The sequence below is a fragment of the Fusarium subglutinans genome, assembly GCF_013396075.1.
Source record: "Fusarium subglutinans strain NRRL 66333 chromosome Unknown NRRL66333_c0000014, whole genome shotgun sequence".
In the NCBI taxonomy this organism is placed as follows: Eukaryota; Fungi; Ascomycota; class Sordariomycetes; order Hypocreales; family Nectriaceae; genus Fusarium; species Fusarium subglutinans.
Genome location: NW_023502077.1, coordinates 1 through 67735, shown reverse-complemented (window position 1 = coordinate 67735; position 67735 = coordinate 1). Strand labels below are relative to the sequence as shown.

Here is a 67735-nt window from a genome sequence, read left to right as displayed (position 1 = left end):
TGGGTCATGGAGGGGTACTTGGATGATATTGTGGCTGGTGTCAAAATCGATGATGTGGGGAATGACGTGTGTTGAGCATAAACGCGTACCAAGACGCGTCTATCTTTTATGTAGTAGTTTTTTGTATTAGAGTACAGTGTCTTATATGCATGTTACACTGCTGGAGAATATCCTCCTTACAGCATGTTGAGAAACATGAATGTGTGCAATCTTGCGCCACACATGTCATTGAATAGGAGTAAAACTGCTTATTTAGTGTTGAAGAAACTAATGTGCTAATGTAATTCCCGTAGCTTCCGGCATCCACTTATTGTAAATCAGCGCCGGGCTGGGCTGGTATCTCATCTCAAAATCATGCCCAAATGGTCCCATGATGCTGAACTTACCCTACAGACAATCCTTGGACTTTCCAGGAGTCATCACAAGCGAAAATTGCTGATGAACTGTCTATTTGACTACCTATGTAGATATAGGGGTTTTAACTTTCTAGGTATGTTCTCTCATGTAGTTGCTTTCGATGATAAAGTTGGTTGCTTCTCGGTTGCCGTGACGAGGCAACGATGAATTGTCTTCAAAATACAAAACCACAACTAGTGATGTCACCAAATAATCAACTGAATCCAATTGTCAGGAGAGGAATGAAATGGCCAACTCATCGAGAAACATAAATGTTCATCATACGATAAAGCCATAATCAATAGTCAACATTATATGCTCCTTTTACAAGCTATGACCTGACGCACCTTATATATATATCCATTTACTGATAATATATAGGATCCAAGTTAATCAGTATCAACATTATACTCGATTATCTCGGATCTAGGTGCTCGATGGGTTCGGTATATGAATAGAAATACCAAATGTTAAAGTTTACCTTACCTTATCCCTCCCCTGTGACAGGGGCAACAATGAGTGGCACTGCAAAGCGACCAATCAGAAGGCGTCCTTAATTATTACCTGCAGTCTAAAACCCTTCGGCCCGTCATCTACTGTAGCGACACTGGGGGCTTCAGTGCGCGACGCGCTCGGTCACTGGACTTGATTTTGACTTCTGATCGCAACCTTCCAAATCCAACCTCAAACTTATCTCTTTCCTCATCCAGCCCAGGCCAGCCCAAAACTTTACCTGGTATCTACCAACTTGACACCAAATCACGAATTTTAACCTCGCGATTGCCACAGACTCATCAGCCTTATTGCGCCTCAAAGTCATCGACGCTTGCCCTTGCGCGTCAGTCTGAACTGCCGAGCAACCACCATCTTTACAATCTTTATCGAGCATTATCGATAACATCCCGCGCGCGCTTCTCCCTATCGATTACTTACCCTCCTACCTTACCTTGCTTCAGCCCTGTATCGTTTTGCAGGCAATTGTCACCATGGAGGAGGACGGTTCGCATCTCCTGCAGCAGACAGAACTTGATCCTATTTCTCGACCAGACTCAACTTCGACGTCTGCATCAGCTTCATTACCACACGTATTACCAGGCATTTCGGCTCTTGCTGCTGCCAACGCTGCTACAGAAGCGACATCTCAACTAAGGTAGGATAACCCATTAGCTGTTCGTCATTCGTGACCATGAATGCACGATACTGCCGACTTGCGCTCGAGCCTCCATCAAACAAAAACCCTTCGACACCTCCATTACCAGAAAATTGATTGTTAACTAACCCCTGTCTGCAGAGCATCGGCCGCTCCGTCGCCCGCAATGTATGCCACTGCATCTCCTGCCGCTACGAGTGGGGGATCTGGAAGTACAATGGTAAGTCGCGACCATATTTCATTATCACAATCTTATCAGCACTTCCCCCGTTGCACTTTTATATGCTGGGTCTGCAGCCAATATATGTCACTTCCTGCAATCTTATCTCTCGAGAGCGGATGCATCCTGTCACGTTTTTTGCGGCGCCAGCTCAGTTGGCCCGGTCTTATCGCCACTGATTGATACAATCACGTGTCTTATCTCCAAACCTTGCAACACTAAACCTTTGCGGGATGGTCGATGGGTCTCGGGCTTATCTGGCTTATCAAGCGCAGCCAGTTACGTTGCAACCAAAGAATTTTACTCCATCCTCTTATCGTGGTCGAGATAATACTCATCGTTCTCCCTCCCGCTTTCGCATTGCATTGCACTGTACTCCGTACTCACTTTACACTCAACAACCGCCACCATGATGGCAACTAACGGATCAACGCAGCCTACCTGCCAAAATTGCAGTACCTCTACAACACCATTATGGCGTCGCGACGAATTTGGCTCGGTTCTGTGCAATGCCTGTGGCTTGTTCCTCAAGCTGCATGGTAGACCCCGGCCAATTTCGCTCAAGACAGACGTTATCAAGAGTCGCAATCGAGTCAAGACAATGCGCCCTGATTTGGCGAATAAGAAAAAGGTTAGTTCAATGCGCTCCGAGACACTGCGCATTGATAACGAGGACTAGCAACAACAGCAGCAGCAGCAAGCAGCTGCGCAAGGCTTCCCTACGACCGATGCAAATGGATTCGATACGACCGGACAGGCTGCCGCAGCCGCTGCACACGCTGCTCAAGCCGCGCGACGAGCGTCCCAGAGATCGAACGGCCACGACGGAGCCGACTCACCAATCTCCCGCACTGGTACCCCCTCTATGTACGCGCATGGCTTGTCCCAGTTCATGGTCGACGACCCTTACCAGACCAGTTTCGTCGCCACAGGGGAAGGTCGCGCGTCATCTCCTACGAACGGGGATCGCAAAATGGACGCGCCACAGACGCATGAGCAGCTCATTGCGCACAACTCAAGCCTGAAGACGCGGGTCAGCGAACTCGAAGTGATCATTGAGCTTTTCCGAGGCCGCCTTAGCCAACTCGAGCAACAAGAAGCTGTCGTTAGAAGCGGACAGCAGTTAACCCAGTTGCGCTCTCAACTGGACCAGACACAGGAGAGCGAGGCTCAGCTACGCAGGCAGCTGGAGGATAGCCATCGACGAGAGAGTAGCCTCAAGCGACGTCTGGATGACCTCGAACTCGAGCTCCAAGCTTTCCAAGGAGCCAATTTGGCCTCTGGAGAGAGACCCGCCAAGAGACCACGCACCACTGAAGAGCCTACAAAGACACAAGCAGAAGCAGATATTGAGGCGGCGGCTGAGGCATTGCTGGCTTCGGAAGCCTCTAGGCCGAGCGAGGCTGTCGAATCTGCCCCTGTTGTGGATGCTCCTGAGCCAACTGAGTTGCCACAGCATTCTGAGGGCTCAAAAGAGCATTCTGTTCCCAAAACCGAGGATGAGATCGAGGCTGCTGACGTTCCGATCGATCCTAACATGCCCGTAATTGACGATGTTTCCCAACCTGCAGCCGCAGAAGAAACAACGAAAACGGAGGATGTTGAGATCCCTGACGCACCTGATGCATCTGAGGCACCTAGCGCGCCTGAAGCAGCTGAAGCAACTGAAGCAGCTGATGCCACTGCCGCTGCCGCTGCCACCGCTGAAGCCTCTCCTGAGGCTACTGAAGGGACAGAAACTCCTGCACCTGCTACTGCAGCTACATGAGAAGAGTGATGTTGTAAAAGTCTCCGACTAGTAACGAAATGAACTTGATATCCGCGCCAGTGGTTTAAACTGACGTTTCATCTGTCATTGATCTAACGCTACTGTCAGATTCATTGCTCGGTGTTTTGGCACCAATTACGACTCATCTTGATTTATACCCCCACCGTGCGAGACGTTTGTCGCCCTCGCCTTTTTTTTCATGATATACCTCCTAGCGGCAAGGGCAGCGAGGATTCTAGGCGTTTTGGCCTGTTTGTTTCCAAGTATAAGATATGATTGAGGAGCATACAAATGTTTTAATGGGACGATGAATGCGCATGCGAAACCCGGTATACGGATACACGGTACGAGGATTCGGTCTTGGGAATGTGTGACTTCTCAGGTTCAAGTGCGGGAGGAGATGGAGAATATGGTAGTTATTAAAAAGTTTAGCTGCTCTTGCAATGGAAAACAGACCCTAACTTTGATCCATCACTTATCTGATATGATATCGATAGCATGCCTCGTGAGTAAAGCATGGCGTAGAATGTGACAAGTCTCAACCGTTGGAACCGTTGTAGAGGTTACTCGGGCCGCCAATTTATTTACCTATATCTATGCTTTGTCCCTCTCTAGTCCAGAGATTACGACCCTTGAATTTCCTGTGTTGCCTGTCTTTCGTTCTCCTGACAGTGATTGCCAGTGATTAACTGTCACAGTCACGTGCTCCCGCAAAGATGATACAGAGCAACAGAATAACACGAGTTCCCCTCCAACCAACACAGAGAGATCACGCAAAGTAGTCATTCCTCCAAAAATCACCGAGAAGACAAGATACACCATATCAGATCTCCCGCTTCAGATCAGAATTTATCAGGATCAATTCACGTTATTCAACTCAGTGGTGTTTGTCACCGTCTCACCTCACCCTTCGCGATGCCTACAGTGCCGACTCGAGGCGGTCCTTCGGGGTCACGGCCCACCTACTCAGGTGGAAAAGTCGTGCCATTTCAAAAGAAAGGACAAGTTATCCGTGGCGCTTCAGGTAAGACGGTCCTTGGAGGTCGTCGCCATCGGTAAAGTCATTCCCCAAAGCTCGCTCAACTGAGACACCCAACTGCCATACTAACAATCTCATAGCAAGATTCTTCGCGACTCAATTACAGGAGTCAGTAAGTTATACGCTCACTCATCTCTGCTAAAGATCACTGCTAACAAGATGATTCAGCCAAGCCTGCTATCCGGTTAGTGGACCATATTCACCTCTATCTACCTGAGACATATGGGCATCAATACTGATACAGTGAAACATAGACGATTAGCACGCCGAGGAGGTGTCAAGCGTATTTCAGCTGGAATTTACGACGAGGTCCGAGCTGCCCTCAAAGCACGCCTTGAACAGGTATGTAACATGTGTACACTGCTTCACTTGATCTACCCTGTACCAACATCGTCAGTAGATCCTCCAGATGTGCGTTATCTACGTCGAATACCGAAACGCGAAGACCGTTACCGTACACGATGTGAGTTTCTTGCACTGTTGGCACTGTTAAAGGGCACTCACTAACTGACATGTGAACAGGTGATTCACAGCCTCTCCCGTTTCGGGAGACCAATCTATGGTTTTGACCCGGACACATACGATGGACAAAACAAACCCAAGAAGATGTAATGCGAAATCATTTCAGCGAAATCGGCTTTCCCGTGTTTTTTATTTGACATGAGCGGTGTTGGGCGTCATTTTCACGCGTTGTTTGTTAGCATGTTGGTCCGATTTGCGTGTTACACCATGAGCATTTGTGGAATGAAAGGGAAACAGATAAACTGTCATACGGAAAAAGGTATATTCTGTTCAGGAGAATCGAAAGATTGATTGATATTGCTCATGAGCTGTGCTATAATCTGATAAATTATGAACTTCTGTAAACGAAAGGAATATGGTATGATCTGGGGTATCTCAAGTGACAGTACGAGTAGTAGGTACGGTATCAAAAAAAGAAAGAAAAAAGAAAGAAAAAAAGAAAGAAAGCAAGTCGCTCCTCCGACCATTACATGCTTCCTCCGGTAGCATCTCGTCTCCCCGACCCAGAGTCTATACTCTAGCGTGTCCCTCTTCTAGTGGTATCTTTGTAGCTGTTTAGTGGTTGTAACTTCTTTCCGTCGATTGCATCGTCTTCTGGGGTATTCGTTCAAAGCATTCTTTAAAGCTTCTCCTTGTCGTCTTCCATTCCTCCTCCTCATCTCATCATCTTCTCGTTTAATCGCGTCCTTTTGATGACGAACTCGTCGACAGATGTTCGTCATCCTTGAGAACATGTGAAGCAATGGCTGACCAACTCAACTCATTTACCTCCTCTTCTTAACCAAGTCCCAGTTGGACAAGATACCATCCAAAGCCCTGGTGGCTCGGACCTCGTCACGTCGGAAGGGAGCGTTAAAGATGCCGGGAAGGAGCATGGCGCTATTGGCGTGCTCTTGAGCGAATCCAACTTCAGCATCCTTTCCACAACGTTCCTTGGTAACACGGACAGCCTCTTGAAGGAGATCCTTTCCAACGCCCTTTCCACGATAGTTGAGATTGGTGGTCCACGCGCGAATGACACCCTTGCCTCCTCGTAGAGAAAGCGATCGTCTGCGTCTGTGGTTAGAAGTCGGGTTGGGCTCAAGGCGAAGGACTAGGGTTCCGATGATGTCTTGGTTCAGTCGAGCAGCCAGCAGGGTATCCTCCTCTCCGTCATCAGCACGTAGCCAGTTCCATTGCAAGCGCTCAGCCAAGGAAATATAACCGTTGGCCAAGTAACGAATACCCATAAGGTAGCTCATGATCACTCCACAGGAAACCGTCATACCAAGTCCTGAGTCACGAGTGACGCCGCCGAAATGATAAATGGCAGCCAAGGTTGCCGATAGGCCAGCAAGACAAAGCGGGTGGAAAACGAGGTTCAAAGAGGCCCTTTGGCGCATCTGGGCAATCGAGTCGGCAACGAGGCGCATACCCTCAACCTTGTCATGAGGCTTGTCGAGAACCTCAAGGGACAACGGCTCGATGTCATCATCGTTGTCGAGACCAAAGTATGGCGTAGAAGCTGCAAGCGGAGAGGGAGATGGCGGGACAAAAGAGGAAAAGGGAACAGATGGACCGAATTGCGGGGTACTGGTGGCTGAAGTCATTGCTGAGTGGAGGACAAGGTTGGCGCGGAGGAATGTGAAGAAGGCTATAGTTACGATGTTAGTCATGGTGTTTTGGTTTACACATTTTGGTCCAGTCAAGCTTTGTTCCTAAGCTGGCCACATTGAATATGATTCATGACGGAAACATATCAACACAATCCATCGTGCCTAGAGCTCGCTGAAGCTACAGAATAAACGGTTCCAGCGCTTGAACGTCGAATTCGTGACCATCAAGTCAAGCCTAGGTATACGAACTGTCGTGTGCTCAGGGTTGTGACCAGGGTTGGCTTCGGTGGTGGCCATAGTAACCGAGCGACAGGGGGCTCTTACACCAGGACAAGGCCCTGAAAGAACAAAGGAAGAGGAAATTGTATGAGATCAGAGAAACTCACCAGCGCTGGTCTTCAAAACCGGAACAGCACCAACTCTATCGACAACTGTGCTTGGGTGGCAGGTCCTCAGATCAAGCTCTCGAATAGCAATATGCTGAGGACCTTCCATGGTGGTGTAGGTGGCCATGGTGAGATACGGCGTATTAGACTACCTTAGATAGGTACTGGAGGTAGAAAGGAAGAATAAGATAAGAGCAGTCAAGCATGTAAGAAGGAAGCCAGCCTTCAGAAAACAAGTGGACTGGGGAAGACAATAAGGGTATAATATAATAGTGTGATTATAAAGTCGAGATGTGATTATGTTTAACAAACAATAGGTCGAGAGGGAGGAAGAGGGAGACTGGAGAGAAATAGATCGAGACGAGTCTGGGGGAAGAGGAAGAGATTTCAAAGTTTCGAGAAGGGTAGGGTCGTCAGCTCCTGCAAGTCGAAAAATAGGCTTGGGAACGACCCGACGCTCTGGTGGCCGTAGCGTCTTTTTCTTTTTCGAATGCGACACACTCTGCATTAAGATCCTTGCATAGTGCGGCGCTGTCACGGCGTCGAGGCCGGATCCCTGGGCCCTTGGCTCATCCCTGAACTCGTTGGTTGGCGCCTTTGTGCCTCTATTTCTCTCATGTGTGTCTGTATCTCGCGAGTTCAGACAGATAAATGGTCTGCTTTGTTCTCTCTAGCGTGGATGCGGGATGGTGGAATCGCTAGTAGCTGACTCTAGGCGGCTTTGCACATGTGGTACAGTGGTAGTGGTGGTGTTGATGTCGGTCATGGTTGCGTGACAAGATACGCTATCTCGTCGAGCGATATCAATCATCGTTGGCCTATAGTCTCTTGAGAAGGATTCGGTGTAGTGGTGCACTTGCTGCAACGCACATATGTACTGTGGTTCCGTCACAGTATCTTCACTTTGATAATGATACCTATGCACCCCTCTTTTGCCTTATCTTCAAGATCTCAACCAATCATAAAAATCATATCTTGCCTCTTTACCGTCGTGTTCCAAGTCCAGAGCTTCACACTTCCCCTCCCAATGCAACTCTTCGTCAGTAACCAACCTCATCAGATTTCAGAGGCGTTGTCTCTCGTCTCGTCTTTTTGTTGAACGACACAGCAGGGGGCATTTCAGCCTTCAGCCCCTCATCTCCACTTGGTTCCCAGCAACAAACGACTAGAAGCGGGGAGCCGAGACGACCAGCGGCCCAGACCTTGGGGAGTAAGAAAACTCAGGATCTGGAAGGAGGATGTCAAAATAAACCTAGCAAAGGACCCCCTAAACTTAGGCTATATTTCCCTGAATATTTTTGTTGCTTAAGGTTGAGGTCCTAGCCAGAGTATGTTAATTTATCGTTGGTGCCCTGTAGTCTCATAACGTTCAGGTTGGCCCATGCGAAATCGAAATTCCATGAGCACGCGACGGCCAGTCAATTAAATTTGATTTGATCCTGCCTTGACCATGCTTGGGCCCCAGCTGTTCGATTTGAAATAAAGGGCTCACCTGGCTCCTGGACAAGTTATAACGCAGCCGAGTAAGGCATGATTTCAAGGTGTGAGTGGACACACTGATAGCCCGCCTGTGTTGGCTCTAAAACCAACATCTGCAACCTCCATGTGCTTGAAGCTTTTGACAATCGGGCGACATCGATATGATTGATGTACAGGTCAAACTTTCATACAGAGGACAGATAGTAAATCGCCACTTGGCACCCGGTTTGAACGCGACATGTTCCGTAGCGGCCTCTACAGCTGGATCGTCAGGGGCCAGTGAAATCTGTTCCCAACAGCTGAATAGTCTAGACCAGCGACAACGGTGTCTCCTCATCGCACTAACCGTGCCGGCGCCGTTGTCTTGACGCCATCTCTCTCTCATGCGGCAATAGTCATTTGAGGAGTAACCGGCCAATCCAATAGTTCAGGTTGACACGATATATATCGCTTGGTTCGGCTATCAACATCTCGGTGGTTGCAGCACGAGTTGATCGTCCTTGACGTGACAGTCTGAAGCAAGAAACAACGTCGGAGGATGTTCAAACGTGTTCAAAGTGGTAATCTCCATGTTGGATCAACTCCACTGCTGACGTATCCAGCATATCCCTGGAGGAAACCATTCGTGACAAGCATCTACCACCTAAGCGACGGATGTGTGGGGGAACAACCGAGGATGATTTCATCAACGCCGCCTGAGAACGCGAATCCTTCGTTGTTACCAACGGTAACCGATTTATTCGGAATCCTTTGGCCGAAGTTTGCGCTTTTTAGCCGCTTGAAAATATGTGATAGTAACTTAGTAGGTTTGGATAGTTATCGTTCTCGCCCACTTGCCGTACTGGCTCTAGCACAGTACGCGGCTCAACGACTTCGTTGACGATGGTCGTCGATGTTCTCGTCATTGAGAATATGACGCCCGTTTTCGCGATTGAAACTTTTTGGTTGACTGTGCTCACCCTGGTCCCTCTCTACAGGGTGCAAAATACGACTTTTTCGGTTGTTTCCCTGTCAATATACTATAGGTCGATGCCCCAAACCGCCATAAAACGCACGACAGTGAAACTGTTATGGAGCACGGAGCACAACTCGAAACACTCATGTCCGTCAACGTGTTTGACGAGTGTCGATCCAACCCCTCCTCGTTGTGACGAACCACGACGTTGTTGCTGTAGAATTCGCGGGGATGTCGCAAGAAAAAAGACCCTGAAACTGTAAAGGATCCTTGCGAGCAAACGTGATCTTCCGCCAGTTGAAGATGCTTATTGCAAAGATCGATCGAAACTTTGTGGGATGATGTTAACACCAAAAATCGCGAGAGACGAGGCATTTAGGCAAAATTAACTAATCTGTTTCAATGCCGGACAGTACGAACCACAGTATCGGACGAGTACCTTCCGTTCCTTCAGTTTTATTCCAATGGAAAGAGGCTTCACTGCTAGCTGGCTGCTCCTGCTGGAGAGTCTCGTCAAGCATATCAGGCAAGTACTACAGTAACGAGAAATATGAATTCATCCAAATTTTCATTTCATCAGCTTAGTACTCTCTACCTATCAAAAATAAATGCTTCTTCGTGTGAATACCCATACAGGAAAATAACTAAACCGCCCTTTTATCTTCTCAATCGATGTCCCAGAACCATGCCAGCAAAGGCAATCAGTCGATAAGCAGTTCCGATTGCTACCAGAACACCAATGTTGAGCCACTTTCGGTCAAGGTGATATCCAGTCGCCTCAGCTGCAATATCGACCTGAAAGAGGTATGCAAAAGGTGCCACAAGCTGCCCAAAGTACAGTTCCGCCAACCATGTAGCAGGAGATGCTCGCCAAAGCCACTCCATATGCCAATCCTTAACAGATGCCAATGGAGGCGCGGAACCAGAGAGAATACCAGTGATGAGGGCAATCATGGTCGCAAACAGTGGTGCATCTTCACGTCGAACGACCATGCTTACAATACTTGCAAGGCCATAAATGCAGTAGAAGTACAGCAAATTTGTGAGGAATGCAAGTCCCCAGTCGATGATGGGTACAGACAACAAGAACAAGGGCACGGTGAAGTGCATGCAACCAAGTGCCATGCGGGGAAAGACAGAAATAACCTTTGCAAGAAAGTAAGCCAGACGGGAATGGCCTGCTTCGGCCTCTCGCCTGTACAAGAGTGTCTCTTCGGAGAAAAGCTTGACTCCAGGGGCACCTGCAACAAGACCAATAGCAATGGCAATAAGAAGTGCGAACTGAGGTGCAGAGAAGAAGTCGATAGCTGTCGACAAGACCTCATAGGGCTCGTGGAATAGACCGACAAACATAATACCGTTCTTAGGGTTGTTGGCGAGACCGAGTAGAGCACCTGCTAGAACAGCAAGACCCATCTCGGCAAACAGAGCAGCCCTCGCACGATATTGCTGAAGCATTTCACGACAGAGGCAGAGCCATCCTTGCTTGACGTAGGGAGCACCACGCTTCTTGAGGGCCTGGCGCATCCCTGTATCGCCCAGCATCGTGGACCTGACACTTCTGTGGTCGTGAGCTTCTTCGGATTTGCTCTGGCGCATCTTAGCCCAGTGTGAGATGAGTGCTTCCTTGGAAACATCACCAGCACTGTTGTATTCCCGACCGTTACCAGTGATGATGTCGGTAATAACATCAGCATGGTTACTGTGCTCTGGGAACTGGAAGCCCATGCTCTCGAAATATGTCTGTGACTCCATTTGAGGGCCTTCATAAATGGTCTGTCCATTACCGAGCAGGATGAGATTATCAAACAGGTCGAAAATTTCAGTTCGCGGCTGGTGAATGATAACAATAATAGAGATGCCGAGTCTTGCGATGGCCTTGAGCGTGCGCATAATGGATGATGCTGCGGTAGCATCCAAACCACTGGTTGGCTCATCAAGGAAGATAGCCATTGGCGCAGCTGCCAATTCCATGCCGATACTCACTCGCTTTCTCTGACCACCACTGATGACAGGCTTGCCCACGCTACCGACCCGAGAATCTCGCACGTGTGAAAGCTCCAGACAGTCAATGACAGACTCAACATGAGCTTCGACATCTTTCTTGCTCCAGTTACGAGGAAGTCGAATACGTGCCGAGTGCACAATGTTCTCGTAGACCGTCAGCTCAGGCAACACGATATCATCCTGAGGCACGTAGCCTGTCAACTTCTTGTACTGCTTCATCTTGCCTGGAGTATTGTTGACCGCAACGATACCACCAGTGTTCCTTGTTTTACCCATCAAAACATTGACAAAGGTCGATTTACCAGCTCCTGAGCCACCCATAACAGCAACCAGCTGTCCCTGCTCAATAGAGCCTGTGACGTTCTGAAGAATGGGCTTTGGGCTCTTTTTGGGATGGAAGACAAGATCGGAGTATCTGAATGAGAGGCCGAAGTTGGTTGCCTCAGCTGCTCGTCGCATGGATTCAACAAAAGCTTTAAGCTGTGGGTTGGCCTCCAGTTCTTTCTGCTCTTGCTCCGAGCTGTAGACGCTGTTCCGCGAGAGAGTAGCCTCAAAACCAGTTCGGGTGCGCCCCTCTCGGAAGGTTTGTCCGTATGGTGAATAAGGACCGTAGCCGGGTTGCATTGGGACCATCTCATTATCTTGATCTTCGGGTAACTCCTTGTATCCCCGTCCAGTGATAGTCGCTTTGACGGCCCTCATGGTCTTGTGTCTCTTCAGAGCACCAACATGGGCCTTGGATGTTCTCTGCCATCGTGAACGGAACATCAAGACGAACATACCAACAAGGAGGAGGAAATCGATGATGACTAGAACGCCCACAGGAATCAGATACCTCTCGAAGGAGGCACCTTCCGGACACCTACTACCAGATAGGCATGGTGTTGGAGTCGAAGCACCGGGTTGGCAATAGGAGCCAGCAGGGCATCTAATCTTCTTCATGCCCTTTGCCTCCAAAGGGCAATAGTAGCCAGCCTGGCAGATGATGGGCTCGAAAACTCCCATCCCCACGTTTGTGCCGTTCAATGAGCAAGTCATGCCTGAGAGACGTGCAACTGTGCACTTCTCAAGAGGAGGACACGATTGAGGGAGTGAATTGATGGTGTTGTTCTGGCCTGCAAAACGTCAATTTTGATTTCAAGCAACCAAATCAGTGAACTTACAAAGAAACCCTTCTTTACACCCATACTCCTGCCAGGAAGACACGTTTTGGAGCTGCAGGGGAAGGGCACCGGGCCTCCAACAGGGTGCGGCATCAATAGGAAGCTTATCATTAAGAAGCTGATATGTGGTTCTGTAGAAACTGGTCGAGAAGCTCGATCTGTTGGTGCCAGTACAGTCTCGGTCGTAAACAGTGAGTGTGTTCTTGTCCTTCAATGGCTTAAGAGAACGGCTCTTGGAGTCCCATACGAGATCGCCTCCGACAGGAGGGTTGGAATTGTCCTCCATGGGTAGATCCAGTGAGCCCTTGGGATTCTTGGCCTTGTACCATTTTCCGCTTGTGATGTTGTATACACCTTGTGTTTGGTTTCCGATGCATTGCCATGCTGCCTGGCCATTATCGAAATTCGCTCCGGCTTCGGCGAGCTTATCGAGTCCAGGTAGCGCACGAAGAGCGCAAAGACATGCGGTTGTGTCGAGGAAGCTTGGTGTATCGGGCCTGGCACCAGGAAGGAAAGGTTGTTGTGGGAGCTTAGCGTCGTCGACGCCATAGCTTGAAAGCGACATTGTGGCGTATTGCTTGTTGCTCAAAGAGGTAGAGAGGCTGTTGACACCCTTGACTCTCTATTTTCTCTTGTATCGTCGTGAGAAAGCTCGAGGAACGACAACGACAACACTCATCATGTCAGGCCAATAGAGCGGCATATACTCCATCTTATAAGCCGGCTGGGACTTTGTGATCCTACAACCTCAATGAGGAAGAAAAACATGAAATTCATTGCCTGAGATCCATACGGGATTCCGAGCCCAGGGTTCGGACTTGGGATCTACCATTCAAGGAGCCTGAATGAGACTCATGCGATGGACCTTGGGCAGTGCTTGTCAGATTTTAGTCTCCGCGATGGATGCACAGGGTTGGATCATCCATTCCCAAAAGGCAGCGCTCGAGAATCCTCCTAGGGTTTCAAGATACTGCATTGTTTACAGTTATTCCTGGGCGGAGACCCGGAGCGATTATCTCGCCATTGGGCAGGCCAGCAATACGAGAAAGAGGCCATATTCCTGTGATGAAGCAACGTCGTGCTGAATGATATGTCTTGATCTGGAATCCAGGTTCTTTAGCGATGGACCGCCAAGAAACGCTGTCAGCCTCTTTTCTTTTTCTCCATATTGCCGATACCAGCAGCCAATGCCTCAACAACAAGGACAAGGCCAGGGACTGTTACATCAGAGGCGGCAGCTCCTGCGGGTCGTCAGCGCCTGGTCAAACCAGATAAAGCCTAGGTCGAGGCGCATTTGCACCTTGCTCAGCTTTGAGTTGTGGGGAGCTAAGGCTTAGCGAAAATGAATTTCGAGATGAAGGGAAGACGTAGGGCTGATCTGACTTGGTCAACTGAAGTCCTCTCTGGGATGACCGTGCTGCCATGTCACTGACCAGCCGGCGGTGTTTCAAGGAAATGGCTTGATAAGGTCTCATCTCGCGCTACGACGCCACTCTCCTGGCTAGAAATATAAGTGTCAGCATTGGCGTCGAGCCGCGAGATGATGCTTGGCTGGATTTATTAGCTGCGTGATCTTATTCACCCAATATCCACATCTTATTTTAACGTCCCTGGGAGCTATTAATCGATGAAACCCTACACAGATTCCATTCTGACTGACACGGACCAAAAAAAGATTGCTATCATGCAGTCTTGGTGGCAGTGTCAGCGATAACGATGGATCCTTCCTCGAGGCTTGCGGCGTGTGGTTCGCTTTTTGGGTCCGACCAGACGTGATGATACCATCATGTCAGCACTCATGCTACCTTGGATGCCGATCTTTAAGAGAGGCAAGAACAAGCAGCTCAGCTCGCCAATCCGACACTGGATGCAGTGGTTGGGTTACGTATTCTCCTTGCGCCTCTTCCTCTGTGTTAGAAAGCTGTCTGCATGCCACAAAGGCCAATGGGTCTTGCTGCATCAACATGCTGAAAATATCTCCTCCGTGTTATTAGTGTTGAACCAGAGGCGATTTCATGATACAACTGCATGACCTCATCAGTACTGAGCTTACCCTAAGGTCCAGGGTCACATAACTTACTTTGACAATGCTGGAACTGGAGGCCCAGCTATATTCAAGATCATACACAAGAACACGGGTCTCCATTATCTGTCAACTGGACTTCGACAAATAAAAGACAAATCGCGCGTCTGGCAGGTGTTGTCAACTTCCTCCGCTGCATTACTGACTTGATGATGAGACGCAAGTTCACAAGAGAACTGCAACAACCTGTGATAGCAAGTGTATCACGGCACCAACAATGCATGGCCAACACCGAAGTTTGTGGAGGAAACTATTCCGTCAAGTATCGCCGCATGTTTGACCAATACGTTCGACATAGATATTTGCCTTGGCTCATGATCCTGCGGAACATGAGAGGGCGGCTGTCGAAAGTTTATCCTGTCATGGGAATAGAGAATACGGAGAATACACCGTACTGATAGTGACTGCGAGAGAAGCCTCTTGATTGTCGTAAAGATCAATGCTGTTCGAGTCGGACAGTGATCGACTTGATCTATGGCTGCGTTCAAGCACAGTGTCCGAAGTGCCGGCCAGCCTCCCTTGACCAGATCAGAGTGAACTTGTTTCCTGATCTCCAATACGACTCTCTGAAATTTGGGAATTTGGAGAAAATTAAGGACTTTCAATATCAACGAGGAGTATACCTGATTGTCTGGCTGGGCAATGTATCTGACTGGTACTTAAGCTGGCAAGATTATTGAGGCGAAATTATCACTGAGAAGACAAAGAGTCGAGAACTTTTTGCTCACCGTGTAAGCAGCTCCGAAGAAACCGAGCGCCGGAGGGTTACAACAGGATTCAGATCAAATGTCAGAAACAGAGTGCTGTGGGTACAGGGTAGCGAAGCCGCATGAAGCCATACAAGTTCAGGATGAAGGGAGCACGATTCTATGGCTTCAGAAAATGGTGAGCTGTTGTAGATATAAGGAAGTTTCCCTCGTTTAGTCTGTCAGATGAAGCTATAGCATTGATAAAGATGTAAGAGAAAAACTCGTTATCTCACGTGCAGAAGTTGAGGTCCCCGAGATCTGACTGTCATAGCAAAGTTTCTCTGTCTGTCGATCAAGTCACAATGGCACATCCAAAGTCTCGAAGAATCCGTAATCATGGAGGAACGAAATCATCAATCTTGCTGAAATGCCATGAGAGTACTATATATATATGTCGAAATTAGAAGAATCTAGCGTAGCTACACCGAATCCGGATCCTCATGTAGTACAAGGTAGATCAGAATAGAGATCTCTCCTTTCATAACTCTGTCATATGCTAGGCCAAGATTCAACCCTCCTCCTAACGTTTATAGAAGAAATTGATAAACATAGATTTGAGTGACTATAAATTTGTCCTTATACCTCTTCTCTTACTCTCCTTATCGCACATACCGGAAAGTGGAGGGCCATGTCAACGACGCCCTTGAACTCTACCGCCAGCCACTCCGATTCTGAAGGGCTCAGACACGTCAATTACACTTATCAGCTGCCGAATCCGACCGGCAAGTCCCTCGGCCAAATAAAAAAGGACGAGATAATGATATAATGAATCATTTGTATGGCTGTTGTCTTTCATGTCTTGTGAGGTCTGTTGCGGAGCATAGCGGGGGAGGTTCCGACAGTGGAGGTCTTCCGGACTCGGAACCGAGGCAACGAAAACAATGAAAGACAGTGTTGTCAATGTAAAGAAGGGAATAAGAACTCTCAATAAGTTTTCTTGGATTAGTTTAGCTGAAATCGATGTCGAATCTACGGAGTACACCAAGATTGTATTACAATCAATAGTTTGTGATTGGACGTATGTAGATGCGGTGTGAGATCTTCGGTAGCGGAATGTTATCTCAATTGCCTGCGTTACCTCCTCAAAACTAACATGAATTAGGTACCTTTGGCTAGTGCTCGAGCCTACTGTGGCTTGCCTACCTAGTCAGCGAGGGGGTCGTACCTGATTTGCAATCCAGTTCTTCCTTTCACAACATAAACATTGTTGCTTTGTTCTGTTGACCGACTGTCAAACAACACGTCAAGAAATAATGAAGATCACTCAGGTGAGCCCGATCAAGTTCTCTCACGCCAATCTCTGTGGGAGGTCCTGGAATTTTGCTGACAGCCCATGATAGCTTTGGTATTATCCTATCAAAGGACTTCGGGGCATCCAAGTCGAGTCGGCCAAATTAGGCCCACAAGGGCTTCAATATGACCGTCGTTTCATGCTTTGCAAGATCGAGAAGTCGGGCGACTTCAGCAAGATCCAATTGTCCGGTCACCCAGAATGCAGCCTCTTCGCACAAGAAGTCGTGGGCGACAAGATCCGGGTCAAGTACCTGATTCCAGAAGAACCACTTGTGCCGTGGAAACCAGAGCAGGACACTATCCTTGAAGTCCCAATTGACCCGGATATCAATGAATTGAGCAAGGCCGACGTCAGCCTACATCAAAGTCGTGTTATTGCATACCGCATGGGACCCAAATATGATGCATGGTTCACCGCTTGCTTTGGTTTCGACACAGCTCTCGTCTTCATTGGCGATGGTCGACGCCCTGTGCTAGGAACATTCTCTCCCAAGGCTCAGGCTACTCCTCCGCCATGGCCAATACTGCTTCTCAACCATCTGTTGGGGAAAAAAGCCACCGAGGAAGATTGGATTACCTTTACTGATTGTGCGCCCTATCTGTTCACCACAGAAGAATCCCTCAACAACGTCAAAGCCCGGCTATCGACATGCGACGTTGAAATGAAGGCTATGCGACCCAACATTGTTCTGGATGGCGAGACCGCATGGGATGAGGACTTTTGGGCACAACTGACCATTAATGGAGCCCATCAAGTAGCTCTTACCAAGATGTGTGGACGATGCACTTCGCTCAACGTTGACTACTCCACTGGCCGTGCTGCCAACGGGGAGCGTGGCACGGTACTCAAGAAGCTCATGTCTGACCGAAGAGTCGATACTGGATCAAAGTATTCTCCAGTCTTCGGCAGATACGGCTTTCTGACCAGTAACTCTGGTGGCGATACGACCATATCCATTGGTGACAGTGTGGAGGTGACCAAGAGAAGCGCTGAGCGTACTGTATGGGATTGGGCACTGGCGGATCCCAAAATCGCAAAATACTACCAGTCTTCCTCAGACACGAAGTCGAGCATACCCATAGTTCTCTCATTCTGGCTGACGGCTGCGGCTCTGATGGGCCTGCTACCGTGCTGGCTTTTACTTGCCTGAATAAACATACCCGTCTTTCGATCAAGGTACCAGAAAGAGTGACAAGTGCAGCAACGTTGCCTCAGCGAACCGCCCTCAAACTAGCGGCCGATATCTTTGAATATGCACAATCTTGCAAAGAAGGCAGCTCGTAAAAGCAGATGTGACCCAAACCAGCTTTGTGTCCGGCCGCAAACGCCCAGTGTCCGTCCGCCATATTCTCGGTGCGGGAGGCCGGAGGGGTGGGGACTGGGGTCAGCCCTTTACCTCCGACGCCGAGACGGAGCGGTCTCTCTTCGGCATGGCAGTGTCCGTAAAGGGCCGGAGGCGAGTAGTCACACGCAACTGACAACTTTTTGTCCGAGCATCTGGAAACGTTCCATCAAACCCGTGCATTCTAATGATTTGCCGAGGTATGACGAGGCCGTCACACGAACTGGTCACACAAAAGCCCTAGCACAATCTGAAGAGCATGGCATGCCCTGCCACCCCGATCGTTGAGTGACATGAATGTGCATGGTCGAAGAGCTCGTCAACTGATGCTTGTGAGTTTTGAAACAAAGCGAGACAGGGCAAAAGAGTTCAGCCAGTCTCTAAGCGAACAACCAACGGACCAATGAGTGAGGCGAAAGCCTGAATCAACAATGATACTATCATGTATGCTCGGACAGCTCGCAAAGCACCTCAAAAGCTCCGGGTACGTTCCCCGATGGGACCGTGTCGGCCGGGCGGGCGGGATATCGGATCCGTTGACCATGGGGGGGTGTGTCCTGCCTCGTGATATTTGTTAAGGTTGTCGGCATGACTCAAGATAGTTCCGTAGAAACGAGTAATGATTGAATGACAAAGTTTATATGGTAGTTGTGTATCATACACGTTATCGAAACATTTGCGAGGCTGCAAGCGTCTACGTCAGGCATTGGCGTGTTTCGGTAATTTGGAAAACCCCTGGTTCGTGTGTCGATGTTGCTCCCCACCATTGGAAGCGTCAAGCTGGGGGACCTGGACTCGCAAGTGCACCGTGTACAGAGTGGAAATACGAGACAGCTTCTAAGTTGTTCTGGAAGGCTTCTGGTAAAGATTGGTCTTTTTGGTGGGCCGCTAAGAGCGTCGATCAGACTGGGGGCGGCATGAAGCCTAGAATAGCATCATCCGCGTTAAGAAAGGTAGGTATCCGTAGCTAGCTCTGTCAACGGTCTCGATGCTGGTATTCCATCAGAGTCGAAGTAGGTACTGTAGCTTCTTTTCCTTCGCTGCGCCATGGCACAGACACAAACTGCGACGCTCCACAAGACTACCACAGCCATCCGGATGTTTCCCATGAGAAGATGATGCACATTATTCCACGTCAGCTTGCGTCTGGTAATGGAAGTTGGTTGTCCATGAGCAAGGCCATCGCATTGACCCGCGCAACCTAGTCCAATCCAGTCAAAATCACTCAGGGAAGGGAAGGACAGGGGATTGAAGTAAGCATCCAAGGGAGGTGCTAAGAGAGGAGAGAAAAGTTTAAAGTGATGTAGTAATGAGAATGTTGAAGTGGGAGGATCGTGATAAGATGAGACAAGAGATCTACACGACGGATGGTGCACGCACTGAGAGAAGGCAGGGACTCAATACGAGCGAGACCCAAGGCGGAAGATAGAAGAGGAAAGGGCAACCAATGCCGTAGGTAAATTTACCTACTAAGGTAGCTTAGTAGACAAGTAGGCAAGGTAAGGTAGGTAGGTAGGTAGGTGGGAGGGGAGATTACAGGACTTTGGCCTCTTTCCTCACTGTCCAATGTCCACCTCACCTCAAGTTTTGGGCCTTCCATTAGGATTGGGGTTGGGGATGAGAAGGCAGGTAGCACTAGTCAGCAGCTACTGTGCCTAACGTCGTGAACTTACTCGTAAACTCCGGACCAATCAAAGCTCATCAGATCGATTGCTAGGACTCTCTCAAGTTGTTACTCCCGATGAGTTAATGATACTACTAATCAAGGCCTTGTTCATGATTCAGTTTCACATCCACCTCGTCGATGATGATGATGATAACAATCACTTGATTAGCTAGCTAGCATTTAGTAGCAGAGAAGGAGGGAGTTAAATAAAGCTAGAAGCAGAATGTTTTCATTTGTGACGATAGCAATACACTAAATTAACTAAAGTTGATGCGTGTGTTCCTCTCATCCTCTTGATATCCTCTGGTTCGCCCCGTATCTGTCTGGCTTGAGCCATAGTCTATTTCGAGCGCCGACCCTAAAAAAACACCAGTCCCATCCATAGAAATCGTTGTTTTTCTGTCCTTGCGCCATGAGCCAAACCGAAAGTTTTGTTGGCTCCAATAAGATGAGGTCATAACGACGTTGCCCCATTGACTTGTCTTGCACCCAAAAGTACCGTCAGCATCCAAGTTGCTTCTGGCAGTGGAGGTTGAGGAGATAAGACCAAAGCGTGGGGTAAACCCTCCGAAAGTGAGAAAAAGAAACAATAAGACAGAAGAGAAAAAAAAAGACCAGTAAACACCGTTTTGATGCAGGCGATGAACAACAAGCCAGGTATTACAAGGAAGAGACGACGGCAAGGAAAAAGGGGGAAGGGAGATGAAATGAAGCAAAGAGACAACAGCAAAAGAGACCAGTCAGGATCACCTGTAACAGATCAGATCTCCTAAACGGGAAAGTTCGTAACTGGGACTGTAGATTGGAGGAGAGCTCCAGCAACATGACACGTCTAACAGTCCAGTCTTCCCATCGTTGCGTTGCGTTGTGTGTTAGGCTGGTCTGGTCTGGCCTGGCCTTGGCCTGTAAGCTTGGGTTGTCGACTTGGGTAGGGCCACAAGCGAACGCGACGGCGAGACAGAAGCGTTGGAGCTTGGTGAGCTAGTGAGTGAGAGCTCCTCTCTCCAAGTCGCAAGGGCCAAAGGGGAGGGGGTGACTAGTGCTGCACAATTCCGAAAACGGGCCACAGGTCCCTGTGAATGGAATCTCCCACGTGGAACGTGCAGGGCGCTATTCCGTCATGGAACTCAGAGGCAGAAGCGTAAAAAAGTCAAAGTCACCCAAAATACCACCGTTTGGCCGAATACCCAGTAGGAGTGGCACTGACACAGTCCGACTGAGTCACTGTATCAGCTCCTAATGTACTCCTAGTTGTTTGTTTGTTTGTTGGTTAATGTCTCGTCCAATACATGCATGCGTATGTGTTGTTCTTCGAGGCCCAGCTCAGCTCAGCTGAACTGGACATGATAGGAATTTTCTCAAGCCAGGAGTGTAAGTCGAAATGACGTTGTGTGTGTGAACTGAAAAGCGAAAAGAAATGCTGTGATGCGTGCACGCGAGGGGGTGTGTGACGGTTCGGTAGCCGTGCATCCAGAGCCAGCTCCGGGCTGCCGTTCCGCAGTACGTAGCGTACTGTAGTGTAGCGTAGCAGCAAGCAACTTGTGCCATGTGCATCTGCACCGAGACAAAGAAGGAGAAGCTTTCCACTTTCTGCTTGGGTTGAGCCTCTCACGCTTTGTAAGTCAGGCCATCTCAGTTGGTGCCGAATGAGATTGCAGAAGCAGAAGAAAAAAGTGAGCGAAAGCACCAGCAGCTGCACGCCCATTTTCGCATGTGGCTGCCAAAGACTGTCTCGGCATTAAGTGACTTGCGCACGTACACACAAGCCGTTAAGCAGACTGCGTGCAAGGTCGGCATAGATGAAGCTTGCAGTAGGTGCACTCCCAGATCATCCAGTGAGGACCGGACCGACAGTGCTGGCAGATCCACTGGACAAGAGTGTTGTCCGACTTGATCATTCGGAACTGGTGGGCGCAAGCGTTGGCCATTTTGTCGGTAATTGTGGCGGTGTTTTGGGTGGTACAGTAAAGGTGTAGATGGTGTCGAGAGTCTCTTGAACCCTCTCACAAGAATTGATGGCCTGATTGGATGCGGCTATGTTCCTGGGGGAATACAATATTAGCCTTGCATGCATGCATGAGACAGACAGACAACCCAACATGGGCTGTATGTAAGTTGTAAGCAGATATGTAAGATGCGGTATGTAGAACGCAACCTCATGTCCGCTCTTCCTTGGACTTACACGATAGCTGTTGTATGAAGCGCCAGGGCTTTCAAGGCGGAGTGCGGTGAGATATTGATAATGCAGTGTAACAACAGGATGAGAGCTGTCCCTTTATGGGTGTAAAAGGTGAGAGTAGAAGTAGTAGAGTAGGCAATGTGTCAGAGTTGTTGTGGAAGACGTCGTGATTCATCAACAGCTGAGTTGAGGGAGGAGGGCCACAGGTCTTTATACTTGAGAACGGGAGCGAGGAGCAGGCGAAGTGACAGAGGTTTGGTGTTGGTGTCAGTTGGACGCTCAGTCGGTCGTTGCAGTGCAAGCAAGGCAATGCAATGCAATGCAATGCGGTTCAAATGTAAGGTACAGAGCAAAGATCAGAGTTCTGATATGATGTCGTTTGCAAGGAAGACTGTCAAACGGAAAGCCGGGATGAGGAGGGCCGGGATGAGGCTTGCAGCAACGGGCCTGGGAGATAGACGACGGAAGAGGAGGCACGAGCAACGAGGCGGAAATGCCGACAAGGTGGTGCCAACACCAAATTGAGTAGATTAAACGGACGATTGACGGGAGACAAAGCGAGCGAGAGAGCAGGCGAGCAAAAACGAGAGGGAGCAAGGTTATGCGAAGTGAGTGAGGTAAGGTAGATGAACTATGGGTATGGTATGGATATGGGGGCTCGTTCTTCTGGTACAGTAGCTTCAATGTTACAACAACGAGGGACTCCCGGGGGACATTGGCGATAATGTACCCGCCAACGGGTCCCAAAATCATGGATGTGTGGGTGGAGGGACGGACGGACGTTGTTGAAGGCCGTGCCCTTGCTTGACACTATCCTGTCCTTTTGGTTTTGAGCCGTCATGCCCATGCCAGGGCATTAAAGACAGTTAATGTGGAATCTTGGGTGTAAGGTCCTTAAAGGTACTGTCCGCAGGTAGAGTCGTACGTAGTACAGGCAGTGCAGTGCAGTCCTGTACTAACTCAGAAGTATAGGTAATACTCTCTCCTCCTGTCGGCCCAAATCCCAGATGTGCTCCCAATCCCCGTTAGAGGTACGGTACGGTACAGACGGACGGGGTTTTGTAAAGGATGCCCTGTCCTTGACGCTTCTGGAAGATTGAGAAGAATAAAGAGGGGGAGGGGGAGAGAAGAGAAGCCCAGGGAATGGAAAACGTCCACTAACAGATGGAAGGGAAGGGGGGTGTATATCTTAGGTTGGAGGACGGGGCCCTCTAAGGAAAACAGCCTAGGGATCGGTTCCAGCAACTGAAATGGGGTTTGCAGGCAGCGAACGAAAAAAAAAAAAAAAAAAAAAAGTGAGTGAGTGAAGGAATGAGTGAGTTAGCGGTGGGAAGGGTCAGTCAGGTACCGAGACTGAGTGACAAGGTAAGGATACGATCCTAACCTAACCTCCACTATCACATTGAAATTCAATTAGACAGGATCGAATGGGGTTGGGAATGGGGATAACATGGACTGGAAGAGTTTAGGGTATCCACTGATGCAGGTACGTCGCCTTGTTTGATCGCGCTAGGTACGGCCAATTACTGCGTGTCGGTTATGGACGACCGAACGAACAGTATTCAAACAGGCAGATAGAGAGGAATTGACTGGGAAGAAAAAGAAACAACTCGATTTCAGAGGAGGGGAATGCCAGATTAATGAGGAGAATGATTGCCCAAGGTCAGATAACGCAAGTCAACTTGTTTAGCAACTAATAACGCACTCCGTATCTAAGGTGCTAAGGAATGGTGTGGTAAGGCTACAGTAGAATATTGTACCTACCTATACGAGTAAGGTAAGGTAAAGTTAAAGGTTAAACGACACCTCAAACTTAAGAATAAGGCAGAAGCAGAAGGACTCAAAAAAGCCACCAGCAAAAAGCCAACTGATTTGGAATGGCAGGGCTTCACTGAGGCCCATAGGGCACCTGAGTCCTGAGTCCTGGTTCTCGGGGCCAGCCCAGCCCAGCCCAACAGCGCCAGGATCATATTTCACGGTGGACACCTCCATTACCACACGCTCCAGGGCCACTTCTAGGGGTGTGCAGCACTGAAAAAAGACTTGTGAACTGTCTTGGATTGGATTGGGCGTAAGCCGCAAAAGGGGAGCCAAAAAAGCTCGTGAAGTGGTGCTAGGCAGCTTCTGAAGGCAGAGGCATGCATTCTAAAGCTGCCCTTACGGAATCGATACCGAAAGCGCGGCAGATAAACCCAAAACCTTGGTCTAGACTCTAAGAGTTAGCACACCGGCCGTGCCGAGGCGAAATGTCCACTCTGAAATACCTAGCGAGACTGCCTGGTGAGGTCACAGGCAGGCAGGTTCTTGCTTCTGAACATCACGATCTGAAATGTGTTTAAAAAGGTGTGATCCGGTAAAAAAAACAACGACAACATGGGCTTCTTGTTGTCTCCCACGTCTTGGGAGTTTGTATTCATCCATTCATCCCTGAGTGTGATGTAAGAAGAAGCGGACCCCACCCCGCGACGCGGGTAAGAAATCATACTCATCCAATGTCAAGATAGGATATTTACCGAAGGGGTAATGATCCTAGTGCAAGATATTCAACGTGTCGTAATTGGAGGAGGCTTCTATACGCAGCGTAGCAGGGAGTTTGGCAAGAGGCACCATATGCAGTAGAGATGTTCATCAAGAGACAACTACTCCGTACCTCTTAGACAGACGGAACTAATGAAAACAAGCAATTGAAGAGTGTTGATCTAAAAGTGCGGCTTCGGAGAATAAACCAAGCCACCACAAACAAATCTGGAAGGCACTCAGTTTCAAATAAGTTGAAGCGTCAATCACTGGACCTCTTGTCGTCTCTTTCCCCCGTACATATGACTTACACATACTTATTACCAACCGCCCGGGCCTCCCTCTACCCAAGGTTTTCGAATGGAACCTCCTCCACTGCAGCAAAAACACGCCTGGAAACTCAGCCCTAAACCTCAAACATTGTCACTAGGCGAACTTCACCATGTCAAAAGTCCATGATCCTGCAAACCCTAATGTTCCTTGCCCAAACGAAATCATGCCACTGGAAACTCGCCGGAGCCTCCGACCACAAGTCTGGCCCTGATCTGTGCTTCTGAGTCTGAGGCTGGGGGATCATCGTACTCAACTCTCAACTCCAGACATCCATGGAATACATATGACATTCGCCAACAGGGAACGATACGTAGGAAACAACAGCCGGATGCAGTAATGTTCAACTGACCTGACCGCTGTCCCTGCCATCAAACCTAGTACCCAGCCGATCATCTGTTGGCGGTGCTCTGGAAATCTCCCGTTCAAACAGCCATTATCAAATTTCATGTCCTGATTCTGATTGTCCAAGCACAGCCAATACAATACAGCCGCTCATCACTTCTTATTTCCTTGAACGTACCGTACCAAATCGGCTTCTTCCCGGGGGCTCGTGAATTCATAACCCTGTCGCTATGCCTGCTGTGCTCAGTGACTTTTCTGCTCTGTCGTTTCTTACAGAGTGTTTTGTCTGTTTTTAACGTCTTTGCGTTCAGACCCTCAAACGCCACAATCAACTCCCGTCCGAAACATCCTGTTGGTGCATGTTGGTCTCTCTTTTAGCTGCAGGACCGTAAAAGAACTCTGGAGTATGGCGGCCAATCATAGCTGAGGCATTGAGCTAGTTATTTATGACAGCCGTTTTGCCAATTGACTGCCTCTGTACCTTTTTCGAACAAGTTTGCCTGGGCATATGCAGTTTATTCACACCGGTAATGTTGCCGCGGTAAGATGAGCAGTCGGAGTTGTTGCCGTTGTTTGGCAGTCACTTATCCCAACGTCTTGTCTTGTCTTGTCTAGGTATTATCATCTGCCTGCTGCATTGGTCAGCTTTACGCTATCCCCTCTGCTGCACCTTTTCGGATATACAGGCGAGCATTCGCTATTCACCCACGTTTGGCGGGGAGGCGTGGCTGAATATCCTTGCAACTCGTGGACCCCCATCCCAATGATGGATTCATGACGATGTTGAGCCTCACTCACTGACCGCCCGCCTCAGTCCACTCTACCTAGCTTAGGCCGGTCGACCCGTCCCGTTTATTAGAGATATTATTTAATGACATTTACACTTCCCATATGGATCTAATTACGCTGTCCCGCATGTTTGTAGCGGCTTGTGGGGGGTTTTCGTCAGTGGTGATATTACTCCCCAACATGTTTGTTTACTCAGATGAATGCTGACCAGTGACTTGGTTTGGTATGGATGTCAAGTCACATTTTGTCATTATAACATAATCCGGGTATTAACGAATTCTTACTTTTGTGTGTGTGTATGGTCTGATTTTGATTATCCCCTTTCAGCGAGATGCACCGAGGCAAAGTGAAGTTGTTCTGGGCCTACTTCCCTTTTCGATCTGTGACTGATGGATGACCCCATACTCTCTCCTTCTCCATCCCCTCCCCCTCCACTTTCCACTTTCCACTTTCCGCTTACACGGATTGGAACATGAACCCAGGAAACCATCAACTCATGCATACCTGCCTTAGCTACCTACCGACTGTTGTTACCTTCCCTTCCCACTCTAAATACCTCCAGTTCGCTTTCCCAAGACCCTGCAATCGAAATTTCGTCTGTCACCCCTTTTATTTTATTTTCATCGTATCTCGGAACTCTTTCTCTTAGTTTCTCCATCTTCATCACAAACATCGACATATGTACTACATACATACATACACACTCACGCATCATCGTCAACCGTCGTCACCTCCCGGTTATCAAATCAAGCAAGGATTGTAGGGAAATGCCTGCCTGTATGTGCTATAGTTCCCTGCTTGCTTGATCTAAAGAAGACAACGTGGCAGGCCTTGTCGCTTGTCTCTTCGCCTCGCTACCAGATTTTCCAGATGTATGGAGACTCCATAGTAGATCGCAAGTCTCAGCCGCCCAGATATGGTAATCCGCCTGATTACCATCTCTAATTATCCGGTATTGGACTTTCTGAGATCCTCTTTGATAGCTACCCTACATAGAGCTCTCTTGGCAGATATCCTCATCCTGCTCAACTGACTACCTAAGGTACCTATGGTCTTAGAGTACTTGCTACAACCGTTGAATCTGCTGACTTCAACACCATGCGACCCTCACACGGACCACCAGCTTACCCGGCACAGTTTATTCTCCCCGGAAACGACACCAAATCCGCAGTATCCACAAGCAGCCTGTCGCCGGCTCAATCTGGCTGTCCCGGCATTTCAACCGCCCCCCATCTCTACTAAGGCTTGTCGACAAACACCCTGGTCACCATTAAACCGCTGCGAGCTGCAAGTGTCCTGCAGTCTGCCACACTTTTGGAAAGCCACCCGTCCGGGACCCTGGCTCCCACAAGCCTAGATCGGTGGCTGTTGAATGTTAAGAATGCCCTACATGGGCTTCAACGGGCGTTCAACCCTCATTTTAACGCATCGCTTCTTAAACTGAAACCAGGAGGACCGCATATACAACATCATTGCGTTTGCTGAGAGAGAGTTTGCTCCTCAACCACCTCAATATTCGGCCAAATGGAATAGAGGACCGCCTCGCCTGGGTTTCATCCCCTTGTCGGTGGCCATAAAGAGTAACGAGATGCAATTGATCAGTTGTTGCCCTTCCTGCTTTCGAACCCAACGGATACGCATTCCCACACCCGTTCAGAGTGCAATTGGATCTTCTTGCATGTCAAAATCTGACATACATGGTTTTTCATCTCGACTTGAGCGTATCGAACGGCCCAGTCCACATCTGCCGGGGTACCGGCATCACATTTCCCCCATCTGCAAGTGCCTCAATTGTCTCTGATCTCCAAGCGGAGTCTCTGCCGTATACGGTCACCATCCCGCTGTCTTGAACCCTCTCGATCTTGAGTGACGTCGCTAACTCCATAGCGGTAGTATCCCTGAGCTTCAGTTTGCATGTGTTGAAGCTTGGACCCAAGATTATATGTGCCTCACTCAACATTAGCTTTGAGAGGCTGTCTCACAGTGCTCATGCGTTGAGCTGGATGTTTCATCTCTTGATTCCGGAACTCAAACTGAGTTGTAAGGCTGTTGTTTCCTATTTTTGAACCTTTTCCTCAGCTCTGCAAGCCTCAATGGGTTTGTGCTTGGCAATCGTCGTCAAGCCTAGACTTCGTATCAGGTGATGGCATTTTTCAACAGACCACCAAGAGAGCCTACCATCATAATCCACAAATTCCAGAACGCAAGTCGAACCTGTGTCCTGGGTAATCAAACAACCGTGGTCCCTGTCGGTCTGGTGTGAACACCTCCACCATCTGGTCATTGGCACATCGGTGTAGAAGTTCCCCGTGCAAAGCTCGGAGTTGATAACACCACATCTAGACTACTTTGCACGTTACCTCGTCCTAGAACTTCACCCCTGAAGTCAGTTGATACTGAATCTACGACTTCGGAGCGAGTTTCATGACAAGGAAAGTTTGCCGGCGATCGCTTTCTATACTCTGAGTCTCTGACCCAGATGCCCGGTTTCTGGGGCTCCGAAGTATGAGCCTTTTTTATCTATGCTCAAGACTACCGATCCCACGCTGTTGGTTTTTCTTTTCTTTCGTAATTAGGGGGATCTTAACCATGCTGTGCCGAGCCTCGGAGAAAAAACCCAACAAAACCTTGCACGATCAAAAGGAATCGTGCCAAGAAATCTCAGAATGACACCACAATTCTGATCCCGCTGCTACGTCTCTCATGTGAAGAGCTTATTAACCCGATAAGGCCAACTGCAATGCGACTACCTCACAACTAGTTACGTGAAAGTGTGCAGATTGAGGTTACAGGAAGATACTTTCACATGCCAATTCGTGTCTTCATTTAAGAGCAACAACAGTCCAGTCCGCGACCAGCTTGCCTCTATTTAAATGTGGGTATTCTATTTCGATAATGCAAGATAACTCGAGATGTCACACCAAATCGCGACAATATTCATCATACTCTCAACAGCTCGAAATCATGAAAGGTACAGGGGAACTTGCAGAGGTTACGCCACTATTGGGTGATCAGGGAAGCCCCATTGCAAAGTCCCGAACTCTGGATGCCTTATCACATAAGACACATGATATGCTCTTATCTTGGTCTTCTCGGGCTTACTTCCCCGGTCTATGAGATCATAACTTCGCCAGCACCAGTTGCAAGTGTCTCTGAACCCTCATCTTCTGGAGATTTGGGCTGTTCGGTTATGCCTCTGGACGGCGCAGTCTTCATCTCTAACACATCGCTATCACTGCCTTGTCGTTCGAGATCCTCAAATGTAAAGGCATCAGACAAGTTGACTGCCAGGAACGTCTTTGGTAGTTTGACCCTGCACGGGCGTCAGTTGATATTCACACGGCAATGGTGGACATTGGATGAAAGGACTTACTGGTTGAATTTGGCTCGGAGTGTCTTGATGACCTGCAACCAGTCCGCATGGGGTGTCAAACTTCGCCTGGGAGCACATCCGATGCAATGTCGACTGTCGAGTTGAACATGCAAGGGATCGAAGACATGGCAGCCAGGACTGATGGTGATACGAATGCTGTACGTAAACGTAGGCGCGTCGTGGGGTGATGTTCCATCGCCTGATTTCATCTCTGCTTCGTAGAGCTCAAAGCAGATCTGAGAAAGGTAATCGAGCTCAGGGATAGTGCTGCGCTTGATCTTGGTCTCTACGCCTCCCTCGATGATACAGTTTAGCAATGTATAGATATGTGACTCCTTGGTGAAGTAGAAGAACGATTTGGCATCATCCGACGCCTGCATCTCCTCGAGGTCCTGCACAATCTCTTTAAGGAGAGGCAACGATGTGAGCAGACCAATCTCGAGTTTCTCACTATCCGAGATGCCATATTCCTGAGGGCAGATAAAGTCAAACAGAACCTTGGCAAGGCGGTACAGTTCCTGAAGAGGTTCGTTATGGGCATCTGCTGTGGATGCAGTCTGCTTCGTGCCCTTGTACAGGCGGAAGTATTGCTCAGGTGGTGCCTCTTCGTTGAAGTGCCGCAGATTGTTAAGGAACGATCGTCTTCTAAACAGTTTCTTGACTGAGGCGGATCTGCTTCCCGCATCCACCTTGTCTGACCCCTCAGGTGAGGGTTGATGACTCTTGTCACTCTTGTCATCGGAAGTTTTGCCATCCTCAGACTCTTTTGACTTTCCATCCTTGGTACCGTTAGAGCCACCTGGGACACTGCTGGCACCAGCAGCTATGTATTCATCCAGCATGTGGTTAGGCGGCGTGTATACCCATTCGAGGAATTGACGGTTGTGCAGTGCATCGAATTTCATGGTGTCATAGAGCTCCGAAATCTTGCTTGGATCAACCTTTTCGCCATCGCAGAACTCCTGGAACAGTTTTTCCCAACGCTCTCGGAAGAGCTCAGCGTCTTCGCCACAGCACCATCTTGACTGAATCTGGTTGAGAGTGTTTGCCTGAGAAAGTGACGAGGCAATTGATGAGCTTGAGTTATCCCCGGACAGTTTCTCCGTACTAGGATTTGAGATGGCATTGAGTGACGTAACAGCACCACTCTGTAGCTTTTTGTAGTTATGATCCATCACACTTCGGTGAAAGTTCATCAGCTGTACGACTCTTGTTTGTACTTCAGAGGGTTCGGGCATATTTTCCGGCCAGGTGAACTGCGCAGGACGCTCGTTGCCTTTGCGCAGTAGTCCCTTGAGCTTCTTCTTGACCTTGTCCATCTCGTCTTTGGCAGCATTTGAATCATCCAAAAGATCCTTGCGAATGGTGATGAAGTCCTCAGGGATATCCTTTTTGCCCAAGAACGATGCCGCCCAAATCTGAGCACTGGTGGTCACACGTCTCTCAGAACTGCTGAAAACGTGAACTTCGTCCAAAATATCCCTGTTCAAAAGCATGAGATCGTTGCGCATATTCTCGCCGAGTTCCTGAGACTGATATCGGGCCGAATGTGTTGGCTCGCCTCCCCATTTGACAATGAGTTGCAGTTTGTCGAGAACCAGACGCTCCTCAGCGGCGGTGAATTTGGACATTGTCACTCCAGAAAGCGAATCTTGTCGTTTTGGACCCTGATTGGACGTATCTTCCTTCGATGAGTCGCCTGCTTCTTCAGTGATATCTTTCTTCTCCTCGGTCATGGCGACCAGCTCCTCACTGATAGCAGGCTCTTCTGTCTTCTTCTTTCGAAACATAGGCTTGATCTGAATCTTGGTACCAGGCCAGCTGCCCTTCTTGACGAGAACATTTCGAAGAGATCGGAGCTTAGCGCGGTCCTCGATTCCTTGTTCGTAAGCCAAATCCACAGCTTGCACGACACTCCCAAGTGCAGCTTCTCCAATCAGCAAGACTTCTTCCTGGTGGCCCTTCAAAAGTGCGATGAAAGGTTCCGAATGAAACGTAAACTTGTACTTTTGCTTGGGAGTGCGATCTGCGTGTCGAATCACCGAAACCATGCCCTTCAGCTTCCAGGAGTGAGTTGGCAGGGGAGGCTCAGGGACAATGGATGCTTGTTCTGATGGAGGTTCCGCAATAGCACTCTGCTGGGTTGGAGGGGCGGATGAAATCCCCGGCAGGGTCACATCGACAGGAGTGGGTGGGATTGCTGGAGTCGCCAACGTGCTGTGCGTCTTCGAAGGCAGTCCGCTGTCTGGGGGTAGAAGAGGAGTAACTGTGCCGCTGGGCACACGACGGGAAGAGTCGTCCGGCTGCGAGTCGGTAGTGCCTGCAATAGAATTGATGCTCGTCCTGACTCCATTAGTGCTAGACTGGGTTTGTTCACGATCCTTGAACGCGTTAGATGCTCGTGTGAAGGGGTCTGTATCTGATGGCGCAGGCGAAGGCATAGGGGGAGTGACGCCACCCTTTCTCATTTTCTCCTTGATAAAAAGGTCCTTCAGGATGTTGGAACAGTGATCGTAGTAATCGTCGTTATCCTTGACAAAGCTCCAGCCATTGACATCAATGACATAGCTCTTGCCTGATGCTCGCAGCATATCAAACCCACAGACTCTTTGGCCGAAAGCTGTAGATATCCTGCTAGCCATCTCTTTCTCTTCGGCACCAAGGGCTGTGACATAACGCAACTCTTTGCCATGGGTGTTTCTTCGCACCACACCATCCACTACGGGACTCTTTCGGGTCTCTGCGTGGCAATAATTTGGACCAACAGTGTAGGCTTTGACATCTTCGGCGTTATCGACTTGCATGAAGCTTTCATAGATATAACTGCTTCCGGGTTCTGTGATGGCTCTGGGGACATTGAGATCTTTGATGTAGTCAGAACTCTTGTTTCCGATCTTTCGGAAGAGCTTTCGAGCACCGCCGCCTTCTTCCGTGGGGAAATATATGATGATGTTGTGATCTTCGCCACTCGTTGGTTTCTCAACAAAGGGCTTTCGGAGTGTTTGACCATCTACACTGATAGTATTGCCGTCCTCGATAAGCTCTACTTTTTGGGGAGGCGGTGTCTGCGAAGGGTCAATAGGATCCAGAGAAACTCCAGAGACGTCCTTGATATGCTTCACCATCTCTGGCGTAAGATATTGAGGGCCACCATCACGAGTGACCTCGACACGCTTCGGCGTCCTGACCTCGATCTTGTCGAGTAAGTGGAGGCACAGGCGTCGGTCCCATAGAATCTGCTGCATAGGAACATCGTTCACACAGAAGGGCTTCCGTGCCTTGACATAGGCAATGGCCTTTTCGAGTGGAAAACCGTCGGAATAGAAGGAAATAAGGTAATCACTGACTGGTGTTAGCTATCACTTTGGGTAATTCGGCACGTGCCCCTTGCAGCACTACAGATGCACCCCACTATGCTACTTCAGCTCACCGAGAAGATCTACTCACCAAATAGGCCAATTCTCAACCTCTGCACACAAGATGGATTAGTTTAGTTCTGAAATATATAACTCTTGCATCTGTAAACTCACCTTCATCGAGGATAACCTTATCACCAAAGACCACCACATCGAATTCACGATTGGCGATGAGTCGGTTCAGAATGTTCCTGCTGGGCTTGCTTCGAGCCTTGACATCTAGAGCGCACACACCAATGACACCAAATCGTGACGGTTTCACTGCAGCAAGTTAGACCCTGGATTTCCACAGGCAAGGTAAATCAAACATACCCTCTTCTCTCTCTCGATGGTGGGGACCCCGATCGCTACTCGGGCTGTGACTGCTGGTTGCTGTGCTTCCGCTAAAGCGTCTCTTGGCTCGGCTACGAGACCTATCGGGCCCTTGCCGTAGGCCAGACGTACTGCTCTGCATGTTGTCGTGTCGGATAGCTCGTTTTGTAAAGTCAAGTGGCTGCGAGTGAAGATCGCGAGGCGTCAGGTGATGCTGATTAGGATGTCCCACGACTGATTGACCCGGTTGGTTGCTAGAAGTAGTGACAGTGACGTTGGAGACTTCTGCTTCAGACTGGCTAGTTGCTGTGCTCTTGCCTGTTGAAAGCAATCCAGGTACAGATCTTGGTGGGGTGCCTAGCTCTGAACCATGAGCTGATGATGAACCGCTGAGGACACCACGGGCAGATGCGAGAGAGTAGATGGAAGTACCAGAGAGTCTCCTAGACTGGTAGTCCGAGGAAGAAGACAAACGGTGGTTCGCGGCGTTGGAAGCTTCTGACGATACGGTGTGGGAATTCTCGTTGGCGGACGGTAAGCGAGTTCGCAGTTGGTGGGGTTCTTCTCCCGGGCCTGAAAGTTGCGAATCGGCCAACGTCTGTTCTTCAGAAGCGGTATCTGAGGTCATGGACTCGCGGCGAGTACGTGCCAGAGGTCGGGGGTTCCTGATTGGCAAGGACGAGACGACGGTTGTCGAGCTTGGAGCTGCCGTGAAACTGGCCCGGCGTGCGGTAGCGTATGCGTCTCGAGTGACGGGCTCGGCGCCGCGACTCTTCCTTGTGATAGCGGCAGCAGAGGAGTTGGCGAGTAGCGAGGCCGATGTTGAAGAGAATGCACGGGATTGACGAGGGGGATTGGGCTGGATATTATGCTGTTCAACAGAAACGTAACCAAAAGTGAGTGACGAAGAGGGTGGATGAGAGTGTGGATGAAAGCGGCGAGGCGAGGAAGAAAAGTCGGCAGCGGAAGGTTCACCGGAGGCGGAGACGGAGGAGCTAACCGATGGCTCTGGTTCTGGTTCTTGTGCTTGTTGTTTGGCTGGGCTGTCATCGGTATCGGCCAGGCTAGCAGCATTCAAATCCGGGTCCAGTGGGTTATTCCTGTTCATAGTGCCCAGTATTAACGGTCCGCTATCTCCACGGACGGGATATAGATAGAGTGAACCAAGGTCGTATCGTATAGAAGGGTAAGGTAAGGTAAGTTATGATACAGTACGGTAACGTCAAGTATCTTTGTGTGTGTTGCCCGTTCTTGTACACACCCAAATGTCTTGTGTGAGAGATTATAACCGAGTACACCAATTGAAAGGTGTCAATTGATTCGTGCTGTTATCTTCTGAAATCCAATAATACCAAATTCCAAGAGCTCGCAATCAGGTGTCAGAAAGGTCTGACGTCGATGAAAAGGGCCCGTTTATTAGCAGGGTCTGGTATAGGTCTAGACTACTCCGTACCGAGCCTAAAGTTAGGTTAGAGCGAACAGAACAAGACAGACGCTTTTGCGATGTCTTGATAAGTGTCTCGTCTCGTTTGGCTACTGCTTTTGAATAAGATGAAGGATTTATCTGCAACCGATATCGAAATGAAGGGAACAATAGGTTCTAGGCAAAAAAAGAGAAAGAAAGAATGTCGATGCGAGAAGTTGATGGTTCTTATTCTGGTCTAGAAATGAGTTGGGCCTTTACCTCGTTTGGTGCTAAGGCGACAATGTGATTGCTGTGCCGTGATCCCGTCAGGTATCAATAAATACAAGCAACGTTGGGATCTTCACGCTGCTGAAAGTCGCTAGCCCACGATTGTTTCCTTTTTATTCCTTTCTTAAGAAAAAGGTGCAGGGCAAAGATCTTCATGAGACGGATGCAGTATTTCGGTTGCTGCTGGGCGAATGGAACACAAGGGCCTGTATAAGAGACTGGAGGATGAGAGGTGCGGGCAGGTGCTTTTCTTGCTTGTAAGTGACTCCTCATATGGATATTCCTGCTCAGAAATACATGGAGATATCTCAGATACTTGTTTTATCGTCCTTTCACTGAATCATAAGTGCTTTCAGTCACCAGGTTTGCTTCAGTCTGGATGGTTCTGATGGCGGGGCTACTGTACCTAGCAATGGGTCATCTGGGGAGTGCGATAGTGGAGATCCATCCATCAACAGCAGGGCAGCCGTTGTCCTCAACGTCCAGAAGCATATTTCCAGCATCAAGATACACAAGCGAACACGTCAAAGCGACTGCGTTCATGCACATGATATCTGCAAGAAAGGCTCCACGCCCACGCTTAGTGAGACATGTTCCGCCGTCATCGTCCCAGGAACTCGGCAATCACAACGACTTCTGGAAGGGGCATGCTCCAATTGAGCCCTGTTATTGGACCGCCGCGCCGTGAGAAAGGATGCCCACGAGATACCAACATGGGGCGATACGGCTCCTGAGTGGCTTGAGGCATGCGACAAGCTTATTTAGCTGTTTGAGCTATGTAACCTAGAGAACCGATGACAGCTTGGGAAAGCGGTCTTGGTACTGCAGATGCGTTATGACTTGCAGGAGATCGGACCCATGGATCTGGTGTACGGCAGTGAGGCTATTCCTAGATCCCAGTCAAGTTGTGATCATGTCATACAATCCAATATTCTGCCATTCTATCATAACCTATAGGTTCATAATTTACATTTGCAAATGCAATATTGAGTCCCATAGGTTCTGTAGGGTGAGACTGTGAACCTCGTTCTTATCCGTTGCTTGAGTTTGTATCACCAGTTTTCATCTGAAGCTTATCAATCTGATACACATAACTTCACTTGCCGATCCATCTCATGCTTTATACTTATAACTGTCAATATATATGACACTCGTCGATCTCTCCTTCGTTAGCTTCGGGCAATAGTTCCCAACAAGCATCAACCCTCTTCAATGCACCGTGAGCATACTATGGAAATAAAAGCCACATAATTTCCGATCTGCTCAGATTATACATCGCATAACCGTTTCGTTTTGATAGCCACGATCATGTGGAAGTCTGACCACAAAACCAATGCGCCGCTCAACTTAACACAATCACTGAAACACAAGCCACAAACGAAATAATCTTTATCAAGTATACAATGCGCAAAAATTTCAACGTCTATGCCATTTTGTAGACCAAAAATATCAACCCAGAAAACAACCATTTCCGAGGGAGCCTCTCCCTAAATGTATGTATGCCGTACACATGTGCCAACGGGTATGCCAAAAGACCAGTTTCCAAAAGCAATTGCAAGCCCACAAACCCAAATACCCAATGCATCATGTCATAAAATAAAACTAGTAGTGATGATAATAAAACAGCATCATTTGTCCTCGTCGGGGTTGTACCCCCAGAGGCGTCTTCGCTCTAGAGCCCACCAGTGGGCAACTTCGTCGGCCTCCTTGACCCAGGTCGCAGCGTCGTCGCCGTACTGGCGCTTCACTGCCTTGACCATTGACTTGATCGACCATTTGTCCAGAGCGTCTAGCTCTAGCGGGTCTTTGCCGAGATCTGTAAATGTATATTCGAGGTCTTTCTTTAGAGGAACTGCGAGGCGCCAGGGTGCGTCGGCTGAGGTTACTGTGAGCATACCACCGCCTGGGTTGATAAGTCCAAAGTTCCAAGCGCGACGGCCGTCTTGTGTCTTTTGATATGGGCGAATTAGGGATTGGCCCTCGTAGTCGTGGGCAAGGTCGAATGCAATTTCGGAATCTTTTTTATTAAGAGATCCTGAGTTGACGAGGAGGTCGAGAATGGTGGGAAGGATAGAGATCGATGTCACGTTGGCCTCGTATTGCACCCGAGGAATGCTTGGATGTCGGAAAGAAATCGGAACTCGAAAGTTGCTGATGTGACGGTTTTCGTAGGTACCTGTCTTTGAGAAATCTTCCTTGAATGCTTGGCCGTGGTCACCAACGAAGACAACGAGGGTTTCATCGGCGATTCCGGTATCCTCAAACATCTGCATCAGCTCACCGAGCCATGCGTCGGTGAAGCGGATGGTGTTGAGATACTTGTCAAGGTCTTGATGATTACCGCCCTCTTTACCCATGTACTTCTCTTTCTCGAACCACTTAGGCACCCCCCAAGGGTGGTGAGTAGTGCTGGTAAAGTGCGACATGAAGAGTCGTTTATCTTCGGCGAGGCCGTCGGAAATGAACTTTCTGATGTGCTCCCTCAAATCTGTCTCGGGGTATCCAAAATAGTTGATCTCCTCCATCTCGGGATTGTCCTTGGCCTCCTCGTCTAATCTGGGCTTGGTGACCTTGAAATCGAAACCAATCTTCTCGTCAAACTTGTCCTGTCTGTCATAGTGGTCTGTAACGGCTTGAAAGAAAGCAGGCTTCCACGGGTACTCATGGAACTTGGCTTGCGCAGTACCACCAAGTCCCCACCAACCTCGCTCCTCCTGTGGCTTTTCGTCTCGCTTTGTCATGTTGCCCTTGACCTTGTTGAACAGTTCGAGAATCTGCGGAATGCAGGGCTGATAGCTCTCGAGTTCGGATTCTTCAAACATGTTGACAGCCATGGGCCAAGCGCCACAATGCGCGGCTGCAAGACTCTTGGTTGAGACACTACTGCTGGTAAGACCTCCAACGACGTTGATACCACCAAAGCCGGGCTTCGTCTGGTCGTTCCATACAGGCTTCGCGGGAGGATCGTAAGCACTTCCGTTTGCGCTTTTGTAGTTGCCTGGCTTTCCGGTGATCTTCTCGAAGTTCTGAGTCATGCGTGACACCCGGCCGTTGACTTCATCTCTGGAATTCTCGTCGTTCGATTCCATGATGAATCGGTGGATATTGCTACCCTGCTGGAGAGGGAAGAGTTCTTCACGCACACTCTCCATGAGAATAAGAGCAATATGTCTAATCTTGACCGAGTTATTCGAGAGTGCCTCATGAATGGGAGCTAGAATCTCTTGATCGAGGTTAGTAATTCGCATGGGGTCGTTGACAGGGTTGTAGAAACCCCGATCTTGCCAAGTATTGGGGCACATATTGCTAGGACCATCCTTCTTATCATGCTCGTCCTTGTATCGATCAGGATTCCACTTGAGAAACCCGCTGGGGATGGGGTTGGGAAGCCAAGCTGGAGGGTTCTCTCTGTACTTCTTTACCAACCCGTTGTTCTCTCTGCTGGGAGCCCATCCCTTGAAGTTGCCCTTGGGATCCTGCCATCTTGACTTCTCGATAAGCTGTCGCAAGGGGAATTCGTTTTGAGAAGCACAGAGTCCAAGCTTCGGTCGTACAGAGTCAGACAATCGTAAAGTCAAACTGCTTGCGATGTGATTATAAGGTTGGTCAGGGCGGGCGACCCATGTGATGCCGATGAATAGCAAGACGACTGTGTTGATGATCCAAGAGGGGATGAATGCGCAGCAGCGTCGCTTCTGTGTACGCTCTTCCGAGTCCTTCTCCTCTGCATCGCGGCTCAAATTAGGTGATGGATGGCCACTGTTTGTGACGGTGCTTTCGCTGTTAACACGCCGGAGGAAAGGCTCGGCGTTCTCAGGATCCTGCTGATGTTGGGGCTGTGGGCGAATCTTGCCACGCAAATACCGAGAGACTGCATGCGAGTGTTAACAAATTAAGCATTGCAATAGAGTTAAGCGACAAACCTGAAGCGATTCGCTTGCCAATTCCAGATACGATGTCGCCAAAGACCCTGTATAGATAGTTCTGAGGCAACCATGCGACGATGAGGATGATTAAACCAGAAACAATGACACTGCTGCTCTCGCTGATCAAAACATTGAGACCCTCGTCATTAGCAAAATCGCCAGCGTCGCTCCATTCGACTTCGCCGCCTGTTCTATAATGAAAGCCAAGCTCGGATGCCGCAGCAATAAACGTTATCAAACTATACAGCTACTGTCAGCCATAACGAGATTCAACGGAAAGGTAAAATCGAGGGCATATACGTTGAAAAGCATCCAAGAACATAACCAATCAGAGAAAGAATTGTTCGCTCTCGACGTAGCAATAAGCGGGCGAAGAGAACTAGGAAGAAGTCTTGTAAAAAGAAGGTCGGTAGATAGACGACAAAGTCGATGACGGCGATGGAATGGATGTGGATGAATAGATGTAGCAGCTTCGTAAATAGTAATGATACGAAAAAGACAGCAAAAAGATAAGAGACTAAAGAAGGCATATTGGGCCTACTTCACATCATCAGGTCAACGAGATGAGGAAGAGGGATGTTACGGAGGAAGGGTTGGATTTGAGGTGGAGGGGAGGGGAGGAGGAATTAAGGTCAGGTCTGGGCAAAAGCCAAGCGGATATAAGGCTTTCGTCAGATATAAACGAAGAGACTAGACAAGAATGCTGCAGCAGGAGCTGAAAAGCCAAGCCCCAGGTTCAGCACAGTATGTATGTACGTATGAGTTAGTTTGGGATGGGTGAGTGAGCGAGAGTGAGTATAAGTGATTGGAGGTGAAACACAGTGACACGCAACCCCTTCCAAGGATATTCAGGGATAGGCAGTGGGAATATATGGGAACCTGCGCCTACTGCTTGCACAGTGAGTGAAAGAGTGTCAGAAACAATGAAACCTCAAAATATAAATTGCCCAGGGTTGGTATGTGGTCGCGTGTTACAGCGTGGAGGGCAGACTCATCAGTTATACCGACCGACCATGCTACCTTATGCTGTACCGTACCGTACCGTACCTTTTTTGAAGCGGTTGTTTTAAGCTAATAAGGTGAATTTTAGTATCCGTACCTACCTAGTAGCATAGCCCAGATTACGACGGCGGCTTAGTTTAAGCTCGCACACCTTACCACGGACGGGTTCGGGGGGTTCTTTGACACATTTCTAAGCATGCCCGACAAAAAGAGAGGGCTCTGGAACAAGGAGTTGCTCTGCTCTGTATCGTGATCGTCCTGCCTCTCCTGGCCTTGAAACTCTGATCCGCTTTTAGCATCAATGAGTGAGTGTTAAAAGGGGTCTTGTTCTCTTTGATTTCCCTTTCAAACTCGGTAGTTCTTTGTGAGTATCCATTCCATTTGCTGCACCGTAACAACTGGGACCTAGGATGATGATGCAGTGGACCTTTTCTACCTGGTTATGTCTTGATGCGGTGGGATGCCCGGTCGGTTACTGCGCAAATACGAGGGGCTCAGTTACCTAGTGCAGGACTTTTTCACAGTAGACAACCCCGAAACGCTTTTCCCCGTCTCGTTTATTTAGCTCAGAATATCATCATCTTGTCGTTGGTCGGTACCTGATGATGTTTCCCCAAGGTAGCCTGCTCGTGTGCTGCCGCCTTGGTTGGATCTGGGTGTGTTTTCCCAGGCGCCAATATCATGGTGACGTTGACATTGAGATGCAGGTGGATCAGTTTGTATCAGATCGCCCCTACACTTGGAGCGTTTCTCGGCTGTTGGAGGCGCTCCAAAATATTAGAGTCTTACATAGTGCCCTGTCCGTTCTCTCTTACTGTGTCATGTCTGGCATCGACAAGGATTGTTTTAAAGAATTGAATCATGTATAGTGGGGTAGCTCGCTTTACGTACAGAGTACAGCAGAGCTCTCTCAGGTAGAGTGCGAGTGTGTGACGAAGCTGTTGTTTACTAACATGTTTAGAAGAGAGTAGGGAGACAAAAAGCTCATCCTTGTCAAGGAGAGATCGTGATACGGCATCTCCAATCAAATAAACAAACAATGACAAGCCTTTCTTTCGGTCAAGATGCGCATGCTTGTTTCCTTATCAACACAACTAACGTATGCACTCAGCTCCAAGCTTGGCCATTTGTCATCCCTTGCTCGCCGCTCACATAAGAGTACATACCTAGGCAGTGAGGCACACGACCAAACCAAATTCCTCCTCCCTGTTTTGAACAAACCCCAATCTTCTTGGCGCCGTGTCACCAACATCCGTGATCCAGAATCTTGTATTGTCTTGTCTCGTCTTGTGAATATTGGATCAACTGCTGCGTATTACGTCGGGTACGCCGAGTCGTAATTGGGGCGTACTTGGGTAAACTTTGCAGCCTTATTTGTGCAACTAGGCACGAGAGTGCCGATTCAAAGAGATCAACTGCCAGATTTCCCCTGGCTAAGATCATGGTCTGGCGCCTTCATACCAGTCAGTGTCTCTCGGATGAAGGATGACACCTCAAAAGCCAGATGCTATCCCTCGAATTCCAGTCCAGCTATCTCCCCGCTAGTGGTGTCCTATGCGCCTTGGCTTACCCGCGCTGTATGCAAGAGGGCTGGCTAGTGCCAAGATTATCTGCAAATCAGTTGGCTATGCCTGTCGTACTCCGTTGTTCGTCGGCGGGCAGTTGACAAAATTAACCGTACACAGTGATCTGCGATCAAACATGACTTTCCAGCTGTCTAGGAAGATCATGAAGTTGCATAAACCGAGCTCTAATGACTGAAAAGACCCAATCAGATATTTAGAGGTGCTTCTCGTAATTCAATGACTTGCAGAAAGTCTAAAAGCTAAATTCAACATCCAATCCCAACCCAGAATAATTACTTCAACCATACACCAGAAATACTGCCCCGCTTCACCGCCAAAATTGTAAATTTTTGGACATGGCTGCAGTATCACGTAGAGCAGCCTCAATTGCAGAGCGCAAGCGGGCATCTTTGGTGAAGTAACCTTGTCGCTACTTGCACCAGCTGCATCTCACATAATCAAAATGCCTCATAAAGATGCTGACCACCCAGTGGTCAAGCGCCAGAAGACTGCGGCGCCCGCCAATGCTTCAAAGGCTGCATCAGACTCTTCGAGAATCTTTGCGCCCTTCCGTGTATGTCCATCCGACTGAGAGTTGTGCTCCAATAGCTAATTGTTACGCTTTAGACTGTCGGTCTAGTATCACCTACGAGCGTCCCCTTCACATCGATCCCTCTCGGAAAAACCACCTTTCAAATCTCAACTTCCGTTGGCCGATCTATTCAGACTTACGATCTTCGTCGCGGATTGAACCTCGTCTTCATCACTCGCCCCCAAACCCCCGCCGACATCACCGCGACTCTCGCCTGGAAGGAAAAGGTTTTCGCAGCATGGGGCGGATCGAAGAAGGGCGAATCTCAGGGTATCTGGGTGTTCCAGAGGGGCAAGAAGGTCGATGAGCTTGCGCTGCCCTCGGACCTCAACGAGCCTGTCAAGCAAATTCTGATCCTGGGAATATGGACTATCGTCGCTGCTACTACGCGAATCGAGGTTTTCAAGACGGCCACTCTAGAGCACTACACCACTATTCACACTACACCTGCCAACAACCGCGGCAACGAAATCACTGGCGGCATTGTCTCTATGCCAACTTTCCTCAACAAGATTTTCGTGGGTCGCAAAGATGGTTGGGTCGAGATCTGGAACGTCAGCACCGGCAAGCTCATCTACACTATTCTTCCTCCGGCTCCCGATTGCGGTTCTATAACATGCCTAGAGCCTAGCCCTGCTCTGTCTCTTCTGGCTATCGCTTATTCTGAAGGAACTCTCATCATCACGAACGTTTTAACCGACAAGGTTACTCTTCGCATCGAGGCTGGAAGCTCAGAGGCGCAGGTCAACTCAATTTCTTTCCGGACTGATGGTATGGGAGCGGGCAATGATGGACGAAAGGATGGTGTTATGGCCACAGCGACAGCTGCCACTGGAGATGTCACATTTTGGGACTTGAATGGTGGCGGCCGCGTGATGGGTGTTTTGCGAAGCGCTCATAACCCTCCTTCTTACGATGGACCGCTTGTTCGTGGTGGAATCAGTAAGATTGAGTTTCTCCCTGGGCAACCAGTCGTGGTGACAAGCGGTCGCGATAACTCTCTGAAGTCCTGGATCTTCGACGAGACACCCTTCTCTCCCATTCCTCGAATCCTTCACTCTCGCAGCGGCCATGCTGGTCCTGTCAACTGCCTCGAATTCCTTCCTACCGACTTTGAGGGTGCCGATGCCGGTAACAAGTGGTTGCTCAGTGGTGGACAAGATCGAAGCCTCTGGGGATGGAGTCTACGCCGTGATGGTCAGAGCACAGAGTTGAGTCAGGGTAACATTCGCAAGAAGGCCAAGAAGATTGGTATTCTAGCCACAAACCCTCTATCTCATGGGCCTACAACAACTCTGGAGGACCTTAAGGCCCCTGAGATTACTTGTATGGCGTCCTCACTGAACCGAGATGGTGGCATTGGTTCTATGCCCGGTAACCAACCTATATGGCAAAAGTCTCGAGACAGGAAGAAGCCCCAGGATGCTGAGGTCAGTGGTATGACTGGCTGGGAGAGTGTTGTCACTGCTCACAAGAACGATCCTTATGCCAGGACATGGTTCTGGGGCCGAAAGCGAGCTGGTCGATGGGCTTTCCCTACTGGAGATGAGACCAACGTCTCTACTGTTGCCATTAGCCCTTGCGGTACCTTTGCGCTTGTTGGTGCTGAATCTGGTGGTATTGATATGTACAACCTTCAGTCAGGAAATCACCGCCAACGATTCCCTTCAAGATTGACCGCGGGTCAAGCTCGCCAGCTCAAGATGCAGCAACTACGACAGGCAGACGATATCGTACAAATGCATGCCGAGGCTACTCGCCAGTTCCCCGTTGGTACCGGAAAGCACACAAAGCGTATTACTGGGCTTGTTGTCGATTCCATGAACAAGAACGTCGTGTCTTGCTCTCTGGATGGCAAGATTAAGTTCTGGGACTTCTTGACCGGAAACCTATTAGAGCAGATTGACTGGGCACCTATGACATTCCCAATGGGATGTAGATACCACCCCGCGAGCAACCTGCTTGCTTTCTCATGCGACGATCTATCCATTCGGGTGGTCGACATGGAAACAAAGAGAACCATTCGTGAGTTCTGGGGGCCTCAGGGCGCCATCAACGATTTCTGCTTCTCCAATGATGGACGATGGATCATCGCTGCTTCGCAAGATTGCGTCATTCGTGTATGGGATCTTCCCACGAGTCACTTGATCGATGCCATCAGACTCGAGAAGCCTTGCAAGGCGCTGGCAATGTCTGTTACTGGCGAATACTTGGCTGCAACAATCGAGAACGAGCTGGGAGTGACACTCTGGACCAACAAGGCCCTATTTAAGCATGTTCCAACACGTCAAATCTCCGAGAAGGAGATTGGTCAAGTCTCTGCTCCGACAGTATCTGGCGAGAACAGCCATGGTATGCTGGAGGGTGCGTTTGAGGAGGAGCAAGTTGAGGATGAGGATACCGTGGTGGCACCAACGATTGAACAGCTCAGCTCAGAACTCACAACGCTGTCTTTGGTCCCCAAGAGCCGCTGGCAGACATTGCTGCACCTCGATCTCATCAAGGAGCGAAATAAGCCCACAGAGGCCCCCAAGGCTCCCGAGAAGGCGCCCTTCTTCTTGCCTTCGACGACAGGAAAGGAGAACCCTATGGCTTCTAAGCTCCAGGGCGAGACTGAGGCAGAGAGCAACTCTCGCATCACAAGAGTCGAGAAGGCTCGTTTTGAAGAGGTTCTCAGCACCAAGCTTCGAGCTGGAGCAGAGACAGGAAGTTGTAAGTCACATTTCTCCAACATCACAACCATGGCCACTAACGCATCACAGATGATGAGTTCATTGAGCATCTCAAGTCTCTCTCCCCCTCAAGCGCGGATCTCGAACTTCGCTCGCTTTCTATCGGTGATGGCGATGAGGACTCGAACGAGCTGTTACACTTTATCCGCGCTTTGACAGCTCGTCTCAAGACTCGTCGAGACTATGAGCTTACTCAGGCGTGGATGACGGTGTTCCTGCGATTACACTTTGATCTGGTGATGGAGAACCAGGATCTGTTGGCGGCGTTGAGCGAGTGGAAGTCATATCAAGAGAAGGAGTGCAACCGACTGGACGGACTGGTTGGATATTGCAGTGGTGTAGTTAGCTTCCTGAGGAGTCCAAGGACATGAGAAGCATAAAATAGTATTTTGTTTAACGTTGAAATAATGGCGTCTGATTTCATTGCATGAGGGAGCATCAGGTATACTAGACAATAGAATATTCGATCCCGAAGCCCTTAATAATGTTTCTTTGCTAATGGTTCATCTCTTCAAATCGTTATACACTGATTCTCGTGAGCCTCGCGCTCGATCCCACTGAAACGAGCCACTTCTCTCTTCATTCTCTCCTGCCTTCTGCAATTCATTGAGATACAGCCTTTCTACTCCCCCTCTTGTAGCATTCATCTTTCAAGTAATTTATCCTATACGTCCTAGTTCACCGCGTTTGTTGCGCGTTTGCGCTGTCATCCGTATCATGATCGAATGGTCGTCGCGAAAGCTTATGCGCCTGTATTTGAAGAGGCAACCGCAGGGGTTGATCCCGTCTGGTTGGCGTCGGCATTCTAGACCTGCTCGGCACCCCAACCGGCATCTTCGGCCTCGCGCATGTTGCTGGGGGGCTCGATGGAGGGGACGAACTCGAGGGCGATGTAGGCAAGACCGACGATGCCGATGATGCTACCAGCAATCTTGCTAAGGATGAAGTTACCCAACAGAAGACAGCCAATGAAGACGTAGACTTGGGAGTGTTAGCGATGGGTTGGTGTGGTCTGTTCTAGGTATTACTTACAGACACCACGGCCGATGAAGGAGAACATGAACGAGGCATGTCGGGAGACCTGGGGAGGGATCTGAAACTCTGCGATCTGTTAGGCTTGGCGCATGGGAGGTTCGGTCAGTGTCGCAACATACCGAGCAGAGCAATGACGAGACCAAAGACGATCATGTAAGCGCCGACAACAATGGGTTGACTATAAAGGCATTGTCAGTATTCGCGCTGTCGAGGTGTTGCCTGGATGCGAATTGATCACTCGGCGCAGGATTGTAGTACACGTACAGGCCAAGATGGAAGATGGACGCGATACCACCGAGGACGGTGATAACACCAACAGCCAAGTTGACAATGCGACTACAGTTGAAGGCGATGGTTAGCAACGTATTCTCGTGACGATACTACAGTGCAATGTAGCTACTCACAAGGTGTCAGAGAGCTCCATGATAATTGATTTATTGTTGACTTGAGGACTGCGCCGGAGGGAATCGAGGTGGAATCGAGTTTAATACTGAAAAGTATCGCGCAGGCAGCAGTTTAAGGGCAGTCGCGTCAAAAGGCAGACGAATTGTGATGGGAGGCGTATGTAAGTGTTGCAAGGTGACGAAGACGGACGGAGACGGGAGGTGAAAAGCACAAGGAGCAAGATTACGTAGGTAGCCCCGAGTTTGAAGCTAATGACAGGCTACGCCTCAAAGCCCCCCCCCCCAGACGGGACCAGCCTAAGCTACAAGTTTTAGAGGCTTGGGGCGAGTCTTAGGATTCCTTTACGGGGGGTTCGGCCAATGAGAATGCAGAAGCTGGTGATCAGGAGTTGGTAGTGGAGTTGAATGAGAGTTTTGGCGAATGACATCAAAGCGTTTCCAAAAACAGCAGAGAAAGCTCAAAATCAGCCTCAAGAGACAAAGAAAAGAGAGAGAAGAGAGACTGAGATGAAGCAGTCGAATCTTGGTTTATTTCCGAGATTGGAATGATTATTATATCCTTGTTACGGAATGGCCCGGCTGTAAAAGGCTCGGGCCGTTGTCTTGCCCGTCAATGGCGCAATAAAGAACTCATGAATTTGAGCCGTAGAGCTATGCATCAGGCTCATCATGATACTCAACTACACAACATTCGAAATATTGGTATTATAGCTCATGTCGATGCTGTAAGTATTACCACAGAGATGTCGAAGTGACTTGGTCTCATATTTTACAGGGCAAAACTACTACTACTGAGCGAATGCTCTATTATAGTGGTGTCACGCAACGTGTTGGAGGTGGGCATGCATATCTTAGACTCACTGACCGACCAAATATACTAACTAAGTGTAGATGTCGACTCTGGAAATACTGTAACTGACTTCCTCGACTTGGAGCGAGAGAGAGGTATCACCATTCAATCAGCAGCTATCACGTTCCACTGGCCTAGACACCAAGCACTCGCACCAGGAGAACATGCAAAAACGATCAACCTCATCGACACTCCTGGCCATCAAGACTTTCGTTTTGAAGTCGATCGCTGTCTGCCCATTCTCGATGGAGCAGTCTGTATCATCGACTCAGTCAAAGGCGTTGAAGCTCACACAGAAAGAGTATGGGGATCTGCTCATGAGTTCAAAGTACCCCGTATAGTGTACTGCAACAAGCTTGATCGAGAGGGTGCTTCGTTCAAAAAATCAGTCCTCGAGATCGGTACACGTCTGAAAGGATGGCCGCTTGTCTGTCAGATCCCTTGGTGGGAGAAAGAGGACTTTGTTGGTGTGATTGATATTGTCAACAGAGTCGGATACCGATGGAAGTCGGAACGTGAAAAGAAGCGATACAATACTGAGGAGCTGAAGGAAAAGCTCTCAAGCACAAATAAAGAGCTTTTGCCAGAGATTGAGACCGCGAGACAGGCGTTGATTGAGGGTCTTGCGGATTTTGATGAAGCTATCATGGATGAGTTTCTGGCTGAAAACGAAAACATCGATGGTACTCTGATAAAAGAGGCTATTCGGCGAGTTATCAGAAGTGGTGATGGTCGGGTCATTCCAGTGTTCGCTGGTTCAAGCTTCCGACATATTGGTGTTGAACCCTTGATGGACGCTATCACAGATTATCTACCAAGCCCAGACGAACGCCCATCAGCAGAAGTCCGAGTCGGGTCAGCAAAGCATCGCTTGACAGAAGTTCTCGAAAACAGCCCCAAGTCTGCCAGGAACCAGGTTGCGTCTATTTCCTCCGTCTTCAAGGTCTTCAACCATCCCAAGGAGGGTGTCATCAGCTTCGTGCGCGTTTATCACGGCACTCTTACCAGAAACGCAGCAAGTTTCAACACCAATATTCTAGCCCATGAAAAGCCCATGGGTATACTTCAGATCGCTGCCAACAAGACACAGGATATTCAATCGCTTGGGGTCGGGCAGATCGGAGCTCTGAGGGGACTGAAGAAAGCCCGTACAGGCGATACACTTGTCACGATGAATGCAAACAAGCCCATTCCTGAGAACTTCCGTCATGTCAAGATTCGACCTCCTGAGATCCCACCGCCCGTGGCGTTTCTACAAGTTGAGCCATATGGTAACGTTGCTGCTCAGCAACTCCAGATCGCCTTGGAAAATACAACAAGAGAAGACCCAAGTCTACGGTACAGCCGAGATCCCAAAACAGAACAATTCACAATTCAGGGTATGGGCAAGCTTCATCTCGACGTTTCACTATACAACATGAAGCAAAAATACAAGATCGATGCCGACTTCGGTCCTATCGAAGTTGACTACAAGGAATGCGTCACAGAGCCCACGCGGCCACAATACACAGTCTTTGACCGTCCCGTTGCCGGCAAACCCGGCAAAGCTTCTTGCACCGTTGTCCTGTCGCCACTTGAAGATCATCATCACGACACTTTGTTAGAGTCCTGTATCGAACGAGACGGCAACATATACCACGTCGCTATTCCCTTGACAGATGAGGCTAGCACTCTCGACTTTGACCCAGAAGAGGCGAGGGCGCAGCTTCTCAACGGAGCTATTGCAGGTCTGGCGAGGGGCCCTCGTCGTGCCGCTCCTATTCACGGGTGCCACGTTACTATCACACTGGACACAGAACCCGGCGCCTGTGAAACTCCCACGGGAGGACACTTCAGCACTGCCGCTAGGACTGCCGTCCAGGCTGCTCTTCGCGATGCTTTCGAGAAAGAGAAGATCGGCATTCTTGAACCTATCATGCATGTCACCATTACATGTCCAGAGGTTGTAGCCGGTACGGTTCAGCATGATGTCACTGCTGGTGCTGGTGGTCAAGTTCTTGAGGTCAATGATCGGTCTGCTGAGTCGACTGGCGATGATCATATTGATGTGTCCAAGATTTACACCCCTCCTGATCCATATGACTCTATTACTTCTCTGCGCGGTAAGAAGTCTTCAGCGAGAGTTGTTGAGATTATCGCCAAGGTCCCGTACAAGGAGATGCTGGACTATGATAACCATTTGAGAAGCAAGACTGCGGGGCGACACTCGATGACAATGTCCTTTGACTCTTTCGCCAAGGTTGTTGGCCATCGCGAAAAGGGTTTGTAAAGCGATGGTGCCGAGGGTATGGCTTTGGGCTTTGTATCACGATGTATGTAAACTAGATGAAAGAAAAGCTTGTATAATATGTACCAAATTCTATCTATAAACAAACAAATTGCCGGGTCCTATCAATATCTACTGCGTAGAACTAGGGTATTTCCGTCTGTGCTGCCGAACTAAAGAATAACGCCAGGGGAAGAAACATCGCTCGCATGCTCATTCCATGCTAGGACTCGAAGAAAGAAATAAAGATAAGGGAGATTCCATCTTAGATGGATCGCTTCTTGAGGCCACAGGTCTCGAGGCACTTATCAACACCCAGAGCAATGCTCTTAGGGACAGCCTGGCGGACCTTGTCGATATCCTCACCAGCGATGCTCTGGCCAAAGGTAGCAGCAATGACATCGTCGCTCAGAGAAACAAGCTCATCAGCGATCTGACCAGTGCCAAAGTCCTCGGTTGCAAAGGTAGCGATGAAGGTAGCGGGTTCGCAGTCAGGGTTGAACTGGGTGTGGATGGAGCCTTGGTAGAAGGGGGTCATCATGTTGGCTGTAAGCTCAGTGCGGATAACACGACGCTTGCCGTCCTTGTCGAGGACGCCGTTCTCGGGGACCATCTCGGTGATGAGACGGCCGGAAGTGACGACTTGGAGTTCAGCAGATCGAGGGTGAACGTGAAGAGTGTTCATGCCGCAGGCTGATGATGATATGTTAGTGTTGCTATTGGAGATGATAGAATATAAGAGAAACTCACGATCGATTCTGCCAAAGGCCATGCCAGCGCCAGTACCAACAAGAGCAGGGAAGTTGGCACGGTTAGCAGCGATGAGCTCGCCGCCCTTTCCAGGGTTATCTTGCTTCTTGTTGAAGTCAAAGACAAAGTCATCGTCCTCGGGGAGGAGAGCAAAGCGGTCAGCGGCACTGAAGATATGTTAGTCATGTGGTCGTAGCCAAGTCATCGTTGGGGGCTGCTTACGTATCAGCGAGTCGAAGCTGGGCAGTCAGACTGAGAGGCTTGCTAGAGTCTCCTCGTCGAGTGTTGCGAGGAGCTGCTTCGGCGAAGGAGGTGAAGGCCAGGACGGCGGAGACGAGAGCAGTGGTGAACTTCATTGTGAATGATATCGAGGTAGAAAGTTTGAAGAGGAGAATGAGATGATGTGAGATGAGATGAAGGCTGTAGTGAATATATGACTTGTAATGCTTGAGTGATGCTATGAATGATATCTCCAATCTCAGCCGGACACCACCATCTTCTTATACCCATTCTCATCTCCAAATAACCAATGAACCCAGGCACACAAGACTCACGATGCTGAGCTGTCAGACCCAGGAACAGGAACAAGACAGCCTCAGAGCCTCTGCACTGCACTGCACTGCACAGCACAGCATATTCAAAAATAGTCAACATCCTACGGAAGATGGCATATCCGTCTTGTTTACCAGCCTCATCCTAGCGGCCTTGGTGCTGAGCGAGAGTCGTTGATTGGTGGTTTGCCGCTATTTCGAGGGTTCGTGGGCTGTGCAAGCGACGCCAACGCGCAGTAATCGCCGGCCCCTCCAAAAATAATCAAGTAAGCGCTTCTCTTCTGCGATGTCGATTCCTGTCAGCACCAACGGCGGCATTTTATTCTCACGGAGACTGAATGATCCGGTCAAAGTGTCGAATGAGATGGTTTTGTTGGGTTTGTTGGCCAGGTTTCCCCAGGTTGAGTGAGGAATCAACTGGGGGTTTCTGGTTATAATTATCATCGGCCTCTATTATGGGCTACTTACGTGTGTAAGCACAGCCGATGTATTTAGAGATGTTTTGTTTCTTGTCTAGAATGAGAGGAAACATCTCCACTGTTTGTAAACATTTCGCTTATCTTTGATTTGTAGTTCTTACAACATTCAAGCACTGTTGGCGCATCGTTCAGAGAAACAGGAACAAGTTATCAACTTGAGCTTCGTTGGTGTACTCCGCAAAGTCAATTATATTAGATGTTTCAGCTATAGTTACCCTATGTTTTGTAGATCTTTGATACAGCCACTGTAATCAATACGTCAGAAACAAACCCCAATAGTCGAAACTTGAACCCTTTTCATTAACGTGGCTTCAGCGCCCTGCAGGTCATTCATCCACTTTGTTCTTCTGTGCCGTGCGCCACTCCCGCCTGGAGTTCGTCATATTCATTGTCTATTGTTTTGAGCCGAAACGAGACACGGCTCTCGATGCTTTGAATTACACTTTATCCACTAAGAAATACGCCCAGTTCTGGAGCCGTCAACTACCGACCACGATCTGATTGATTCGATCATAAAACCTGGATTTACCCTGGAGCATCGTGTCTCTTTGCTTCAATCTCAATCCTCCCTTCAATGGACTCTTGTCACAGGTAATAGCTTGGTATGGTACAGATTCCAGATGAATCATAGTACAAGAAAACTATGCTTGATTTATACTACTAAACTACCGAGACATTCCATTGTCATAGTTAGATCTCAGTATTTCAGCTTCGTCAGAAGTTGGCAGAGCGGATAGGCATACCGTTCCTCTTGACCCATCTCCTGACTCCTCTAAATCCACGGACAGAATTGCTTGTCCTTATCGCATTGATCAGTCCCCAGATGCTGTAAATCCTAGGAATGTTTAGCGACTTTAAGCGACATTCGGATCCTCAGTGATGCGATATCGGTAGCTCGTATCGTATAGTCTATGCCCCCTCTTTCAATGTATCGTTCAGCTGAAGGAAAGGGATTGAGACTTTCAGAGACATTTTTCAGTTTCAATCACACCGATATTCGAAACGTGATAGATTCCATGCGAGAGTCTTGCACGATACTAAGGTACCTCCCTATAGAGTCAAACTCCACGACGAAGGAAGGAAGCTGTTGAGTCACGTGTGAGTGTGACTGTCTCAATCTCGTCCTGTCATTCTGCTTCCTGATATCTTCAACTTACTTACCTTACTGTATTATACTCGTATAAGCGGCTCGTACATAAACATCGAGATGGGGCCAAAAGTGTTTATATTATCCCGAAACTTGTCGTTTCTCGTACGGATTTTGTCAGCTTTATTATTCCACCGACCAATTCGCACTAAACAAGGGAGCATGACGTCGATCCTCAGCCGAATACACTAACAAAACAGTGAAATTACTGACCCCTCTTTGGAAGGTGACTGCTGCCATCAATCTTATCTTGACGAGAAGACCTGACTCGCCCTCTAGATTTCAGCACTCAAGCGCGTCTCCCTGACCAATTGCGAGTGGCACAGCACGCGTTGAGTAGGCTGTCAGTTGTGGCTCCGAGCCGTCTGGGGACTGTTTGAACGCTAACCAAAGACACATTGGCCCAGGAACCATGCTGGGCTTTAAGAGCCAATGGGCCAATGTGAGTCTCTGTCGCAAGCCACAGGAAAACGTCCAGGGGTAGCGTGTCGAGGGCGCACTGGCACATGGACGTCCAGATCCTAAAATCAGGGACAAGACAAACCAGAATCAAAATCTGAATCTGAACGAGAAGCAGAACCGAGACAATAGCGGTTACATGACCTGAATAAACCCCAGGATCTCTCTTACAATGAAGCCTTGGTGGAAAACGATGCCGTTGCCCCATCCGGCCCTCGTTCCGAACATGCTGGTACCATGGGCCGCAGAGTCGTCCCTCTTTGGCATCGACAACTGCACAATTAAGCATCACCTTGACATGATATGGTTGACTCTAATCTGCTCCGAGCGTGATCCCCTGAGCCAAGAACTCGAACCAGGCACCGTCTCAACAGGATTGGCTAGATCGAGGCCAGGGGTCAGACATGCCAACGTCTGATTGGAGACGGTTACATTACTCGACCCCCCGTCACAGGAGGGCATCCACACAAGAACAGGGTCTCTCACTTCCATGCAGGTACCGTGAGGCCATGGCTCAGCATGGGGCCTGACCACGAGCCCACTCAGACGAGGCCTCGCCTACGGCTCAATCTCCTTGTTGTGGGTGACTGCGCTGGTGTCCGCGCTTCTGCCCATGGCTCATTTCCTGGGGATCCATATCCATCTCGTGGACCTGTCGATCTCTTAATATTCATGTCCTTACTTCCTTGCCTGTCACTCATTCTTTTTTGTTTCCTTGCTTTGTTAAAACGTTTCTGTCGCTGGTCCGCGAGTTCATCGACTTTTCCTCGTCAGCTGCATCACTCGTTCTGTTGCTCGACGACAATTACACTCTTTTTTACCAAACGCCCGTCAGGATATATGCCTCGTTCGTGACAATAGTTGAAGGACTGGAGGTATTCGCGCATATAAAATAAGAACAACCGTTCTGGAATTTACCGAAACGAAATCGACTCGTATTCATCGACGACAATCTCAATGAGACTCATCAACCTCTCGGCTGCCCTTCTGGGCGCCTTGTCTGCGCCATCAATGGTCGCTGGCAAGCAACACGGTCACCGTCACAATGGCTTTGAGCAATTGCGACAACATCTCCCCGTTCAGTCTTCGACTCTTGAGAAGCGTGGTGGACAATGCCAGTTCCCTACCGATGACCCCAACATGGTCGCCGTCACTCCCGATGAGAAAAACGCCGGCTGGGCTATGAGCCCCGATCAGGAGTGCAAACCTGGATCTTACTGCCCTTTTGCCTGCAAGCCCGGTATGGTTATGAACCAATGGGATCCGGATTCCACATATGAGTATCCCGCTTCAATGGTACGCCCGACCTGTATCATCTAGTAACTTCGATGCACGCAACTAACAATTCTCAGAACGGAGGTCTTTTCTGTAACAAGAATGGTGAAATTGAGAAGCCTTTCGAGGGCAAGCCCAACTGTGTTTCTGGCACTGGTTCCATTGAGGCCGTTAACAAGTGTGGTTCCAAGATGTCTTGGTGCCAGACTGTCCTGCCTGGTAATGAGGCTATGCTTATCCCTACTCTTGTCACATCTAGTGCAACTCTGGCTGTTCCCGGATCTTCGTACTGGTGCTCCACCGCTGCTCAGTAAGTCACTCATGTCTTGTTGATCATGGAAGATCTCTAACGATCATACAGCTTCTACATCAACCCCCCTGGCACTGGTGAGGAGGGCTGCATCTGGGGTACCGAGTCTGAGCCCATTGGTAACTGGAGTCCCTATGTTGCCGGTGCTAACACTGAGGCCAACGGCCAGACCTTTGTCAAGATTGGTTGGAACCCTATCTGGGAGGACTCAGCTCTGAAGAGCAAGCTGCCCGACTTCGGTGTTGAAATTCTGTGCCCCGACGGCGGCTGCAATGGCCTTCCTTGCAAGATCGACCCTGCCAACGGCGAGGGCAACGTTGGCAGCAGCCTGTCCGCTAAGGGTGCTGGTGGCGCTGCCTTCTGTGTAGTTACCGTGCAGAAGGGCAGCACTGCTCAGATCGTTGCCTTCGCTTCTGGCAAAGGTTCTTCCGGCGGTGGTGACGATGACGATGAAGACACCGAGTCCTCTACCGCTGAGGCTAAGTCCTCTACCACAGCCGAGGCCAAGGTCACCACTTCAAAGGCACCCGCTGTCTCTACCACTGAAGAGCCTTCGACTACCGCTGAGCCCACCACCTCGGCACTCCCTACCACCACTTCCTCAACCTCAACCTCCACCTCCACCACTAGTGTTGAGACTACCTCTTCTGCTGAGTCTAGCAGCACCACCAAGCAAGAGACTTCCTCCAAGACCACCACCGAGGAGCCTACCTCAACCATCTTCACCACTGCTACGTCCAAGACCACCAAGCACAAGACCACCAAGAAGGTCTACCCTACTGTCAAGCCTGGTATCTTCCGTGAGAACGGAACCTCTACCTACACCTCCGAGTCCGAGTCCGAGGAGACCGCTGCCGCCACTGAGGCCGACTCCGGAGCGGCTCCCACTCAGTCCAAGGAAAGCGAGGCAGGTCGCCACCAAGGCAACACTGCTGTCGCTGGCCTTGTCGTCGCATTCATCGCCGCCGCTTGTTTCTTCTAATTTCTATATCCTTTGACGACCACTTACCACTGTCGTGACGCAGCTGGCATTCTATTCACAGAAACTATTTTCTACGACATTCCTTATTACTGGTACTTTACATATATTATCAAGCCAACTACCTATCGGCGATAGTGTCTATTGTCTTATTACTAGACTCCCCAGTAGTCTTCTGACTGTTGGGGTCTGGTTGCTAATACCCGCCCCGGGTATAATATTCTTCAAGAGTCCCTTGTCTGGGTTCTCCTGTGGGCCCGTGGGCATTATATACAAGTTTCAACGCTTCATTTCACGGTCGATATACCCTTTTTTGCACACATTTGAGACTTTTTGGATGTTTGAAGAACACAAGCGATGGTTTTAAGTTTATTCTCGCGATTAACGACGTATGCACACATGAATCAGAGAGTTTAGGAGGGGAAAACTTCTTGTATGGTTGTTGAAAAAAGCAGGAGATGGTGTGGTTCAGTCGATGGGATGATGCTCGGCCATCTCGGCTTATTATTATATAAAAACACTTTTTTGACTAGACATATTTAATGGGTGTGATGAACGTTGTCGCACGCAGCTATTGGAAAAGAAATATGTGTCTGGTCGTTTTGATTGCCACAAGTACATCCTCATATTATAGCCATACTCTAATCTTACTATCCCCTGGGTATCATACAGGCAATGATATTATACAAACGCCATCAAGATGAGTTGTGATCTAAGTATCCAAGCTAGGTGATCTAGCTCGACCACCCATCTCCCCTTGCTTTTTACTCCTTGACCCAACCGGGTACCTCATCAGGATCGTAGTCTTCATATCTCCTTTCTCGGTTTATTTGCCAGACATTGGGCCAGCCAGCAAGCACAGGGCTGCCCTTGGCTTTGGCACCGATAATAGCGAATCGTCCTTGCCCATGAGCGATAAACCCATGCATCAAACCCTGCTGAACAAGTGTTGCGACAGTCATCTCCACGTCCTCGAATGTGACCTCTGCGTTACCCCAGATCATACCCTCATTAGGCCGGAGAGATTTGGCCCCTCCGGGTGGCGGAGCTAGCGTAGATGTGGCTTCGGGATTTTGAGCATTGTTCTCGAGGGCTTTCATAAGGAGAGGGTTGACGGTATGGGAACGACCAAGTGAGCTTGGCCCTGCTGGGAGCCAGCCTTCCAGGCGGTGTTGAAGGTATACCGCGAGTGTATGAAGGTCTGCAAGGTCGAGTGTCGCGGCTTTTCGGGATAATGCATCAGTTGGTGGGACATATGTGAGGAGGAAAGTCTTTCTGCTTAGTGAGCGCCAGAGCAGAGGTCGTAGTCGGTTACCGAGGGTCAAAAGCAAGCCCTTATCAAAGAGCCATGTCTCGTGTTGTGCAAGATGGTGCTGAAATTGGATGAAGTTGCCAGATCTGATAGCCTGGCAAATGGGGAAGAAAACAGGCGCCAGGGTCTGACACTCTGGGCGCTGAAGCAATAATTGTGATGGAAAGCGTCCAAGAAGGATATTGCAAGGGATAAGATAGGTGAGAATGTTAGTCCGGTGAGAGACCAGCTGCGAAGGGGTCTGAAGGTATGCTCCCTCAAGGCACAGCGCAGCCCGGAGGTAATGGTTGTTTGAGAAGTTGAAGCGGCCTAGGTAGTAGAGGAATGTGACGCGCTGAGCAGCTGGGTAGAGCGATAGTGGCGGAGAGATGGTGGAAATGTTGACAAAGATCATTTTGGCGAGATGTGTTCTTCGGCACTTTGATATGATCAGCGATATATCTTGTAACATATTGAGTTGTTACATACTGCAAATAGAAGCTTGAGAACGAGGTTGGCAAACATGTAAACGCCAATCTTTTTGCCCTCTGGTTTCGCATAACGACCACTGGATCGATCTGTGAGGCATGTGGTGAAGATCTTTTGGATGATTTCTGCTGAAGATTCTGCGATGCTCTTGTCCTCATCTACAGCACGTAGACGACGCGCCAGGTCAGGGCGTTTGTTCAGAGACATTGTGAGACGAGCCAGCGTCTCTGAGAGGGACATGCTCGTCTTGAGTAGCATTGCGCCGTAGGTTGGGTGAGCAAAAGCAGTTGCGCAAGAGCTATAATATCAAAGATTAGTTCTCATAGCCGTAAGTCATCCAATGTTTGATATCATACTTGACAAGCCCACTAAGCAATTGATGCGCGCCCAGCAAATCATCATAATTGACGTCGCGCCAGAACGCCATATAGTCCTTCATAAAGGCCACAAAGCCTGGCCACACGGTAGCCTGACCTTCTGGTACATCATCTTCCTGAGGTAATGTCCTTTCAACGATGTTGTCGAGGCCTTGTTGGCGGAATTGAGAGCGAAGCTCAGATGCGAGGTTGTGATATTGCTGAGGAGAATTAGGCTCTACCTGGAGCCAGGCGCGAAGCTCGTCGCCATTTTGAGTGCGGATAAAATTGCGGATCTGGGTGAGAAAGTCGAGGACTAGAGGCATCGCGAATGATGGTGGTGATTGAGGGGAGAGAAGAGTTGAATGGTGAGGTTGAGCTGGGGTTCCAGGTGAGTAAGGTCAGTGAGTGTGTGAGTGGAAAATAGTATGGCTCCACTGTCTCAGTCTTTGTGAAAGGAACAGTAAGAACATCTCCCATTGTTCTCCCTAAACACTCCCTAACTGGTAGACCAGTCTTATTATCAGCCAATGAAACTAATCCTAGTACTTATGTATGATTCTACTTTGCCAGTGGAATAAAGTGCTATTTTATGTGAGAGAATGGCTCATCATGACAGCTTATCAATAGCAGGGATCGCCAGTGCTCATCATGTTACCCTGTACCGAGAGATCATGACAACTGCTCGGCTTGATTCTTGGAATAATGGTATAAACATGGTAGGTACAAATACGAGCTGCATTGAAACAACCATTCTTGCTATTATTCAATTTTTATTTTATTTTGATTTGTTCCTCTACTGTCAATCATAAATACCCTATCGTTATGGCTCATAATCCTTTTTATACAGACTCAACACGCTGGACAACCAATGCAGTCGCAGCACCACCGCCGTTGCAAATAGCAGCAACACCATACTCACCAGGCTTAAGCTGATGTAACAGGGTTGTCAAGATTCGTGAACCAGAGCTGCCAAGAGCGTGGCCCAGTGAGATAGCACCACCCAGAGGGTTTACCTTGGCGCCCTCAAGACCCAGAATCTTAGAGTTGGCCAGGATCACACTGGCGAAAGCCTCGTTGAACTCCCAGATGGCAACCTGATCCTTGGTGATACCGGCGCGCTCGAGAGCAATGGGGACAGCCTTGGAGGGAGCAATAGGGAAGTCAATGGGAGAAGTGGCAGCATCAGCATAACCGCAGATCTTGGCCAAGACACGGGAGCCAGAGCCGTACTGTTGGGCAATAGCCTTGCTTCCGAGAACAAGAGCACTGGCACCATCATTAAGAGTCGACGAGTTGGCAGCGGTAACAGTGCCACTTCCGTCACGAACGAAAGCGGGCTTCAGTGTGGGGATCTTGTCGAATTTGACATCGTTGAATCCCTCGTCAGTGTCGATAACAGTCTCGCCCTTTCGCGACTTGACGGTAACGGGGGCGATCTCGTCCGCAAAGGCCTTGTCGGCCCAAGCCTTTTGCGCATTGCGGTATGACTGAATAGCGTACTCGTCCTGCTGCTCTCGGGTAATCTTGTAGGTCTTGACAGTGTTCTCGGCGCAGTTGCCCATGTGGAATTGGTCGTAAACATCAGTCAGACCGTCCTTAATAAGACCATCCTCCATCTTGACATGGCCAAAGGCAGGAAGACCACTGGCGCGGGGCACGTAGTATGGGACCTGTGACATGTTCTCCATTCCACCGGCGATCTGAGCCTCGGAGAGACCCAGCTGAATGTTCTGAGCAGCCAGAGCCACGGCCTTTAGTCCAGAAGCGCAGACCTTGTTAATAGTGGTAGCCTCGATCTCCTTGGGCAGACCAGCGAAGATAGCGGCCTGTCGAGCAGGCGCTTGACCAACGGAGCCCTGAAGCACATTGCCCATGTATACATCGGTGATCTTCTCGACGGGGACCTTTGACTTTTCCAGGGCCGACTTGATAGCGACAGCGCCGAGCTTAGGAGCCGATACTGACAGGAACGAGCCATTGAACTTGGAATACGTTAATAAATCGGTACAAGCATTAGTCGAATTATAGGATACTGTACCTTTGCTGTAGGCGTTCGAGAGGCGCTCAGGATATAAGCGTCCTGGATCTCCTTGCGCAGAGCAGGCCGTGTAGAGAACTGTCGCGCGCCATTCACATGTCCAGCAAGCTGGGCCAGCCGGCCAGCGGATCGTAGTTGAGCAGGAGACATTTTGGTGTTTATGAGGGGGTATCAAGACGTAACAGGACAGGCAGAACAGAACAGAAGAGAGAGAAAGAAGAGGATGGGAATGGACTGAAGGAATAAGTAAGTAAGAAGAAGACGACCTCGGGTATCGTAGTAATATGGCAATATACATCCGCTTCGGTCCTCTTCGGCTTTCAGCGGGGGAGGGCCCGAGGTGGCGGCCACAAGCTCTCCCGTGCCGAGAACTACAAATCCGGGGGAGTTTTACAGGTGACGTCGAGCCTGGGGTACAAGCTAAGCGGCGACATTGGCTTATAGTCCGAAGTACCTTTTTGTCAGATCTGGGGACGGACTCTTTCCACCGCTGCCTACATGATCATACTGTAGTTTGTTTCGATTTACTTGCTTTTCCTTCATCGGAATTGGTTGTCGGTTCCGAAATGCCATAGTTTAGTTCCCAGAGCGGCCTTCGTCCCCCGCGGCCATGTGAAAGCTCCGGGTAGTGGGGGATATAAAATAGGCATCTTGACAGTCAGCGTATAATTATACAATCATTTTTGCCCAAGAAAAGTTCCTAATTAGGACTAGAAAGAGGATATGATGCTTATAAAGCAAATGAAATACCTCTCAAATCTTTGTAGGCTCCGAGGATGCCTCGAAGTTGTTGCGGCTCGGCCGGGTCACGTGCGGCGTTCTCGGTGAACAGGTGAGCAGGTGAGGCAAATGTTAGGCGGACCTCTCTCGCCGTGCATTGATAGGCCAGGCCGATAAGCATGCTTGATTGGTAGATTGCATCACCCAACTCCTCCGCTGTGGAATCCGAATCATCGACCAGCCTGTCCATGACCAATCTCCATCTCCGCTCATCATCTTGCACCGCCAAATCTTGAGATAGTGAATCGTGCATGCAAATCATTTCGCTCGGTAGAAATATTCGTCAAGCACAGCATCCACGTAACGATTTCTCTCGTTCAACGGCATTCAGCTTCTATCCTTACATCCGTTCTCGCCTTTCGACCTAGTCGCTATCATGTCTACCGCTGCTCGTCGCCGTCTCATGCGAGACTTCAAGGTTCGCAATTTTTGACGATCACCTACCACCAGATCAAACCTCGCTGACTCCCGCGATAGCGCATGCAGACCGATCCTCCCGCCGGCGTCTCTGCTTCACCTGTACCAGACAATGTCATGACCTGGTTCGTACGCCCTCGTCGACATCGCCGACCCTGAACACAAATACTCATCATACGTCTTGTAGGAACGCCGTCATCATCGGCCCCGCAGACACTCCCTTTGAAGATGGCACCTTTCGACTTGTGATGCAGTTCGAAGAGCAATACCCCAACAAGCCTCCTCAAGTCAAGTTCATCAGCCAGATGTTCCACCCCAACGTCTACGCCACCGGAGAGCTTTGTCTCGACATTCTGCAAAACCGATGGAGCCCTACGTACGATGTCGCTGCTGTCTTGACCAGTATTCAAAGGTGGGCAGTATAAATCGTCGCCGATTAAAGGCGTTCGCTGATCTTTCAACAGTTTACTTAATGACCCAAACACTGGTTCGCCCGCAAACGTCGAAGCTTCCAACCTCTACAAGGACAATCGAAAGGAATACACCAAGCGTGTCAGAGAGACGGTGGAGAAGAGCTGGGAAGATTGAACGGCCGAATTCCAAAAGGACAGACAACGGAATACCAACGTCGACCTGTCCAGCAAGGTGACAGATCAGGTTGCTCAAACAATGGAAGTGCTCTGCAGCCTAAAGCTGCAGCGCATTTTATGTACATGGCGTTTTGGGGCACGAGGAGTTTTAAATTGACTAAACTGCATTCGAGGCGTTGCAAGCGTCCAGGAGGAAGCCCCGGGAACGTTAGCTTATGATATCACGAGGGTTCATCATGAAGAAAGGAGTTTGATGTTTCTTGTACGGATAGCACCTTTGTTTATTGCCCGAGAATGACTCTCAGCGAAGTGATCTGCCTACGTTATGCTCGCTAATGAAGCGGAATGTGTCAAATAGTGGGGGGGGGGGCATTGTGTATCCTTGCTTGTCAGGAATGGTGACATGTCGAAAGAAAACTTAGGACCTCGATCTTAAGTGATAAAAAGACTTAGGTAACTGAGCACAAATCTAGGAGATCTTTACTGAGTTAAAGATATCTTATGCTGAGTTTATTTTGACACCCTATATTAAGGTCCCGTGTTTTCCTGCTCCTCGAGGAATGTTTAATGACTCTTATAGTTTGGTTTCATGTGACACTTTGCCAAAGAACGCCTAAACGATCGTTGCATGAACTTAATATCCTCCCTTTGCCAAGCGCTTATTGCTTGGGCGGACAATTTAATGCACTTAATATTGAATGCTTGAGGCTGATGATTGGCCATTTGCCAAAATAGGTAGTGTGTTGACTACTAGACTGACGGCACCATGATGAACCCCTCGACGCAACAACCCGATACCTGATGACAGTGAGCCAAAGAAAGACCCCGGCAAGTCTCCAAATTGCATTGGTCAAGTGAAACAAGGCCAACAATCTGGGCCATAACTTAGCTTCAAAGTTCAACGTTCTTTCTGGGCACATCCCTCCGGGAGGCCTAATCTCCAAGGGGTTAAAAAACCCAAAACCTCTAAAGAGTCCCCTAAATTATAGGACACCTACCCCCCCGGAGCAGCCCTCACACTTGAGGTGAGTCCCCGTTTCGGCCCCTCCTGGCGCGCGTCTCTCTGTGTCTGACCTATCACCTTTCAAAGCCCGTTCTCCAACAAATGCCCACCGCCTCTGGTTGCCAACAACACACACCTGGGACGTTAGGTTGGCATTCATTTGTTGTTGACAGTCGTCGATACTTTTTATTGCTGATCGCACGTCAAACCACACCTAAACAACATTATCGTGCATATTATCTCTATATACAACCGTACGCCCTGCCAGCGAATCACGAAACCCTGCTTGCATCTTGGCTCTGCCTTGATCTGCATCTACGACTCGGCCTTTGTTCAGAGCCCATCTCGCTTTATCCAAGTCTAAACATCCCTCTATTATCCTCTCTCTTTGTTTAAGGCCCCCCTCTCGCCGCCATTTTGTGGCTCATTGCAACAAACTTGCGGCCCGCATCTTCTGCGACCCCCCTCACCCCCCTGAAGGTTCGCTTCAGAGCAACCAACGATCGAGCCCGACTTTTTTTTCCCTTTCTCTCGGGACGACAGCACCGCGGCCGATGATAACGTTTGTTGCGTGACACACAGCCTGCGTTCAATATGTCGTCCGCAAATAGTATCAAGGTCGTGGCCAGGTTTCGACCTCAGAACAAGGTCGAGCTTGAGTCGGGTGGAAAGCCCATCGTATCTTTCGATGGCGAGGATACCTGTACCGTCGCCGTATGTTTGTCATTCCCGTTGCTTTGCTTTGCGTTGCGTTGCGTTACTGTTCACGGCAACGTAAACATACGGTGAGACCTCATAGCTAACATGTTCGGCAGTCCAAGGAGGCGCAGGGTAGCTTCACCTTTGACCGAGTCTTCGATATGGGATGTAAACAACAAGACATTTTCGACTTCTCGATCCGATCTACCGTCGACGATATTCTCAATGGATACAACGGAACCGTCTTCGCCTACGGCCAGACCGGTGCCGGTAAGTCTTATACCATGATGGGCACCAACATCGACGATGATGAGGGTCGAGGTATTATTCCCCGTATCGTCGAGCAGATCTTTGCCAGCATCATGTCCAGTCCCGGCACCATCGAGTACACGGTCCGCGTCAGTTATATGGAAATCTACATGGAGAGGATTCGAGATCTGCTTGCGCCACAGAACGACAACCTGCCCGTCCACGAAGAGAAGAACCGAGGTGTCTATGTCAAGGGTCTTTTGGAAATCTACGTCTCAAGTGTCCAAGAAGTGTACGAGGTCATGAGGAGAGGTGGAAATGCACGAGCTGTCGCCGCCACGAACATGAACCAGGAGTCCTCACGATCCCACTCCATCTTTGTCATCACCATCACACAGAAGAATGTCGAAACCGGCTCAGCAAAAAGCGGACAGCTGTTCCTTGTCGATTTGGCTGGTAGTGAAAAGGTTGGCAAGACCGGTGCCAGTGGACAGACTCTGGAGGAAGCCAAAAAGATCAACAAGAGTTTGAGTGCCCTGGGAATGGTCATCAACGCCTTGACTGATGGCAAATCCTCACATATTCCTTACCGAGACTCCAAGTTGACCCGTATCCTGCAAGAATCTCTCGGTGGTAACAGTCGGACGACCCTTATCATCAACTGTTCGCCCAGTAGTTACAACGATGCCGAAACCTTGGGTACACTAAGATTCGGTATGCGAGCCAAGTCGATCAAGAACAAGGCCAAGGTCAACGCCGAGCTGAGCCCTGCCGAGCTCAAGTCCCTTCTCAAGAAAGCACAAGGACAAGTCACGAACTTCGAGAGCTATATCTCCTCACTTGAAGGCGAAATTCAGATGTGGCGAGCTGGTGAAGCTGTCCCCAAGGAAAGATGGGCCACACCTTTGACTACCGATGCTGTTGCTAGAACCAAGGCTGATGCCAGGACATCGACACGGCCATCCACTCCCTCATTAATATCAGACAGCCGATCAGAAACACCTGCGATATCCGAACGAGCTGGCACTCCCAGCTTACCGCTTGACAAGGACGAGAGGGAGGAGTTCCTACGACGAGAGAACGAACTGCAGGACCAGATCTCGGAGAAGGAGTCTCAAGCTGCGTCGGCTGAGAAGCAGCTGCGAGAGACCAAGGAGGAGCTGGCCTACCTCAAGGATCATGATAGCAAAGTCGGCAAGGAGAACGAGAAGCTCACAACCGAGGTTAACGAATTCAAGATGCAACTGGAGAGGCTCACATTCGAGAGCAAGGAAGCTCAGATCACAATGGACGCCTTGAAGGAGGCTAACTCGGAGCTCACTACCGAACTCGACGAGGTGAAGCAGCAGCTCCTCGATGTCAAGATGAGCGCAAAGGAAAGTGGTGCCGCTCTCGACGAGAAGGAGAAGAGGAAGGCCGAGAAGATGGCCAAGATGATGGCTGGCTTCGATTTGGGTGGCGAGGTGTTTAGCGAGAACGAGCGCCATATCGCCGAGACGATCGAGAAGGTCGACTCGCTTCATGAGCTCAGTGCAACTGGCGACAACATCGCACCGGATGAGTTTAAGGCACTCAAGGCTCGATTGGTGGAGACCCAGGGCATCGTTCGACAAGCAGAGCTTTCCATGTATAGCACTTCTTCAAGCGAGTCCGACTCGAGGAGGAGGCAAGAACTTGAAGCCCGTCTTGAGGCTGTCCAGGCCGAGTACGAGGAGATTCTTACCCGTAACTTGGGCCCTGAAGATATCGAGGAGGTCAAGGCCCGACTCGAGAACGCTTTTGCGAACCGCCAGACTGCTCAGTCGCAGTTTGTCGAAGAGCTGAAGGAGGATATTGCCCAGAAGGCTGCCGAGAACACAAGAATGAAGACCCTTATCGAGGATCTTCAACAGCGTGTCAAGGCGGGCGCCACTGCGCCAATGGCTAACGGCAAGACGATCCAGCAACAGATCGCCGAGTTTGACGTGATGAAGAAGAGTCTCATGCGTGACCTTCAAAACCGATGCGAGCGTGTTGTTGAGCTCGAGATTTCCCTTGACGAGACCCGAGAGCAATATAACAACGTTCTCCGATCGTCCAACAACAGGGCGCAACAGAAGAAGATGGCGTTCCTCGAGAGGAACCTGGAGCAACTCACCCAAGTCCAGCGCCAACTGGTCGAGCAGAACTCTGCTCTCAAGAAGGAGGTTGCCATCGCTGAGCGCAAGCTGATCGCACGAAACGAGCGTATCCAGAGCCTGGAGAGCCTGCTACAGGATAGTCAGGAGAAGATGGCCGCTGCGAACCACAAGTATGTACCCCTGAACGACACTCCTTATCTCATGAACTTGACTAACGATCATCTAGGTTCGAGGTTCAGCTCGCCGCTGTCAAGGAGCGACTCGAGCTGGCCAAGGCCGGCAGCACTCGCGGTCTTAACTCGCCCGGTGGCTTTAGCTTTGCCAACGCCGGCAGCAGGATCGCCAAGCCTCTTCGAGGAGGCGGCGGCGGCAGCGACGCCCCCAGCATTCCCACGATCCAGAACCTTCAGGGCCAGAACGAAGGCAACACCAGCAGCGGTAGCAGCAGCAAGCGTGCCAGTTGGTTCTTCACAAAGTCATAGACAACATAATGAGGGAATAAAGATAAATAAAAGAAGAAAAAGAGCTCGCTGCTTTTTTTGCTTATGGGCACGGCGTTGCGAGCAAGATCTGTTAGACACAAACATTCCTCCTTTTCATACCCCCCCTTTTTCCATTCAACGATGCCCCCGTTCGACAAAGCTTTCTGAAAAGGTTTCTCTTCTTCTCTTCTGCTGCTTTCTACTTTGTTGCCCCCCGATTTCTGTTTTTGTCTCTTTTTTTTTCTGCTTCTACTATAAGAAGGCGATAGAGGATGGGGCGGCTACGATGATTTGGATTTATGACAGGCATCGCGATGGGACCATGGTAGGACGGATGGAATTGTTATATGGCTGGCGCTCTGGGCGCGAGAGATGAGGTGAGATGAGTCGAAGGAGAGAGAGTGAGAGGATAGGAGATGAGACAAATATCAGCAGCAGCAGCAGCAGCAGTGGAGGAAGCTTGCATGAGTCTTGTCACGACCACACAGCTTAAGGCACGAAGTATAAGAGAGTCAATGAATTGATTGAATTTCTAACTAAACAAACATTTTATTTTTATTTCTTGCTTATATCAAAGAGCTATAACAGAGTGGTATTCTTGACGGAAAGCTTTACAATCTAAACCGTTTACATGCCTTTGTAGACAAGGACAACAGGCAGTTAACCAAAGGGATATCATCAAGTGACTAGTCGTACGTAGAAAGCGCGGATCATTCATTTACATCTTGATGTCCTGGTTGCCATCACCGTTGTCACTTCCCATGGAAGCCAAGAGGATGACCTGAGGGATGATAACGGCGAAAATGACACAGAGGGCAGCGAAGGTGACGGCGACGATCTTGACGCTAAGCATGACAATACGGCGCCAAGCAGACTTGGAGAAGCTGGACCAGGCGTCGCGAACAGTAGCATAGCCGAGGCCACCGACAACGACGGGCTCGATACGGCCATTGAAAGAGCGGTCAAAAGGAATGATGGTGTCGGCGTCAGCGGGGAGAAGAGAGGCCTGGACTCGAACGAGGACAACGTAGGCGGGAATCTGGATGGCGACCTGGAGAAGAACAGCGACGAGCAGGATGCCGAAAACGCTGCCGAGACCCTGGAGCTGAGGAATCTCAGTGGTCTGGTCGCCGCCAAACAGGTAGAGAACACCAAAGGTGCCGAGGTTGACGATCTGAGAGGCAGCCCAGAAGATGAGAGTAGGTCTCCAGGTGGCGGCGAAAGTTGTCTTGAAAGGAGGGAGACGGCTCCAGAACTTGAGAGGAGAAGGAGGTGTGATGACGATGTGAACCCAGGCAGCGCTGAGCTGAACGCAGACGAGAGAACCGATCAAGTTGGACAGAACAAAGGAATAAGGAATGACGGTGTAAGTGATGCCGTTGATGAGGGCCGTGACGACAGCCTGGGCGATGAAGCATGGCAGACCACGGAAGATGGCGCGGAAACCACCAGTAGATCGGAGTAGGCGCCAGGTGGCTCGGAAGGACGAAGTAACGGGACGGCCGTGACCAGCGACGGGGACAGAGGAAGTAGAGGCGGGCTTGGGCATGTCATCGTTGGCGAGAGGCTCGACGGGGAGAGGTTCGTAAGCGGGAGGTTTCTCATCTTCGACGATGGCGAGAACGGGGAAGACCTTTTCGAAGGTGTAGTTGATCTAATATGTGTTAGGTAGGCTGAAAATGCGAATATTGATCAAGGCAGTGCTTACGAGTACGAGAACAGGGAGGAAGAGGATGAAGTTGGCGAGGAATACGAATCTCGACCAGTCGGGGAGTTGCTGAAGCTCATAGCCAAGATCGGGCTTTGGCATGTTATCGCGCCGCATAAGCAGCGATCCGGCGGAAGACAACATGTTGAAGATTTACGATATAAAGAAAAGAGGTTTGTTTTGATAAAAAGGAAGAAGAAAAAAAAGAAGACGGTGATGAATATCCTCTTGAGGTGAGTGAGATGTGATGTTGGATGGAGGAGGGTGGTTTAATGGAATGTCGAAAAGTGGCTCTGACGGGGGCTTTATCAGTTATGTCCGGGCAGATCGCGCAGTGGAACTAGGCACCAGGACCCTCTCGATTTAGTGGGCGATGACGGGACAGGGCGTTTAGGTTACAGGGGGGGGGGGGGGGGGGGG

The 67735-nt window shown here is 49.4% G+C and overlaps 17 protein-coding genes across 17 annotated transcripts; 8 read left to right on the top strand and 9 right to left on the bottom strand.

Moving 5' to 3' along the window:
* Positions 1 to 1382: 1382 nt before the first annotated feature.
* On the top strand, positions 1383 to 3534 carry FSUBG_1744 (GATA type zinc finger asd4; the record flags this gene model as incomplete). Its single annotated transcript, XM_036679444.1, has 4 exons — positions 1383 to 1546; positions 1688 to 1766; positions 2203 to 2397; positions 2446 to 3534. The coding sequence occupies 4 exons, from the start codon at positions 1383 to 1385 to the stop codon at positions 3532 to 3534; spliced, it is 1527 nt and encodes a 508-aa protein (XP_036542661.1).
* Positions 3535 to 4449: 915 nt separating this feature from the next.
* Positions 4450 to 5185, top strand: FSUBG_1743 (histone H4; the record flags this gene model as incomplete). Its single annotated transcript, XM_036679443.1, has 6 exons — positions 4450 to 4589; positions 4654 to 4685; positions 4742 to 4757; positions 4828 to 4915; positions 4974 to 5036; positions 5096 to 5185. 6 exons carry the CDS (start codon positions 4450 to 4452, stop codon positions 5183 to 5185), a joined length of 429 nt encoding a protein of 142 aa, XP_036542660.1.
* A 674-nt stretch (positions 5186 to 5859) lies between these two features.
* On the bottom strand, positions 5860 to 7203 carry FSUBG_1742 (uncharacterized protein; the record flags this gene model as incomplete). Its single annotated transcript, XM_036679442.1, has 3 exons — positions 5860 to 6728; positions 6936 to 7028; positions 7077 to 7203. The coding sequence occupies 3 exons, from the start codon at positions 7201 to 7203 to the stop codon at positions 5860 to 5862; spliced, it is 1089 nt and encodes a 362-aa protein (XP_036542659.1).
* A 2964-nt stretch (positions 7204 to 10167) lies between these two features.
* On the bottom strand, positions 10168 to 13245 carry FSUBG_1741 (ABC transporter (ATP-binding-cassette); the record flags this gene model as incomplete). Its single annotated transcript, XM_036679441.1, has 2 exons — positions 10168 to 12632; positions 12681 to 13245. The coding sequence occupies 2 exons, from the start codon at positions 13243 to 13245 to the stop codon at positions 10168 to 10170; spliced, it is 3030 nt and encodes a 1009-aa protein (XP_036542658.1).
* Positions 13246 to 16765: 3520 nt separating this feature from the next.
* FSUBG_1740 (molybdenum cofactor sulfurase) lies at positions 16766 to 17956 on the top strand (the record flags this gene model as incomplete). Its single annotated transcript, XM_036679440.1, has 2 exons — positions 16766 to 16780; positions 16853 to 17956. The coding sequence occupies 2 exons, from the start codon at positions 16766 to 16768 to the stop codon at positions 17954 to 17956; spliced, it is 1119 nt and encodes a 372-aa protein (XP_036542657.1).
* Positions 17957 to 29085: 11129 nt separating this feature from the next.
* Positions 29086 to 34183, bottom strand: FSUBG_1739 (Asp1p-like protein; the record flags this gene model as incomplete). The annotated part of the gene is made up of 5 exons (XM_036679438.1): positions 29086 to 29287; positions 29348 to 32689; positions 32795 to 32816; positions 32878 to 33024; positions 33076 to 34183. The coding sequence occupies 5 exons, from the start codon at positions 34181 to 34183 to the stop codon at positions 29086 to 29088; spliced, it is 4821 nt and encodes a 1606-aa protein (XP_036542656.1).
* A 2213-nt stretch (positions 34184 to 36396) lies between these two features.
* FSUBG_1738 (uncharacterized protein) lies at positions 36397 to 38955 on the bottom strand (the record flags this gene model as incomplete). Its single annotated transcript, XM_036679437.1, has 3 exons — positions 36397 to 38639; positions 38692 to 38880; positions 38946 to 38955. 3 exons carry the CDS (start codon positions 38953 to 38955, stop codon positions 36397 to 36399), a joined length of 2442 nt encoding a protein of 813 aa, XP_036542655.1.
* A 2769-nt stretch (positions 38956 to 41724) lies between these two features.
* FSUBG_1737 (u3 snoRNP) lies at positions 41725 to 44956 on the top strand (the record flags this gene model as incomplete). Its single annotated transcript, XM_036679436.1, has 3 exons — positions 41725 to 41835; positions 41889 to 44565; positions 44616 to 44956. The coding sequence occupies 3 exons, from the start codon at positions 41725 to 41727 to the stop codon at positions 44954 to 44956; spliced, it is 3129 nt and encodes a 1042-aa protein (XP_036542654.1).
* A 434-nt stretch (positions 44957 to 45390) lies between these two features.
* On the bottom strand, positions 45391 to 46044 carry FSUBG_1736 (golgi apparatus membrane TVP15; the record flags this gene model as incomplete). The annotated part of the gene is made up of 5 exons (XM_036679435.1): positions 45391 to 45566; positions 45618 to 45686; positions 45740 to 45798; positions 45885 to 45956; positions 46025 to 46044. The coding sequence occupies 5 exons, from the start codon at positions 46042 to 46044 to the stop codon at positions 45391 to 45393; spliced, it is 396 nt and encodes a 131-aa protein (XP_036542653.1).
* Positions 46045 to 46677: 633 nt separating this feature from the next.
* Positions 46678 to 49143, top strand: FSUBG_1735 (elongation factor G; the record flags this gene model as incomplete). Its single annotated transcript, XM_036679434.1, has 3 exons — positions 46678 to 46749; positions 46800 to 46860; positions 46916 to 49143. The coding sequence occupies 3 exons, from the start codon at positions 46678 to 46680 to the stop codon at positions 49141 to 49143; spliced, it is 2361 nt and encodes a 786-aa protein (XP_036542652.1).
* A 262-nt stretch (positions 49144 to 49405) lies between these two features.
* Positions 49406 to 50246, bottom strand: FSUBG_1734 (spherulin 1A precursor; the record flags this gene model as incomplete). Its single annotated transcript, XM_036679433.1, has 3 exons — positions 49406 to 49833; positions 49891 to 50057; positions 50113 to 50246. The coding sequence occupies 3 exons, from the start codon at positions 50244 to 50246 to the stop codon at positions 49406 to 49408; spliced, it is 729 nt and encodes a 242-aa protein (XP_036542651.1).
* A 3237-nt stretch (positions 50247 to 53483) lies between these two features.
* Positions 53484 to 55093, top strand: FSUBG_1733 (murein transglycosylase; the record flags this gene model as incomplete). The annotated part of the gene is made up of 3 exons (XM_036679432.1): positions 53484 to 53822; positions 53879 to 54111; positions 54163 to 55093. The coding sequence occupies 3 exons, from the start codon at positions 53484 to 53486 to the stop codon at positions 55091 to 55093; spliced, it is 1503 nt and encodes a 500-aa protein (XP_036542650.1).
* Positions 55094 to 55854: 761 nt separating this feature from the next.
* FSUBG_1732 (CSN12-signalosome component) lies at positions 55855 to 57552 on the bottom strand (the record flags this gene model as incomplete). The annotated part of the gene is made up of 3 exons (XM_036679431.1): positions 55855 to 56820; positions 56871 to 57168; positions 57227 to 57552. The coding sequence occupies 3 exons, from the start codon at positions 57550 to 57552 to the stop codon at positions 55855 to 55857; spliced, it is 1590 nt and encodes a 529-aa protein (XP_036542649.1).
* Positions 57553 to 58068: 516 nt separating this feature from the next.
* Positions 58069 to 59417, bottom strand: FSUBG_1731 (acetoacetyl thiolase; the record flags this gene model as incomplete). Its single annotated transcript, XM_036679430.1, has 2 exons — positions 58069 to 59211; positions 59268 to 59417. The coding sequence occupies 2 exons, from the start codon at positions 59415 to 59417 to the stop codon at positions 58069 to 58071; spliced, it is 1293 nt and encodes a 430-aa protein (XP_036542648.1).
* Positions 59418 to 60423: 1006 nt separating this feature from the next.
* FSUBG_1730 (ubiquitin-conjugating enzyme E2) lies at positions 60424 to 61052 on the top strand (the record flags this gene model as incomplete). Its single annotated transcript, XM_036679429.1, has 4 exons — positions 60424 to 60465; positions 60525 to 60589; positions 60652 to 60876; positions 60929 to 61052. 4 exons carry the CDS (start codon positions 60424 to 60426, stop codon positions 61050 to 61052), a joined length of 456 nt encoding a protein of 151 aa, XP_036542647.1.
* Positions 61053 to 62651: 1599 nt separating this feature from the next.
* Positions 62652 to 65607, top strand: FSUBG_1729 (kinesin heavy chain; the record flags this gene model as incomplete). Its single annotated transcript, XM_036679427.1, has 3 exons — positions 62652 to 62771; positions 62873 to 65295; positions 65352 to 65607. 3 exons carry the CDS (start codon positions 62652 to 62654, stop codon positions 65605 to 65607), a joined length of 2799 nt encoding a protein of 932 aa, XP_036542646.1.
* Positions 65608 to 66325: 718 nt separating this feature from the next.
* FSUBG_1728 (ubiquitin conjugating enzyme) lies at positions 66326 to 67459 on the bottom strand (the record flags this gene model as incomplete). The annotated part of the gene is made up of 2 exons (XM_036679426.1): positions 66326 to 67261; positions 67316 to 67459. The coding sequence occupies 2 exons, from the start codon at positions 67457 to 67459 to the stop codon at positions 66326 to 66328; spliced, it is 1080 nt and encodes a 359-aa protein (XP_036542645.1).
* Positions 67460 to 67735: the final 276 nt, after the last annotated feature.